Source organism: Brassica napus, chromosome A1, assembly GCF_020379485.1.
Source record: "Brassica napus cultivar Da-Ae chromosome A1, Da-Ae, whole genome shotgun sequence".
NCBI classification, from domain to species: Eukaryota; Viridiplantae; Streptophyta; class Magnoliopsida; order Brassicales; family Brassicaceae; genus Brassica; species Brassica napus.
In genome coordinates this window covers 15,048,278-15,120,366 of record NC_063434.1, presented here as the reverse complement: position 1 = coordinate 15,120,366, position 72,089 = coordinate 15,048,278, and the positions used below count along the sequence as shown (strand labels likewise).

Here is a 72,089-nt window from a genome sequence, read left to right as displayed (position 1 = left end):
TAGAAAACTGATTTACAAATACCATTATATTTGTTTCGAATCATAACAATTGAGTGTTTAGGTTTTTGTCATTTGTTTTTATTCTATAATAATGTTTGAGTTTAGGAACTGTTTTCATATCCGACCTAGATTCTTCGTTGAACCGGTAGACACGGCACATGTACATAATTCGGTTCAGATTTAATGAAAAATTTGTTAACTAAAAATCTGATAGAACCCAGTAAAGATTCAAAACTTTCTATTAACCACGATCTGTACCATTGATATGATAAACACACACAAAATATCTGCTTATATGTTTTTAAAATTGATTAAATTAGTCATTTTTTTTATTATTACATAAATTTTTGATTCTTTAGACTTCGATGAAATTTTTATTATGTTATCTAAATAAAAAATGATAATATAAATTTTTATTGATATGAAAATATTAGTTTATTTCGTTATTAATAACATATTATAAGTTTGTAATTTTTATTTTAGATTTGAAAATTGATTTTAAGATAAATTTTAAAATATTTTTAAACACTCGTAATTGCCATATATTATGTACAAAATGCCATAGTAAATATATTTATTTAATTTGTGTATATATACTTATTTTCTATTGTTAAATAATATTATACACAAAAAAATAATACTCAAATATGTATATAATATACAGTGTAGAATATAGGGTTTTGGTTTGTATTGAAAATATGCATAATATTCTAATGGTATATTTTGAATATTAATACATATATTTAAGAAAACATTATTTTTTTGTGTTTGTTAATCTATATGTGGTTCATAATATATGTATATCTTATATTTATACTTATAATATTTATATTAAATTTAAAGTTAACATATCTTATAAGTTACCGGTGTGGTTTGCATAGTTTTAGTTAGTGTATGCTGTTGACAAAAATATATCTTATAAGTATATACAGACCCATTATTTATAGATCTATTTAGCTGTACTAGATTCCTTTTCCGCGCTAAGCGCGGATAGTATCTTATAAATTTTAAATTTAATTTGTTTTCAAAAATATTTAAAGTTTAATTTACATTATTTTATACCAAAAATCACAAATATGGCTAAGAATTGGTTGATTTTATTTGTGATTTTTTGACAATATTAAATTGATTTACTTATTGCTCATAGTTAACAGATTTGTTTGATTGGTTTTCAGTTCATATTAATGTATAGATTATATTTGGTGAGTGTATATATGTTGTGTTGTTCCAATATTTGAGTTTTCATGTTAAAACAATACTATTCAAATTCATGACTTTTAACGATTAAATGTATGTTTTGTTGTTTTCTCTTGTATATGTACAAATTTTTTATTTTTTTATTGAAAGTTTTGTTTATTGATCATAGGCATATTAATATAATTTTTTTTATCTATGAATCTTACCGCATTTGTTTTTGTATGCTGACATTTTTTTCATATTTTCAGTACCTAGTTATATAAATAATACGTACGTATGTTTTTTAGAAGAAGTTTTGATCCCGCACACTTATGCAAAACTCTTCATCATGTCAGCTCATCCATGTTTCCCTATAACCTTAGATTCATTAGATGCCTCGTTAGAACCCTTTACGTATCCACAGATGGTTTTGCCTATTAATTATATAAAAGAGATTACATTGGACTGAGAATGGTGACTGGTAATAATCCAGCTAACAAATATGTTTATTTGTGTACGTGCAAATCTTACCTAAAAAGTAAGGTGCAATTTTATTGGTTGTATACAAAATATGTCTTGAAATCGTAACAGAACTATCTTATCTATTAAAATCAAAACAAAAGAATAAAGATTCAATTCTTCAATAAACACAAACTAATTACATATCTGATTGATGCCTTGAGCTAGACTCATACGAAGAAGTTACTGGAAGCCCATATTTGTCTTGCAACTGAACACACAAATAAGACATGGTTGATCGATTCTCCTTCAAGACCACATATTTGGCATCTTGTATCTATTTTCATTCATCTTGCAATGAGATTATCTGCAACCGGCAAAGCTCCACTAACTGCTTTCCAAAGGAAAAATTTGATTTTTGGGGCAGTGTCTGAAGACCAAATGTAATCTTTGATGCTGTTCAGAGATGGGGGAGTTTCACCTTTAGTAAAAGCTTCCTTTTTAGCTTCTCTTTCAGCTAACCAATATCATGTTCTTACAAAGTACTCTCCAGACCGGGTATGGTTCCAAATGAAGAAATCTGGAGAATGAATTACTGGTTTGAACTTTAGAATGATCTCTTTATCACTAGGAAAAAAGAGACCACCAATCAAATCTTGATTCCAAGAATGCGAATTGTTCAAAAGGAGCTGATTCACTTTGAGATTCAAATCAACCAGAATGTTTTTCATTAGTGGAATTTGCATCCTATCTCCGTCAACTAACGAAGGAGATGTCCAAACAGATAGAGACTGACCATTGCCTACCATGTGCCGGAGACCTTTTGATAGAAACTCTCTACCGAATAGTATACTTCTCCAAGCATATGATGGTCGAGAACCTAATGGAGCAGAGAGGAAGGATGATTGAGGGAAGTACCTACTCTTGAAAAATCTACTGAGAAGAGAAGATGGATAAGACAATATTCTCCAGGCTTGTTTGGCTAGAAGAGTTTGATTGAATGTTTCAATATCTTTGAAAACCATTCCTCCAAGCTCTTTAGGAATACACAGCTTGTCCCAGCTAAGCCAATGTATTTTGCTTTTTTCTTCTGATGAGTTCCACCAGAAGTTAGCCATTGCAGACGTTAGATTTTTACAAGTAGTTTTCGGTAATCTGAAACAACTCATGGCATGAATGGGCCTGGCAAGAGCTACTGACTTCAAAATAATCTCTTTTCCAGCTTGAGATAAGAATTTAACGTACCATCCAGACATTCTACCTTTAAGCTTGTCTTGAATGTAATTGAGAAGCTGAACTCTAGATCCACTAAAGCATTCCGGTAAACCTAGATAGGTACCTGCCCCTCCTTCTGAATATATCCCAAGTTGTGATTGAATTTTAAGCTTAACATCTTCATCAATATTACTACCGAATGTAAGAGACGACTTCCAAGTTGATAGTCTGTCATGTAGCTTCTTCATACTTTTGGAAGATCTCTTGGAAGACTTGACACTGGATGAGGTCAGTTTTGAAGAGAAAAAGACTGTCGTCTGCAAAAAATAAATGATGAATAGCAGGACCTTCACTGGAGAATTGAATGCCTTGAAGAAGACCCTCTTCAGAAGCTTTATTAAGTAGATGAGTTAAGCCTTCAGTACAGAGCACAAACAAAAAAGGTGACTATGGGTCTCCTTGCCTCGGACCACGCTGAGGAGAAATCAAACCATGGGACTGACCATTAATGATAACCGAGTACTGAACAGTGGTAACGCAAGCCATAATCCAAAAAACCCAAGTAAAGTGAAAACCAAGAGAAAGTAGAAGCACTTTTAAAAAATTCCACTCTACTCGATCAAAAGCTTTAGACATATCCGTTTTTGCAGCCATGAAGTTGTTGGAAACATAGTCATGAGTTCTAAGACTGTGAATAGCTTCATGGGCCATTAAGATATTGTCCGAAATAAGCCAGTCTGAAACAAAAGCAGACTGAGAAGGAGATACAATATCTGGCAAAAGGATTTTGAGTCTTGAAGCAATAATCTTTGAAATAGTCTTGTACATGACCGAACAGAGGCTTATTGGACGGAAATCAGTCATCAAAGAAGCATTTGACTCTTAGGAATCAGAACTAGTTAAGTGTAGTTCCATTCTGTAGCCATGATACCAGTTTCGAAGAAAGCTAAGACTTCATTAGTGAGTTGGTTGCCGACTATATCCCAATAAGACTGGAAGAAAAAACCAGACATACCATCGGCTCCTGGAGCACTGTCCGGTTTTATTGCAAAAAACAGGTTCTTTAACTTCTTTTGGAGTTACCTTCCTTATAAGAAGTTGATTCATCATGTCTGTCACTCTGTGGGGGGAGACCTTGAAGCATGGAGGGATAATCTTCTGATTTGGAAGATTTGAAAAGATCCCTAAAATATTGAATAGCAACTTGCGCCTTAGAAGCTTCTGATCTTTGAGCATTACCATTCTTGTCCACAAGTTTAAAAATTTCATTCTTCGCCCTTGAGATTTTGACTGCAGCATGAAACACCTTAGTGTTCTCAACGCCATCACTACAAGAAAACACAAGTTTTACGAGGGCAGTTTTCCTCGTTACTTCGTCGTAAAAGCAGGGTTACGAGGAATTAGCGAGGAAACCCGTTTCGTCGTTATACGTTTGTCGTAACGCATATATCCTCGCTAATTCGTCGTAAGGTAGCGAGGAAATAATTTCGTCGTAAAAGCGAAGGAGGATATTTCGTCGTAAACACCACGTAAAGATTCCACGTAAGGACGTCGCTAAGTTTCCTTGTAAATACCACGAAAAACTTTCCTCGTAAAACTCACGTAAATAAATACTCGTAAAATAAACGTAAATACCTTGACAGCTTTCCACGTAAAGAAAACGTAAAAACCTTGATAGATTTCCACGTTATTTCCTTGTAAAAGTTTCCTCGTAAAAACCACGTTAAGCTTCCACGTAAAGAAGCCGCAAAATTAGCTACGAATTTACTTCGTTTCATTATTTTATAGAAATATAAAAAATTATAATTATAAATATAATTTAAATTATTTAAATTATTAATAAAATTAAAATTCTAAAAAAAATCAAAACCAAAATATTTTATATATAAATAAGTTTTGAATTCATAATACAAGAACCGAAATTAAAAAGAACTAAGGGTGGTCGTTAATCGCCTGGTAGAATTCATCACTCCTCGCCTGAACATCCGCCTCGGCATGTGAGTCGTCGGTCGGTGACTTGCCTGGGATAGGATTTTGTTGTCGCATGGTCCTCAACAAAGTCTCCCATTCCGGATTTGTGGCCGCTACAACGTCCAAGAAGCCCTCGAGTCCACCCACACGAGCCGTGAACGCAGATTGCGTCGAGCTCAACTCCTGACGCAGCTGAGTAGACTCTCTACGCAGCTCTTCGGACTCCCTACGCAGCTGAGAGACTTCATCATCCCGTCGCTGAACATAAGACGATGTCGCTCTCGGAACATCGTTGACGGAACCAATCCCCAACGTCCGTCCTTTTTTTTTAGGGACAACCTTAAAAACAAAAAATAAATTTTGTTAGTAAAAATTTAAAGTTAAATTAAATGAATATTTAAGAAAATTAAAATTTTAGAAAATTTAAAGCTTATCCACTTCAGGTGTGGATAAGGTGACGGGTAATCCATCGGTGGACTGTTGGGTCAGCTGGGTCTGGCGTTCTTCAACCCGAGCAGCCAAATCGTTGTAGATTTGCTCGGACTTGCCATCTATAAATCGGCCCGCCTTGTTCTTGTGGATCCTCTCGTAAAGTTGCATAAGAGACGGGAGAATCCTAAAAAAACATTTAAGAAAGTTGTTAGAATATATATAAAAATATACTAAAAATTTAATATAATTAAATTTTTAATTACCATTTCCAAACGGACACCGGCGTGGGGTTTTTGGCCCGTAGTGTGAAGCATCGGCCCGTTCCCGTGCTCATCGACTGTGTTACGGGAGTTAGAGCAAGACTGGGCGATTCTAATGGAATCAGGAAGACGCCAATATCGGATGAGGCCATCCCAGACATCCGTGGTGAGCTCAGCGGGTTTGCCACGCTCATACCCCTTCACGATCCAGTCACCCTTCCAGTTGGAGACCGTGTCCAACAAGCGAACTTTCGCCTTCGCGACAAACTTCTTCCTCACCCTCTCAGTGATCCCCAATGCCCAATTATATTTTTGCTGTTGGAAAAAATAATTTATAATTAGTTTTTCAGAAAAAAATATATATATAAATAATGAAAAAATTTAAAGATATATATTTAATTAATAGAACTTACAGCGTAAATTTTGAACCACGTCTTTCTGACGTAGTGGGGCGTGGCATGGAGAAGTAACCTTTTATCGTGTCGGTTACGTCCGATGCAAGACATCCGTCAATCCCCCACCTGAAAAATACAAATTTAAAATATAAATTATTTTTTAAAGTTATAAAAGAATTTAAAAAGAATAAAAAAATAATGAAACATACCATAAAGTTCCGTCCGGTCGGTCGGGGTCGATGACTGGTAAACCTTCTCTGCCTGGCAGACGGAGAATGTCCTCTACGGTGTACTGCGAGTAAGGAGCACTCGGAGGCACCATCAAATCGGGATGAATCTCGGCGGGCATCGGAGGTGCCGGCATCGGAGGAGGCACAGGAGGAGGAGCCATCTGGGGAGGCACGTGAGGAACCGATGGTGCACTAGAAGAAGGAGATCCAATGACTCTCTGAGTGTACTGAGTCTCGGGGACAGTCTCCTGACCCGAAGAACCGGGAGCTGAAGAAGACGACGGGTCTAAACGACTACCCGGCTCACCGAACATCTCTCTGTAATGGGCAGTAAGTCTACCTTTTCGAACCTGAGAAAAAAATTTAATTTTTTAAATTTTCGTGAACAATATACTTCCCAACATTATCCACCTAATCAACACTAAATAACATAAGATCCGTAAACCTATCTAAATTCCCTATACTAACCACCTAATCTATCCTAAACTAATCAAACTAGAGAGGAATTAGAGAGACTTACCATTGCTACGAATTAGGGAGGAAGTGGAGAGGAAGTGGAGAGGAAAGACGGAGCGAGCTCGCTCGGGATATATATAAGATTACTTGTCCTCGTAATTTCCTCGTAAACTTACGAGGAATTACAGAGGCCCGCGTTTTCATTTACGAGGAAATAGCGACGAAATACAAAGGCCTGCGTTTTCGTTAACGACGTTTTTACGACGAGTTGGGTTACGTGGAATTAACGAGTTAACCAGTTACGAGGAATTACCGAGCCTATATTTTCTATAAATACCCACAACTTTCCTTCTCAAACCACACACAAACTCACAAAACACACCCTATCTCAAATCACACTCCTCACCAAAATACTTTTCAAATTAGAAATATTTGAAAAAAAGAAGAAGAAAAGAAGATATTAGAATTTATGTGGGTGAGACTTAAGTCTCGCCACATATAATTCCAGTATCTTTCTTTTTTTTTCTTTTTTACTAGTTTTTATACTATGAGGAAGTAGCTAGTCCCGCTTTTCACCAAATTAGAAATATTTGGAAAAAAAGAAAGAGAAGAAGATATTAGAATTTATGTGGGCGAGACTTAAGTATTATAATTGCTGGAAGTCTTGCCACATGTAAATCTGGTGTCTCTCTTCTTTTCCTTTTTTTCTAGTTTTTAGTCTACGAGGTTTTTACGACGATTTTTGTTACGAGGTGTTTACGACGAATTCATCCTACGTGGAATTAAAGAGTGCCTCCTTCGTCATTTACTTTACGTGGTATTTACGTCTATTTACCTTACGAGGTCTTTACGACGATTCCGTCCTACGTGGAATTAACGGGTTTCGCTTTCTTTATTTTTTTTAGTTTCGTCGTTATTTCCACGTAAGCTAACGAGTTCTTTACGACGATTCTGTCCTACGTGGAATAAACGAGGATTACGTCGTACATTCGACGTCAACTTACGAGGAATTAACGAGTAGTACGTTTAAATCCCTAAAATCCGAAACCCCAAACCCCAAAACCCCATATTCCTTATCTTCTACTTCATATATTCCAAACCCCATCTTTATTTCCATTCCAAACCACAATTCCCACATTTACTTATTTATAAAACAAACTCCCACAATTTCTTATTCATAAAACAAACTCCCACATTACCTTATTCATAAAACAAACTCTCACATTACCTTATTCATAAAACAAACTACACAAAATCAAATACATCAATCGGATACATCGACATTCTCGTCATCACTAGAAATATCATCATTTTCATTAAACTCGTCTTCTACAGCTTCGTCTGTGGCATCATCGGTAAGATCTTCGTATTCGTGATTATGCGGATCAATGAGAAGGATGTCATCAATTTCTTGTTCAGGTTCCTCGACTTCATTTATCTGTTCTTCTTGCAATGGTGGTTCTTCTCCACTGATGATTCGTCCTCGAGGTGTAACTTTGATCACTGCTAACCAATTTATACCCGAATCTCTCATCCGAGGGTATGGAAGGAAGCTAACTTGGTCTGCTTGTGAAGCTAAGATGAAAGGCTCGAATTTGTTGTACCGACGTCCACCGTTGACATCAACTACACCAAATTTGTTAGACCGAACACCTCTGTTGACGACGGGGTCGAACCATTCACATTTGAAGATGACGCATTTCAGCTTCAGTATCCCTGGAAATTCGACTTCAATAATCTCCGTCAAGATCCCGTAGAAATCTGTTTCCCCTTTCACACATATTCCATAGTTACTGGTCGCCCGCTGTCTACCATACTCATATGTGTGAAAAGTGTAGCCTCGTGTGAAATACATCTGTGATGTGGTGACCTTTACAAGTGGAGATTGAATTACTTCGTGTAACCACTTAGGATAATCTGCATCGTCGTCATAATCAACCTGCAAAAATAAAGAGAACATTAAAATACAAATCATGTATGAAAAAATAGTTTGAGTTATAATACCTGATTCCGCAACCACTTAATGAAGTGCTGATCTTTCCTTTTGTCTACGTCACTTGTGGATATACCAGGAAATGTTTCTTCGACTTGAGAAACAAATAGGCTGTAAAATTAATCACATTTCATAGGAATGAATCTCTTGCAATTATATAATTAATTATATGTGTTTTGAAGTGTCCATATATGTTACCTTTCAAAATAACGCATCAATGGATCCTCGCAATTGAGTAGAATATAGGTGTGTGCACTATGAGCGTCTTGTTCACTCGACCACCAAACCTCTTTAGACTTCCCACCGAGTCGTCCAATCTGGCTAAAGATGTCTGGAACACCAGCAACTGCATATGTTGGCGCAACTCCACCATCATCATATCTTCTTGGAGCTCTTCTACGGGTACGTACTTTTGACGCAAAGTAGTACGATGTGAAGTGAGAAACTTCTTCCGTCAAACTTCCAGCAATTATAGAACCTTCAACTTTGGCGAGGTTCTTTGCTTTTCCCTTCAAATATTTCATGGCTCGCTCATACTGATACATCCATCCGTAATGTACAGGTCCACGAAGCAATGCTTCATATGGGAGGTGGACAGCTAGATGCTCCATGACGTCAAAAAATCCAGGAGGAAATATCTTCTCCAAGTTGCACAATAAGATGGGAATGTTCTCCTGAAGCTGTTCCACAACTTCTTCTTTAAGAGTGCGTGTGCTCAGATCCCTGAAAAATGCTCCAATGCCTTTTATATTCCAAAAACAATTAAACACATTGTTAGTCGTATATTATTTTGCAAACTAGACCGTTATAAAATTATTGTGATATAAAACACTACGAACCTGCAAGTGCTTCATGTACGTTTGTTGGAAGTAGCTCCGCAAATGCAAAGGGCAGTAGTCGTTGCATAAAGACATGACAATCATGACTCTTCATCCCAGAGAACTTTTGACCCTTTTCAACACATCTAGAGAGATTTGAAACATACCCATCGGGGAACTTCACTTCTGATGCCACCCAGTTGAACAACACCGACTTTTTTTCTGAAGACAGTCTGAATATCGGAACGGGAACTTGTCCATTGCTTTTAATATGTAACTCGCTTCTTGAGCAAATATCCGGCAAGTCCAACCTCGATTTTATGTTGTCTTTTGTCTTCCCTGGGACATTCAATATTGTATTCATGATGTTCTCAAAGAAATTCTTCTCTATATGCATCACATCGAGGTTGTGGCGCAGAAGAAGATCCTTCCAATATGGCAACTCCCAAAATATACTCTTCTTGTGCCAGTTGTGATGAACACCGTAAGAATCAGGCATATTACGAGGGACATGCCAATTACCACCCCAACGAACTGTTTCGTTAGCTCCGTAGTAGTCGATTTGTGCTTCAATTTGTTCTCCAGTTAGATATGGTGGAGGAGTGTCTCTCACAACCCTTTTGTGCCTAAACAAATTCTTGTTTCTTCGGTAAGGATGGCCAATGGGAAGAAATCGACGATGACAATCAAACCAACTTGTCTTCCTACCATTCTTCAGTTGAAACGCATCTGTCGTTCCATTACAATATGGACAAGCTAATCTCCCATGTGTAGTCCATCCAGACAACATCCCATATGCAGGAAAGTCACTTATGGTCCACAAAAGCATAGCTCGCATCGTAAAATTCGTCTTCGTTGAACAGTCATACGTCCTCACCCCTGTTGACCACAAATCCTTCAACTCTTTTATCAGTGGTTGTAGGAAAACATCCAGGGACCTTTTTGGATGGTTCGGACCAGGTATCAATATCGTCAAGAATAGCAACTCCCGTTGCATGCACATCTCCGGTGGCAGGTTGTATGGCGTAAGAAAGACTGGCCACAATGAATATTGTCTCCCTGACATTCCGAACGGACTAAATCCATCTGTGCATAATCCGAGATACACATTCCGGCTATTGCTAGCAAAATCCGGATGTACTTTGTTGAAATGTTTCCAGGCTCTTGCATCTGATGGATGAGTCATCTCACCATCCGTCTGAGTATGCTCGGCATGCCATCTCATCTTTGCAGCAGTCTGCTCTGATTGATACAATCTTTTCAATCTGTCTGTAATTGGTAGGTACCACATCCTTTGGTACGGTACCCTATTACGTCCCCGTCCTTGCGGCTTGAATCGTGGCTTCTTGCAGAATCGACATACTTCTAGCTTCTCATCATCTCCCCAATAGATCATGCAGTTGTCGATGCAGACATCTATCATCTCCGAAGGCAACCCAAGACTATAAACTAATTTCTGAATCTCATAATAAGAATCAGCAGACACATTGTCTTCCGGCAAATACTCTTTAAACAAGTCCGCCCATTCGTTCATGCAACTTTCAGGTAGATTGTGATCAGTTTTAATATTCATCATTCTAGCAGCCAACGACAATTTAGAGAGACCTTCTCTACAACCACTGTAAAGTGGTTGATTCGCCGCGTTTAACATTCCGTAAAACTTTTTTGCATCTATATTAGGTTCTTCATCTTCATCATGAGCTACGAATGCATCAGCTACCATATCATGAACCCTATCATAATCTACCATCTCCTCCTGATGGTAACTATGTTCATTATGCAAATGATGATTAACCGGTTCTTCCTGAAAATTGCTATTACTACTACTAGCTTCATTCTGATCATAATTATAACCTTCCCCATGTTGAAACCAGATATAGTAATTTGGCGTGAAACCTCTATTTATTAAATGCTTCCAAACATTTTCACGGTTTGCCAATTTCGAATTGTTGCATTTCCGACAAGGACAGAACATCTTACCACTTTCTTGGGCGAGCGGTGTTGAATCTGCTTGGTGCATAAATGTCTCCAGCCCCGCAAGGTATTCTTTCGTCACTCTTCCATTAGCATCTCTATGCATATACATCCAATTCCGCAACTCGTAAATAGTCCCAGAGCCAGCCATTTTTTTTTCTTTCACATTTTTTGTTGTTGGTGTGTTTAAAATGATGTTCCAACATCCATATTTATAGAAAATTTCGAATCTGGTAGTTGTAATTTTACTATGAAATTACGACGAAAATTAATTGGGTGGCCAAAAAAAAACGTGAGCCACCTACCAAGTTGGTGGATTCAAAATTTCCTCGTTAAGTACACGTAAAATATTTCGTCGTAAAGAACTCGCGAAATTTACGTGGCTTTTACGAGGAAATAGATTTTCCTCGTAAAAGCCACGTCAATTTACATCGTCTTTACGACGAATATGTTTTGTCGTTACCTTACGACGAAATAACGATGCTTTTCTTTTTCCACGTACTTTCCTCGCAAAATCAACGTTTTTTTACGAGGATTCTTTTTCCTCGTTAAATTTCCTCGTTAAGGTTACGTTTTCTTGTAGTGCATAAAGAATCCAGTCATCCTTGCTTTTCTGCTTCCAAAAATTCTCCTCATCTCTATAGGCAATCAAAAGAGATTTTTTGAGTGAGTTGATTTTATGAAGGGAAGGGTTCGTAGATGATTACTCAAACTCAAGCTCATCTTGAATCTGAACAATCCTTTCCTTAGAATTTGCTTTGTTTTCTTTTTTTTCCAACGACTAAGAGCTTTCCTACAATTTCTTATACGAGACGAAACCGATGGTGACTGAAGATCATCCCTAGTCCAAGCTTGAATTATGGCTTCCTTAACTAAAGGCTTGGTGTGATCCTGATCAGGATTGGAATCAATGGATTGAAGCCAATGTATGGGTCAGCTATACCACTGATCATGGTGCAGTTTAATGGACAGTATCATACTCTTATTGGCATGATCTATGAGGTTCTGGATAGAGAGAAGAGAAGAACTGTTGGTACTGCCTTGAAACAGCTTGAACAAAGAGGATTCAACCAACTTAGCTTAACAGGAGCCATGGAGACCATTCACCTCGTCCAAATATGTATGGAGAACAAGGAAAACATGTCAGGAAGTTTCTGGATTGGGCTATATTTGGATCTAGGCGAAATAAGGCTTTTTCGGTCCAAAAAGAGAGTTGCAGCCAGAATCTTGATCCACTTGCTTTCTAGCTGGCCTAACAGGACGTGGAGGATCTAAAGTTCATTAGGAGACACTCCAAATCAAGTTCAAGTCGTGGCCCATCATAAACCAAAGAAGAACCAGCTTGTTGGTTTGATTTAATTGCAATGTAATGGGTTTAGTTTATTGGGCTTTCATTTAATTTAAACCAAAGACAATTAGGAATTTGAGTAAACCAGATTTGGGTAGATTAGTATTTAAAATAAACCAATTTCGAATTGGATTAGGAGATTAAACCATCTTGGTTTAAATTTAGGGTTTTCAGTTTTATTCTTTTAACATATGTAGGCACGTTTTGGCATGAAAATCAATCAATCCACATTTTTTTTCAACTTCTTTGTTTTGAGTTTTCTCTCAATTCTGCTGGTGTGCAATATCCAGCTTGGGTTCTCTGATTTGGTGTGCCATATCCAGATCAGAAGCCTTGGAGTATCAGGAGGCGAGCCATCTCTCTTGTGTCCCACATCAATCCACAAACCTTGATACAGATCGAGTCTTTGATTCTCTGTTTGCAAGGATTATCTCTGTGATCCATCCTAGACACTAAGCAGGGTGATCCTGTGTCTGTGGAGCAGAAAAAAAACATCTTTATAGCATCCCATAGCTCTAAGGAGTAGACCATATCCATCACCTTTCATCCACCCACGCCCCCTTCAAGAGATCCAGGGAGAGACAGCCATTCCAGGGCTGCACCAAGTGGTATCAGAGCCTCTTGAGGGTTAGGGTTTGAAGTTTTAACAAGGGAGCACGAAATCTATCAGTTAACAAACTGTATTCTATGTCTGGATATGAAGAAGAGCTTACAATTCCATTCTTCTATGGGAAGATTGATACAGAGGCATATCTTGATTGGGAAAAGAAGATGGAGTTTCTCTTTGGACTCCTATACTACACTGAAAAGAAAAAGGTATGTCTAGCAGTCAATGGACTCTGTGGAAGTGCATTCTCATGGTGGCAGAGAGTTTCTCAGACTAGGAGATTTGAAAAAAAACCTCAAATTATTTCATGGGTGGAGATGAAGACCTTGATGAAGAAGAGGTTTGTCTCGCAGTGGAAACTTTCAAAACTAAAACCAGAAGCAGCAACAAAGCTTACTATTTTAGATCAACCTGCCTGTTGGTCTGAATTGCCATTAAAACCGGCTGAGAGAAGATCTGTGGTTCCTGTTCTATCATTGAAACAAGAGGAGGAAAAGCAGCAAGCTTCTATATTAGCTTCTCCAATAAAACAGATTGAGGAGAGTCATAAAACTGAACCAGAACCAACAACTCTTTGTTTAAAACTAGAGGAGGAGGCAGAAGTTGCAGAAGCTGAGTGTGGCCACGTGCCTGATCAAATAAAACAAGAAGAAAAGGTTCCTGGAGGGTCATCTAAAGCTCTTGAATTGGTGCTTCCTACTGTTGAGCAAGGTGATAACTTTAAGTCTTTAGCTTGTGAGTTACTAATCAGACCTTTGGTATGTCTTCAGCTCAGCTTAGTGGAACATCTGAGAGTTGTTAAGGGCCTGCAACAAGTTGTTTTTGAACCAGGAGGAAGCTTGTGTGTGGTTAGAAGAAATAAACAAATTCTGGATCAGAAAGCAACTGCATACAAGCTCAATTTGCAAGGTTCATTCACTCTTGAAAAACAAGATTTGTGGTCAAATCTTTTTAAAGGGAGAGAGAATGGTATGATAAAAACTATTTGCAGAGAGAATGAAGGAGAGTCAGGAGGTAACACGTCCTTTATCAGGTTCATAACTGACCAGAACAAGCTGAGAAGAGATAAACAGGAACTGAGAGTATGGGGACCAAACCACACGACCACCTGACCAGAAGGATGTTAAACTGAGAGTACATGGTCTCATGTTGATGACCAGGACGTGGATAGGATCATCCTGGAGAGAAGCATTCAACTGCAAACTCAACAAAGTGGAGAAATCATCTGCCTTGGAAGCCACATGCAGTGAGGAAAGTTCCAAGATGTTGCTGAGACATGAAGAAGGACTGCAGAGCTTTGTGTTTCATCCTGGAGAGACTAGAGAGGTGATGATATATCTCATGGCCAGGTCAGGAACTTTGGAGTTAAATTATCAAGGTTCTGTCATCCTACAGAGCTTGGATTTGAGGACAAATCCTTTTAAAGGAGGAGGGGATGGTGTGATCCTGATCAGGATTGGAATCAATGGATTGAAGCCAATGTATGGGTCAGATATACCACTGATCATGGTGCAGTTTAATGGACAGTATCATACTCTTATTGGCATGATCTATGAGGTTCTGGATAGAGAGAAGAGAAGAACTGTTGGTACTGCCTTGAAACAGCTTGAACAAAGAGGATTCAACCAACTGAGCTTAACAGGAGCCATGGAGACCATTCACCTCGTCCAAATATGTATGGAGAACAAGGAAAACATGTCAGGAAGTTTCTGGATTGGGCTATATTTGGATCTAGGCGAAATAAGGCTTTTTCGGTCCAAAAAGAGAGTTGCAGCCAGAATCTTGATCCACTTGCTTTCTAGCTGGCCTAACAGGACGTGGAGGATCTAAAGTTCATTAGGAGACACTCCAAATCAAGTTCAAGTCGTGGCCCATCATAAACCAAAGAAGAACCAGCTTGTTGGTTTGATTTAATTGCAATGTAATGGGTTTAGTTTATTGGGCTTTCATTTAATTTAAACCAAAGACAATTAGGAATTTGAGTAAACCAGATTTGGGTAGATTAGTATTTAAAATAAACCAATTTCGAATTGGATTAGGAGATTAAACCATCTTGGTTTAAATTTAGGGTTTTCAGTTTTATTCTTATAACATATGTAGCCACGTTTTGGCATGAAAATCAATCAATCGACATTTTTTTTCAACTTCTTTGTTTTGAGTTTTCTCTCAATTCTGCTGGTGTGTAATATCCAGCTTGGGTTCTCTGATTTGGTGTGCCATATCCAGATCAGAAGCCTTGGAGTATCAGGAGGCGAGCCATCTCTCTTGTGTCCCACATCAATCCACAAACCTTGATACATATCGAGTCTTTGATTCTCTGTTTGCAAGGATTATCTCTGTGATCCATCCTAGACACTAAGCAGGGTGATCCTGTGTCTGTGGAGCAGAAAAAAAACATCTTTATAGCATCCCATAGCTCTAAGGAGAAGACCATATCCATCACCTTTCATCCACCCACGCCCCCTTCAAGAGATCCAGGGAGAGACAGCCATTCCAGGGCTGCACCAAGGCTTATGAAGGAATCTTTTATCAAAAGTGAAGGAGCCTCTATATGATTCTTGAGAAGAGAGAAGCCTGATTAAAACTGGACGATGATCAGAACCTCGTTTAGCTAAGAAAATCTGATTAGATGCTGGAAATTAAATTGAACCATTCTTTGTTCCCAAAAGCACGATCAAGTTTACTTTGAATCCAAAGAGTTCCCCTTCTACCACCCCAAGTAAAACTATTACCCGATCCAGGGAGTTCATTCATTCCACAACAGTCAAGCATATCATTAAACGGCACAAAAGATGCATCACTTCTACGAGGACCACCAGACTTTTCTGAATTATTGATAATCTCGTTGAAATCTCCTACAATGCACCAACTAGTCTTCCTATTTATACCGAAACGGGTTATGAGCTCCCAAACTATATGTCTAAAGTTGATGTTGGGGTTACCATACACAAGACAAGTTAAACACCTTATCTTCATATATAATATGTACATCCAAAAGGTTCTTATCAGCATACATAATGGTTACATCAACATTGTCCTTCCAAAAAAGAGCAAGACCCCCCAGGTATTTACAGGGTCGACAGTGTACAAACGGTCATAACCCAACCAAGACTGAAGATCTACTAAGGTGTTTCTACTATTCATAGTTTCCATAAGAAATAAGACTTCAGGGAAATACGTATGTCGCAATTCCGTGAGTCGATGAACTGTCAGTTCATGAGGCCGTCCCAGTCCCCGACAGTTCCAACTTATGATATTCATTTAAGAGTTGGACGGTCCCTCACGCGGGACCATCTTTGATGCATTGCTCTTAGCAGCTTTGGATGCACCCACCAATTCAACTTCTGCCTTCCTTTTCTTGCTAACAGTTCCTTCCGATTTGTCATGAACTTCGAGAGAGATCTGAGCCTTTTGAGCCTTCTTCCTGGAGCTATAGATTCTTTTAAAAGTACATGGTTTCCTTTTGCCCTTATCTTTAGACTCAGAATCTCCAGCACTGAAGAAGATAGGGAAGCTTGAACTTTGGTCCATCGAGCTTTGAGAGGATGGAATGGAGAGTCTACAGAAGACGTCAGTAGTAGAGCTTAAAAGCGAATGTCCAGAAGAGATTGCAGAAGCCATGAGTTTTGGTTGAGAGCTTGTAGAGAAAGGACAATCCATCTTGTCGTTTTTATCGAAGTTAAAGACAATCCCTTTGCATTTATCTAAATCTGTAGTAAACACTGAAGGAGGTTCGAGTTGCAGAACCGATCTCTAAGTGATGGGATTTGATTCTGCTTCTTTGACTGAGGAAATTACTCTCTGTTCACGCACATGACGATCTTCAGAAGTCGAAGCTCTCAGATAATTATGCATTTCTTCGAGAACTTCAGGGGCAATGCGAGGACGACCCGAAGCGGGGTTTATTCCTACTTGATCTTCTTCCAAAACACCGAACAGAGGATCACTCTCCGACAGGTGAAGATTAGATGAAGAAGGCCGAGAAACAGCCATGCCAGAAGAAGAAACGACATTAGATCTTAATGCATGTGCTAGAAAAGGGCATCTCTCCTTTGCATGTGAGCCTTTGACAATGGTAACAGCGCTTTTGAACCCTTTCATAGTAGCAGTAGATCACTGACTGACCACCACCCGGAAGATTGAGAATCTTTGATTTCTTCAGAGGTTTGGAAACATCAAAGCGAATTTTAACCCTTACATAATCTTGTCTTTGCGGTTTGTCAGGGTCGAAAGCCACTTCTTCAATATGTCCTACAAGGTCTTTCAGGTCTGAAATAGCATTTTTGATAAAGTGATTCACCGGGATATTGCTGATCCTGACCCAAATTGACCATATTGAAGATAACCCGGAGGAGGCCTCTTAATCCAGCGTTCAATGGCGAGACCCCAATCATCAAAAGTCTGCATGCCCTTATCTAGAACCTCCTGAAGATCATGTTCATGCATGAAAACAAACTGAAATCTTTCTTTGGTTAAGGCAAATCCATGAACCCGGTTCACCTTTTGCCATTTCCTAGGCAGATCGAGATCAATTTAGCCATCCTCTGTAGTTCTGGGTTGAGAAGGCGTCCGATGATGCTGCATGCATTACGATCAGTGGCGAAATACTGAGGAAGATCAGGTAAGTCGAAAAGGGCATCATCATCATCCTTGAGAGATAAAGCTAGAAGAGCTCTGTCCATTTCTGAAGACATTTAGAGAATTCAACGTACATAGAAGAAGAAGATGATTGAACTGGTTTAGAGATGATTTAAAGATTGGATTTGAGATATTTGGGATCTATAGCTCTTTTTGGTTGAAGAAACCACAAAAGAGAAACGGGGCTCTAGAGAGGATTTTCTAGAGAGAAAGAGAGAAATTTTCACTCAATTCAGTTTTTGCCAGAGGTAAAATCCATTTTTCCGTTAGATTGGATAGTTTCTAAAAATAAAGAAAATAAGTAGGCTTTTTTTTATAGAAATGACATTGCATTATGCGTGTTATAAAGTGCTACACTGAAAATGATTGAATAAAAAGAACAAAACTTGGGTTCACCTCCTAAGGTGAACCTTTAAAATCATCCCACCTATAAAACCAATCATAATGCTACCAAGATTAATGAATAAAAAATATTAAATATTTTTAAAATAACCAAAATAACAAAAAAAAAAAATAATAATAATAATAATGTCAATTTTAACTACGTTAAGCCGCCAGTTAAATCATAAATCCAAACCGTAACCCTAAACAAAAAAATTATATACCCTAAATCCCAAACTTATACCCTAAAACCCAAATCTATACCTTAAACCCGAACCCTATACCCTAAATTTAAACCCTATACCCTAAGCCTAAATCTTAGACCCTAAACCCAAACTCTATACCCTAAACTCAAACCCTAAACTCTAAACCCTAAACCATAGACCCTAAATCCTAAACCCAAACTCTAGACCCTAAATTCAAACCCTAGATCCCAAACCCAAACTTTATATCCTAAACTTAAACCCTATACCCTAAATTTAAACTGTAAATCCTAAACCCAAATCAAGATTTAAGATATGGATTTATAGTCTACGGTTTGGGTTCATGATTTAGATATAGGGTTCAGGCTTAGGGTATAGGATTTGAGTTTAGGGTCTAGAATTTGGGTTTAGAATTTAGGGTCTAGGATTTATAATCTAGGATTTAGGGTTTAGAATTTAGAGTCTTGTGTTTGGGTTTAGGGTATAGAGTTTGGGTTTAGGGTTTAGGATTTAGATTTTAGGGTTTAAGGTTTGGGTTTAGGATATTGGGTTCGGGTTTAGGGTCGATGTTTGGGTTTTAGGGTATAGAATTTGGATTTAGGGTATAGAAATTTTTGGTTTAGGGTTACGGTTTGGATTTAGAGTTTAGCTAGCGGCTTAACATCGTTAAAATTGACATTATTATTTTTTTGTTATTTTGGTTATTTTTAAAGTATTTAATATTTTTTATTCATTAATCTATGTGGCATTATGATTGGTTTTTAAAGGTGATATGAATTTAAATGTTTACTTTAGGGGGTGAACTCAAGTTTTGTTGGAATAAAAACTATTGAAATAATAAGGCTGTAGAGGTAAACTTTTTTTTTTTTGTAACTTTAAGTAGAGATAAACTTGATTATCAGAGTTAGCAGTGAAGATCAAACGAGATCTAGAAAGAAGACAAAAGTTTTTCTTAAATGTCGACAAAATATTGATTTAATTTTATTATATTAGTGGTATGAGTCATCTTTTCATTTTTCAAGAAAACAGCAAATTTGTTGCCTTATTAAAATCATCGTTTATTTAATTAATATTATTATAACTTTTTGTTTGCATATATGCAATTATATAGCTACCCACTCGATCATGGAAGGAAGCAACGCAAAAGACATTTTAGTCAATAACTCAAACAAAGAAATGAGCGAAATGCAGACTAAAAATCAGGTGGAGGATTCGATTATCCAGGAATCATTGCTTACTTGCATTGATCTTGCAAACTCTGATCTTCACCAATCAGCTCTTTTGCTCAAGAAGGTGTGCTTCCATTTATTTTTGTTACTTTTTTTATTTTGTAAGAAACCAATGATTTTATTTGGGGAGTTTCTTGTTTCAGGCATGTCTGGATAGTGGATTTTTCTACGTTATAAACCACGGAATAAGCAAAGAAGTCACGGACAAGGCTTTCGAGCAGAGCAAAAAGTTCTTTGCTCTTCCTTTGGAGGAGAAGATGAAAGTGTTGAAAAACGAAAAGCATCGTGGCTATACACCTTTGTATGATCAAATCCCTGATCCTGAGAATCAAGTCCAAGGTATGTGTAACCAGTTTTCACTTCAAAAAGTTCTCTTAAGTGCTCTTCAATCATGTCTTTTTTTTTTTTGGTTTTAGGGGATCACAAAGAAGGTTACTACATTGGATCCGAAGTTCCCAGAGATGATCCTCAGTGGGATCGGCCATTTTATGGCCTCAACACTTGGCCTAATCCTGGTTAGTGAGCTCAGTTTTATTTATTAGTTGTGAGTTTCTTATGATTTCAAATGGTATAGTCGTACAAAAATAGACTCTGTTGCTCTGTTTTATAAGATTATTCTCTTTCCTGCTTTTATACTTTTCATTTTTCTTGTATATACATAGCTTTTCAAACACTTTAGTGCAATGCATACAAAAGTTAGTGCAATTTCCTTTAATGGAACTTATGTCTTTTTCGGCAGATGTTTTGCCTGGGTGGCGAGAGACAATGGAGGAATACCATCAAGAAGCATTGTAATTCTCATTTGTTGTTTTTTTTTTCACATTGTGATTTAAGTGTTGCGTTTGATCCTTCCATCTATAGAGTTAAAATTTTGGTTCCATGGGGTTTGCTGAATGTTCATATTCTGTACCAGGAGGGTTTGTAAGGCTATTGCAAAACTATTGGCATTGTCGCTTGACTTGGATGCAGATTACTTTGATAGCCCTGAGATGCTTGGGAAGCCTATTTCAACTTTACGCTTGCTGCACTATGAAGGTAATTTGGAAGAAAATTACTCCAAATATTTCTAAGCATTGTATATATGCCAACCATACTATGTTTACTTCTTAGGAATATCGGATCCCTCAAAAGGAGTATATGGAACTGGAGCACATTCCGATTATGGGATGATTACACTCTTAGCAACAGATGGTGTAATGGGACTCCAGGTACTGATTTGCACATAATTTTTTTTTCAAAATCAGATTCTATTATTTTATGCATATACTTTGGAAGCAATAGTATATACCTTGACAGATATGCAAGGATAGGAACGCTAAGCTTCAAAAGTGGGAATATGTGCCGTCGATTGAAGGGTACAACATGAGAATTTAGTTTTCCGCTACACCAATCCTTCGTAAAATTATAATTCCCTAATTAACAGTTTTGGTGGACATATGGTTTATTTTTTCTCTACAGAGCAATTGTTGTGAATCTTGGTGATATGATGGAGCGTTGGAGCAACGGTCTTTTCAGGTAATATATTTCTCTTAGGCATACTTGATACACTTAGGCTTCTCATTATGTCAGTCTTTAATTTGCAAGTAAATTTTTCTAGCTGACATTTGTTTCACGAGCTTTTTTTTTTTTTTTAACGATAAAGATCAACATTGCACCGGGTTATTTTAAATGGACAGACTCGATATTCCGTAAGTCTTTTACTAATTTCGACTCTACATTAATGTTCTTGTCAGTGTTATCACTTTACATTAGTTTTATAATGTTTACCGTCATAGATTCCATTTTTCGTGGAACCGAATCACGACTGCATAATAGAGTGTCTTCCAACTTGCCAGTCCGAAAACAATCTTCCCAAGTAAGGGTTTAACCTTGTTTTATATTCAGAACTATGGTCATCCATACTGCATTAAATATCTTTATGGCTGTGTTTAATGAATAGATATCCAGCTATCAAATGTTCGGCGTATCTCACCCAACGTTACGAAGAATCGCATTTGAAGTTCAGCAGCTACAAAAAACAAACTTGAGTGAAGTTTGTTCTCCACCGTCTTTCCACTATCCTTGGTTTTCAAGTTGAGTTGATTGTCTTTCAATATTATCAGAGTCGGTTTGGGTTTGGCTTGTTTTGTTATTCACCAAGGCTATATGTGTGACACCCGTCACTTCGAAATAAAATAATAAATAATAATTTCTGAAATCTCTATTTATAAATATTTGAAAGTCAGCGTTTACATTAGAAATCCAGTAAATAAAATAAATGTTTGAAATATAAACAATAATATAGACATGCTACAACCAATGCAATGATAGCATACCGCATTTCCTCATAAGGATATATATATCTACAGGCGTCGTAAGTACATTAGTCCACTATGTACCCCCGCAATCTCCACAAACAGGCGGCCTAGTACAAACATCTCTGTACCACGCAACTCCCGCAGCCTAGTACATATATCTTCGTACCCGGCGATCTCTCAAACAGGCGACCTAGTACAAATGTTTATGTACCCCGCCAATTCCGCGGCCTAGTGCAGACACCTCTACACCCCGAAATCTCACAAACATGGGCTCGCATATTTACATATATATATATATATAATAGTTCTTAACATCAAACATCTCAATCAACTATCGAATTCTCTATTTCCGGTTTAACAATCAATATCAATAATGAACAAGCAAGACTCTCAAATAAACTTGATTCACAGAAACAGATCATGTTTCGAAACTAAAGTTTCTATAATGGTAGGACAAAACTAGCTCGGGATTTAACGGAGTAGCCCTCACCTTAGAAAAGAATAGAAGTTGTATCTATGAACTTCGGATGCTCAAATAGACTCCAAATCTGAAACCAGGGGAATAAATCGAGTCAAAACGCCATTCGAACAGTTAAAAACGGGTCTGGTCAAAGTCTACGAAAAAGTTAATCCGTTGGTCAAAGGTCTACCCGGTCAACTCTTGACCAGAAATCAATTTGACCTAACCGACCGTTTAACCCTAACCGATTTCGAATTAACAAACCAAACCGGTTTGACTGGTCAACGAGTTGACTCACCGAGTCACCGGCGAGTCATGAAGGCCGGCGGCGGCGAGGCGACAGTATGGCGGCGGTGAGACGGCGGTCCGGCGGCGGCGGTCTAGCGGAGGAGGACGGCGGCGAAAGCAGCTGAGATGATTCCTGAAGGTGGTGAGTGGCCGGCACTCACGCGCGGAGGCGAAACTTCCGGAGGCTCTAGCGGCTTCGTCCGGACTCCAATTGCGGTGTGGTCGGTGGCTACGGCTTTTTCCGAGGAGAAGAACACGATGGTGGCTTTGAATGCATGAGATTGTCAACGGTTAGGGAGATATGGCTGATTTACTGAACGAATGTAAACAAAGCTTAAATGCATGGCGATTCCGCTGGTTCCTGCGGTTGCAAACAGTGATGACAAAGCTGGTGTGGTCACGTTGGTGCAGTGGTAGAAGTGGCGTGGCCTGAGCTTCCTCCAGTGGCTCCACTTAAGGTTTCACATTTCTCCATTTCTCTCTTCTTAGAACTCTCTCTCTTTTCTTTCTTACATCTAATTTTTATTCTTGGAGGTGGAAAAAAACAATGTGGAAGTGAGTATTTATAGACAAAATAAGTAGTCTTTGGATACATGCGTGGGACTTAGCGAGCTAACAAGTTTCGAAACCGAAACCTGGTCGTTACAATATGGCCTGAAAAAAAATAATGTGATTGATAAATGCTGGTTTTGAAAAAAATATATATATTTGATTTATTTACCTGAAGATCAACCAAAATTAAGGATTTACCATACCCGAAAAAGAGCACATACATTTTACCCTTACCACATTTTGTAGTAGAACATAGTTCACATTTAATACCTTTCTTAATACCCTTTCGAAATGATCATCTTTTAACCATAAATTAAGACTACAAGTGCACATCAATGTGAAGTAGTAGACAAGGATTGAAGCCACATATACTAAGGTTCAACAATGATTCTTCGAGGTAGAGGTAGAAGAAAAAGGATATATTTGGTTTTCAAATTGCATTAAGAAAACTAGCATAAATAAAACGATGAAAACTTATGAATTAAAAGCGGCATGCATCGGGTGATTCTTTGTAAACAAATATCATGAAACAACTGCTAAAGAATATGCATTAAATATCATTCTTGAATTCAAACAACGTGATTATATTAACTTTCTCCTGAAGTGATAAACCCTATGTAATAGAATCCTAGAGACTAACTTACGTTGAATTTTGGATTCTAGACATTCAATACGATCGAGTTTTAGAGGTTCATGAAACTCTTAGAAATCAACTCCCCTTGGCTAAGATTATCTCTCTCATATAGGTTTGTTTCAGACATTTAAATAATCCATTTTGGCGCATTAAACAGCCTAGATATCATGAAAATGGTGTACAACCAAGTTCAAGCGTTAAGAAAAACCGTGTTCATAATTTTCCAATCTAACAAATCAATTTCATAAATCCATTATTCCTCTGTAACACTAAGCCTAACTTGTAGATTACTCAGGCGTAAAACCACCAACACAGAAAATCCTTGACTAAATCATCACAGCAAAAAAATATCTATAAATAAGGGGGTTCAAAAAGCTTCTATGGAGGCATAATATGAAATGGTCTTAGTCAAAACTTACAAATCTCGAGAAGAATGTAAAATCTAATTTAAAAAAACACATCATAGAGGATGTTATCTGCCCTTTTTCACGTGAGAATCGAATTTTAGAGCCAACTAAATTGAAAATAAGGACAACTGCCCTTTTTCTCGTACTGAATAGGTACACAGACCAAGCTTCAGTAAAATGTTCAGATTTTACAGATGGCATCAGAAGTCTCACTACAAGAAAAAATACGATTTGCAAGAAAATTACAAAAAAAGACCTTTTTCTCGCTAATCAGTACTCGCAAAAAAAAAAGCTCACAACTTTCTTGCCAGGGAGAGAATATTTTCCCTCGCAAATTTGCTAGGGAATATTGTCTCTCACAAATTTTCTGTGGAACATACTCCCTCGTTGAAAGTTAATCGCACTCAATTTTTTATCTTGTGTACAGAGCTGATCTCAATCCATGGAAGGAAAGTCTTACAGTCATTACTAAACTTATGACACATCTGCACAGTTTTGCATCCCTAATTTCTCACTTGCACCTAAAACATGTAAACTTGATAAATATCTGAAATAGTCTAAAAAACATACTTTAACTTGATAAAACACGTAATCGTAAACAGGAAGAACCAGTGGAAATACAACATCATGAACAAGTAACAATCTTTGAGAGATGTATGATATATGGATCATGAACACATGAGACACTCTTCAATGGCTATGGATGAACATGGATAAACTCTAGAGGACAAACTCAGTTATTTGGAGCAAGGAACCAACGGCGAAGAATCTCACCACTTCACTCGGAGCTCGATGCCCATTCATGGGCAATGGAGTGCATGCTATATCTATCGACTTGTCAGGTTTTTGGCATTGATTGTAAGGATCTAGTCTCGATGACTCAAGATCCCGGAGCATGGCCTAAATTTTCACTGAGCTAAAGGAGTTGATGAAGCTAAGGAATAGATTCCCTGAGTTCTCGATTGTTTTTATTTCTCGTACTGAAAATGTATTGTCTGATTCATTAGCTAAGATAGCAAGATCCTTTCCTAGTGACCTAACTATATTAGTTATTTTGTTCCTGTCTGGTGCTCCAGACCAGTTCGAGTTTGAGTAATAGAATAACCGTTTGATGAGAAAAAAACTTGATAAAGACTCAAAAAGGTTAGAAACACATACAAACACATTTTATCACCTTTTCAATGTGCTTGTTCGTCTTCATTAATATGAACAAAGAGTAAAACTGAATTAGTTTATTAGTGACAATTCACTTATCTTTTGTGTTTATAAATTCAGTTTATTTCCCCTAACACCAAACTGTTTCCCGTTCTGAATACCCTGAATTTATCACCACAATCAAATTTCCACGCCTATGTTATTGGAATCTTTGATTTGATTGTCGTAACTAATCTTGTAGTTGTGATATACTTTGGGTTTTATCGGTTTTAACCATGCTATAAGTCTATTTATCTCTACACTATTTATCTTTATACCTTGGTTTTTACCGGTTGTGATATACCTTGGTCTTTACATTATGTTTCGAGTCTGTTTTAATGTCTTTTCAGGTCTAGGTATGTTTTGGAGCATTATAGAGATTATGGAGCCATTTGGAGTTTTAAGTGAAGAAAACCCGAAGTGTTGAAGTCTTAGTCGATATTTTAAAGTAGTGTTGATCGATACTACTTGTGTATTGGTCAATTATACGCTCAAATTACTATACTTATGGATTGAATCCACATAGATTCTATGATTCACTGAATAGACTTATGTCTATCAGATTAAGCTAGACAATAAATAACATGAAGCAGTAAATAATAAGAAAGTAAATAGGATTCGTAAACAATGGAAGAAGGCTTCTAGACTTAAGGTTTCATTCAGATTATCAGAACTCAAATCTAAAGATGCTAAGGTGTTTTTTAAGATCAATCCTAGAAATCAAATTCAATAAGCAAGTAATCTAGCTCTCACATGCATTTACTAATCTGATGTCTAAATCATGTGATTCTAACTCTTGTATGCGAATTCAGAAAGAGTGTCACTCGATGCTTCTTTCAGACGAGCGTTAAGATCTAATTCGATTTTTCACTAAGTTAGCTAAACCAGCTCTTGCATGCGCCTAACAACTTAGCTCAGCAGGATTCAGTTCTAGGAATAGACCATCCTTTGGCGTGCACCTAACTATCCTATCGTCATGTTTCTAGTTAATTACTCTAGAAACAAGCAATAACGATCATGTAAAGTATTCAATATGATTACCCTAGCAGTTCTATAAATAGAAAGTTCATCAAAGCCATAGAAAATCCATAAATCTAACAGGTGATCTACTGAGACATGATTAGAAAAGACATAATCAAAGAAAGAATAGATATCATATAATCAAACCAAAAACAATGGAGTTCCAAGAGAACTCCAAAGGAGCTCCTCTCTTCTCTCCTAACTCTTAAACAAAGAATAAAAAAAAGCGTATCCATCAACAATGGCTTAGAAAATATATATATATATATATATTATATATATAGGATTAGGTCATGTACTGGGAACTTTTGTAAATAAGGGAAACTTTGAGGTAAAGTTGCAACTCTCTCTCTCTCTCTCTCTCTCTCTCTCTCTCTCTCTCTCTCTCTCTCTCTCTCTCTCTCTCTCTCTCTCTCTCTCTCTCTCTTCTCTCTCTCTCTCTCTCTCTCTCTCTCTCTCTCTCTCTCTCTCTCTCTCTCTCTCTCTCTCTCTCTCTCTCTCTCTCTCTCTCTCTCTCTCCTCATTACATGTCGCCCTTCAAGTATCTTCATAGCCCATGAGGCTCTCATCATGTTCTCCTTTGAATCTCGTTCGAAATGTCTTTCGTTTCGTTGCAATCGCAGTTTCCGTTAAGATTTTATGAAGAAAACAAGTAAGGAGTTGTTTTCTTACAAAACTTAGAGTTAAACGCCGTGTCAAAAAGGGTTTACCCAAAACCATCAAATTTTCAACAAAATAAGTTGAACTCTTCATTTCGTAAGACCAACATTATAAAAACATACTTTGGAGAAATCAACGATTTTCCGGAAAAGTCGTAAAAACACATTAGTCGTGAAACGGTTCGTAGCAACCTAAAACATGACAAATGACCATTTATGAATTGAAATAAGAACAGGCCTGGAATATAATGACGGTTTACTTGACTTGAATTAAAAAAAAATGGGCCCGTAACTGGCCCCGAACAGGCCTGTAATATAATGTAAAGTTTCCAAGATAAACATGGATTTTGGAAAGATATCCCCAAACGGATAAACTCTAATCATGGCGGAAAATAATAGACTGCCGGCCTTGGAGGCATATATAAAGAGGACCTGGGTGAAGAGGACAAGGGGACATAATTTTTTTAGCAACATTAGCACTTTCGTTTTTGTTATCGAACTAAGACTCAAGTAGGATTAAGGTTCTAGGTGGTTAGAACTAGAGAACTCTTTGACAGTTCTTTCGGCCGAAGCTTTTACAAGATGTTATAACAATCACTACGCTCTTACACAGATTAAAATAACATCATCCTCGTTTTTCTCTCGATTTCGTCTTTACTTTCTTTTCCATTCATAATTTGATCACTTGTCGTTGGCTTCGTAGAAATTTGGATCCTCAAGGAAAGTTGAGATTTCTTTACTTTCCTCTATTAACTAAAAATGACAGTGCGAATTTCGGTTCCCACGGAAGAGCCAATATATTATCTCCTTAAGCAGTTGGGACATCATTTTCTTCTTTCATGCGCTGCCCGATATGACACAATACTGGTTGATATGCTCCAATTAAGCCTTTCATAGCGTCAGCTGTAATACTTAGAGATCGAATCCACATGGAATTGATTACACAATAGACTATAGGCTATCAGATTAAAGCTAGGCAACAAATAGAAAGCATGAAAGACAGTAAATTAAACTGTTGTAAGACTATGGAATAAAAGCAGTATATCTAGGAAAATCAATCAGGTAATTTAGAATTGCAGTTAACAGATTCCATGGTTTATGAAGAATAGTTCTGTAACTCAAATCACTGCAATCAATCAATAAGTTTTAGCAGTAGAAACTATTTATGTATAGATTCTAGAATGCTAAATTTCTCTGCGAATTCAAACAATTAAGAAAATAATTAAGATCATGTTCACTAAATCCCTAAACGAAATTTTTTGGTGAATTGTTATTTTGCTCATAAAGATTATTTAAGGCAGTCAATAACATTGTCGTGTCTACCAATTATCCTATGTTCTAGATTATCAAGGTTATCAATCCAAATCTAGCATTGAAAACAATCAAGATGAAGAATAAAAGATAAACCGTAACAAATATAAAGATGAACCCTTGCTACTGTCAAGTTTATGATAACGTTCTAAAGAGTATGGTATGAGATTGGAACATAACGTCTTGCTATAGAGTATGGTGTGAGATTTACGCTCAATCCAAGATCAACCAGAGAACACGAGAAGACTGTTCTCCCAATCTGCAACGAGAGAACAAACTTGCCCGGATCACCCAGTTTCCTGATTGTCTTGTTCTGAAGCACTGAGCTGCATTTCTTAGAAACGATCATGAAATCACTGTCCTCCGATATTTTCACGAAGATCAATCCCTTCATCAGGCTGCGCATATAAAGCATCATTTGGATCGCATCAATCAAGGGAAGCTTGATGGTCAAGTCTTCCAGCATCTTCTTGCATTTCATCTCCTCTCGATCCTTACGAGTAGCTTTTGCCGGAACGGGATATGGCACCTTGGGTGTGTATTTGCGAACAGGAACAGGCTCAGTGCGTGGTTGAACAACCTCAGCAGGCTGTTCTGTTTTAGAAGGATCAACCTCGACAGACTGTTCTGAATCGTTATCAGCGGCTGGAGCTTCTGAAGGCGATTGCTCTGACTCTTTATGTTTTCCTTATTCGGCTGCTGTGAACTTCTTCGGTACTGGATCAGTCAGCTGTCTCCCACTCCTCAACCCAACTTTATATCACTCCTTAGGCTTTTTGTCTGTCTTTCCAGGAAGCCTGCCTTGCTGCCTCTTAACACTCTTGGCAGTTTGAGCAATCTGAACATCCATCCACCTCATGTGGCTGGCGACATTGTCGTACTTGGTACTCAGGTCGTTGAACACGTTATTCATCCTGGCGTTGATGTCCGTTGTTACTTGATTCAGTGCCATGCCTTGCCTGCTGACCTTGCAAGAGCTGCTGCATCATCATGGCTAGGCTTTTCAGCTCATCATGCGGAGCAGTCTGCGGGTTGTTTTACGCTTTAAAGTTCTGACGTTGATTTCCTGAGTTGCTGAGTACAAATGTTCATCTTGAGAAGTTTTGAGGGTAGGACTTCTGATATCCCGTGTTTTATGCCCTGTCAGGATTGTCTGCTTTGGTGTTGTGACCAAACAAATGTGGATTGTTCCTGACATTAGGGTTTGGGTGATAGTTGTTAAACTGCCATCCTTGCCCATTGACATAACTCACATCTTGCTGGTCCTCTGCGGGGTTACAGTATCCAATGCAGTGTCCTTGACGCTCTGCTCTAATAATGAATCTTCCATGATGAAAATCGGATTCTGATTGTTCATAATCAACTGGTCCATCTTGGCTGATAGCTCATCCATCCTTGAAGTGCCGACACTGCTGACCTTCATGGAGCGGTCAGTGTCTGCGTTCTTATTAGCTAAGCTTGCAGCCATATTCTCGATTAGTGCGAAAGCTCCTTCAGTCGTCTGAGTCATGAAATCTCCATTACTCGAGCAGTCAAGTTAATTTTGCGCTTCTAAGATTTCTCCATCATAGAACACTCCCAAAAGGTATTCGTTGTCGAACCCATGGTGAGGTCATTCCCTACGGTAGGTGTTGAAGCGCTCCCATGCATCACAGAATGGTTCATCATGGATCTGTTTAAACGTGGAGATCTTGTTCTTCAAGGCAGCAGTCTTTGCCTTCATGTAGAAGTTTCTCAGAAAGGCTGATCGGACCTTCTTCCATGTAGTCAGAGAGCCAGTCGGGAGAGAATCTAACCATCTAGCGGCCTTCCCGTCAAGAGAAAATGGGAACAATGTGCACTTGATGTAGTCTGGTGGCACACCATTCGCTTGAGTAAATCCGCAAACCCTTTCAAAATTCTCAATATGGTCCACTAGTATTTCATCCGGGAGACCATTGAACATCTTCCTCTGCACTAAGGTGATGAAAGCGGGTTTAATCTCGAAGTCTTGTATCTGACATGGAGGAGGGTTCATGGCAGAGCGAGTAGTAGGGAATTTTCGAGGTAGGTTGACTTCTCCTATCGGAACGCCTTGCTGTTGTTGCTGCTGTGCGGCGAGTTCAGCTGCCGCCTGAGCGGCTTGTTCGCGTGCGTTCATTGTTTGCTGCATGAGTGCCATAGCTGCAGCGAGATCGCCTTGAGTATCGTGATCACCCATTGTGGTGTTCATCGGTCTTGGTTGTTGTCTGTTCGTTCGTTCTAATCTTGCGAGTTCTTCGTTGCTGAGCGTATGTAATGGTCCTTGTGCGTTTCTCCCAGTTGGTCTACTGGTCATACACCTTGATCATTAGCTGCAACATGAAGATTAGAGCAAGTTAGATATCTTAGACTGAATATTGAACATAAAAATAAAGGTAAAAGATCTGATCCCCACCGCAATGGCACCAAAACTTGATACGCTAAAAATGAATCCTTGCTACTGTCAAGCTTAACAGTTGTAATTGTAATATTTGAGATTCAATCCAGAGGACCAGTTCAAACTTTATTCCTATGAGTTCAATACTAAGTTAAGAACAATTATGGGTTTTGATTTCAATGATGACATAGGAAACAAGTAACAAGAGGTTGTATTCGATTTAAACAAGAAGCCAGCCTAGGGTAATTCATTGGGTGCTGATATTGAACCAAACAATTATTCAAGCGCGATAGGATACAATCTAGAACTCGGATCACTCGACTGGGACAGCCCACTGTCGTAGTGCTGTTCCCTTTGCGAATCGATCTTGCTACCTCAGCTTTCGCTTGGAACAAGATGCGATGGCAAGCCTTAGAGATCAAGTCCGATAAGTTCACTCAACGCCCTAATATGTACTTTCTCTGACTAGGGTTACAAGAGTACCCTTCCGACTTCTAAATCTCGTATGACGAGATCTATGACGAGCGGGTCGCAGTGAAGTTGGTCGATTCCGCCGGCTTCTTCCTTTGTGAAGGTGATCGAGCAATTTTGGCCATCTCGAGGAGGAGACCATGTAGGCCAATTTGCACTCGACTCTGCCTTCCGTTGGTAAGCCTTGATGGCCTATACAGTATCGCCGCAGTATTGTAATCCTCCGATGATCATATTGACTCTGCGACGATTGTTATCGTTCCCCTTGTCGTCCGACCTCCTACCGCGTTTATCCCCAGGTTGGTTTCGTTGAGGGGATTTTTCAGCGGGCGGATTTCTATCCGTCTTTGGAGGGCGATCAGAATCGAGGATGAGATCCTTGACGCTAGTTACTTCCGAGAGCTCTCCAGCAAGTAGCTTCGCGGCTAGTCTTCCTCCCAAGACTTTGCAGTTGGTCGTGGAGTGTCCTCAGGACTGGTGGAACTCGCAGAAGGTGTTTTCGTCATACCCTTGATTGCGAGTCCATGTGTTGCCCGTGGTGCGGCCTTGATCCGAATTGATCGCATAGTTATGCGCCCCTTGGAGATCTTCCCCCTCGTGATGGACGTACTTGTCGTTACGAGAGTTCTTCTTTTTCCCTTGTGGATCCGCATCTTTCGAGGATGGTCTTGCCGCCTTATGTTTTTGCGATAAGACTTTAGTTTCTTCCTCGACTTTGATGTAGTCCGTTGCTTTGTGGAGGGCGTCCTGGATAGTTCGCGGTTTGTCGACAGTTATCCACTTTCTGAATTTCGACTTGTACCAGAGCGTCTTTCTCAGCGCGTCGATGGCCACTTTGTCGCTTATCCCGCTGACCCTGGAATTTATCAACTTGAACCGACTGATAAACTCGCGGAGGGGTTCGTCTTCCCTCTGGGAGAGACTCCAAAGATCAACATCGGAAGTTTCTCTGTCTATGAATACAGATTACTGTTTGAGGAATTCCGATGAGAGCTGTCGAAAACTCCCGATGGTGTTGCGACAAAGGCGTGCGAACCATTCGAGCGCTGCTCCTTCAAGATTTTCGACAAACAGGCGGCAATAGCCGGCATCCTTTTCGCCGTCCTTCAGTCTTGCTCTTCCCATCGCGATGTGGAAAGCCTGAAGGTGTGCTTTTGGATCAGCCGTACCATCGTACTTCGGTACTTTGATTTTTCCCGGATCGGACACCCTCATATCCGAAATTCAACTGGTAAAGGGGGTCTTTCGAACTCCTTCCAACAGTCGATCGATCTCGGGGGCAGCACTAGTAGCATGATGGATTTGAGACTTTACGGCTCTCACTTCTGTCGCAGTCTTAGTGATGTAGTCGCGAAGATCGCGGATATCCGATGTCTCGTCAGTAGATTTCCGAGCCTGTCGGCGTTTACTGCTAGTGAGCTCGGTTTGCCTTTCGGCCAGCTCCTCTTGTTCGTTCCAATAGGCGACTTCTTCTTCTTCCATCATTGGTTTTTCGAACGGGGAGCCTTCCCGAGCGGATCGGCTTCTGGTCCTTCTTGGGTGTCTGTCGACATCCTCGTCGGTGTCGTTGGAGACATCGCTAGGATCCAGGTCAATGTGTTCGGCTTCGTTATCCTCCGAGTCCTTTGCAGGGGGCGGAAGATTTTCAGGGTTCCCCTTTTCGATGGGAGATTTCTCGCTAGGGTTTTGACCGGAAGGTCGTACCCGTGCGACTCCTGCTCTATCGAGTGGGGTGGCGAAGTCGAGCCTCTTCCCGCGGATTTTGGTGGTTCCGCGGGAACGGATAGCTTGGGTTCTTGCCGTTAGGTTTCAACCTGTTTGGTCAAGGTATTCACGAGCTTATCCTGTTCTTGCGCGTTGGCCGCGGATACGTCCGCTACTGGAGTGTGGAGATCGGTGCCGCTGCCTCCGTTAAGAGGACTTTGCACGTTATCCGCGTCGTTAGTTGACATGTCTGATTGAGAGTTGTGTGGCTTTTGCGGGTTAGATTGATCCGTACCCCCCCTCCTTCTAGCGCCAAACTGTGGGAACCGAAATTCGCACCGTCGATTTTCGTTTAAATAAGGAAACTAGGAAAACCCTAATTTCCCAGAGGACCCGGATATCTGCTAATTACCACACGTCAAGCAATCAGAACACGAGAATAAAAACGATAAAAATAAGAACTCGAAAAAAGAGAGCAAAGAAGATCTTATTCCGAATCTGCGTATGAGCGTTTACAACAAGGTATAAGCCTGGGCTCGAGAGCTGTCGGTGAGATTCCTAGTTCTAGCAACCCTAAGACGGCTTAACCTAATTGAGTCGCAGCTCGAAATAGCAAAAACGGAAAATTGCCTAAATTGCTCTAAGTGCTAAGTTTGCTCTGAAAAAGTTCTTTTTTATGCTCCTCGCCTAGGACTCCTTATATACTAGCTCCAAGGTCGGTTTACGCTTTTACTCTTCTGCCCTTAAGCCGTCATAGCATAAAAATGAAGATATTCCATTTTTCCCGATCTTCACAATTATCTTCAAAACTTCCGTATTTATCCGCGGAAACTTGACATTTATCCTTCCTTGTGGGCCAAGCGTAAACCATGCTGTGGTTTACGGGCTTTTGGTTCGGAAAATCATAGGATGGGCCTCGAGTCGTGTTTTAGGTCTCTTTGGCCGTCTTCCGACTCGAGACGTTTACTACGAATTTTCCGCGGTTTCTCATCTGCGAAGTTTGATCGATGAGTTGGAATAGCGGAAAACGTGGACTGAGCTTGCTACGGTCTTCGGGAGATAGCGTTCGAAGATTTGACGAGAATGCATGGATTGATGTCTGTCGATGTCCGGAAGAGTTCAATCGCTACACAGCGACCGAGCTCAAGCGTAGCGACCGAGCGGGACGATCGCTCGGTCACTACGTAGCGACCGAGCTTTGGCTCGAGCTCGGTCGCTACGTAGCGACCGAACGGGACGGACGCTCTGTCGCTACGTAGCGACCGAGGTTGGCTCGGGTTTGGTTGCTGTATAGCGACCGGACGGCGTGTATGCGTGGTGATCGAGCTTGGTTTGTTCGGTTTGAACCTCAAAAGATACTTCTTCGTAAAAACTTCGTATTGGTTATATTTTACGAAATTTACGAAAGTTGTATCCTTCTTTTTACTATCTCTTTCGGAAATACGATCTCCGAGGATTTTCGGGTGGTAATTCCGTCGCGACCATTTTTGACCCCAACAAGATGTCGCAAGAGTTGTTGATGTTCTGATCTGCACATGTCATGTTTGACGGATTGATTCAGAGAGCTTCTAATTGCATTGTGATATCTTGCATATTTACATGGTTTTAACCATCATTTCTTGTACATAACGATCATGTAGATTAGGAATTAGGCATCTTTAGGATCCATTTTGCATATGTGAGTCTTTATTAGGGGCTTGAGTGTGCTATGGAGTTTTTGGAGGTGTTTAGAGACATTTGTGGTGCAAAAGGGTGAAAGATGAACACGGATGGATACCTTAAAGATATCTTTTGAAGCCCATCTTTTAGGAAGACATGGGAAATTTAGTTAGCTTTCTAATGGAAGTTGTTTCAAGTCATTTGGAGCTGTATTGGAGGAGTTATGATCGATTTACTGGAGGCATATCAACCCTGACGCGGGTTGGACCAACTCGGGTTCCCTTACCCGGGTAGGGACGAAGCGGGTAGATGGACGCGGGTTAGCTTACCCGGGCGGCCTCACCAGAAGCTGGCCCCATGTGTATTCTTGCTACATCACCCAAGATCAAATGCCTAGCCCCATGAGTCTTCTTGCTCCATATTGAGAAAGAAAGATCATTACTTTATTGCATTAGCTTATTAGTTCTTAGTTCATACCATCTTTAAAACCGGATTGCTCTTAGCTTAAGCATGAACTTGCATTCCCTTTGCTTTAGAATCACCTAGGATTGGTTCGACAATCTTTTATACTACAACATTTGATTAGGAGCCTTTAAAACTCCTAACATCAAATTGGCGCCGTTGCCAAGTTCTAGGTTGATTGTGACATTGGGATTTAGTCACTTGCTTGAGACTAAGTCACTTTTTCTTTTATTTTGTTACTGGTTCTCCTTCTTCCTCTCCCTTTGCATTTCAGGTATATGCAATTGATGAGCAGAGGTTCATCAAGCCTAGTTCCAAGAGTTGAAGACATTGGAGCACTTGAGAGGGAGATAGCAAGAAAGAGAAGAGAAGAAGAGCAACAAGCTCACTTTCAGAGATTGGAGTTTGAAATGGAGCACAATCAGAATCAGCCTCATGATGGAGTGGCCCTAGGAGCTGCAAACCTTATGCCACAGCATCCACAGCGCCAAGCTAGAGCCATTGAAGCCTATGATCAACCTCACATTCATGGTCATAGGTTGGGAATCAGAGCACCAGTTGTGGAGAACAACAACTTTGAGATCAAGTCAGGGCTGCTCAACACCATAGAGAACAACAAGTATCATGGCTTTGCTACTGAAGATCCATTTGATCACTTGGACAAGTTTGATAAGTATTGTGGCTTGTCCAAGACCAATGGTGTTTCTGAAGATGCATTCAAGCTCAAGCTGTTCCCCTTTTCTTTGGGAGACAAAGCACACCAATGGGAGAAGACTCTTCCAAGTGACTCTATCACAACTTGGAATGAGTGCAAGAGGGCATTCCTAGAGAAGTTCTTCTCTATCTCAAGGACGGCCAAGATCAGGAATGAAATCTCTAGCTTTCAGCAGAAGAACCTAGAGGGATTTAGTGAAGCTTGGGAGAGGTTCAAGGGTTATTGGTCTCAATGCCCACATCATGGCTTCACACCAAGGAGAGTTTGCTTAGTACCTTCTACAGAGGTGCTCTTCCAGAGTTCAGGAGCAGATTAGACATAGCCAGCAATGGTTTCTTCTTGGGTAGAACTGAAGAGGATGCAGAAGAGCTGGTGGAGAACATGGCTAAGAGTGACTCAGTCTACAGTGAGGAGTATGATAGAAGCAACAGAGGTGATGATCAGCACACCAGGAAAGAGCTGAAGTCTCTCCAAGCCAAGTTAGAGCTACTTCTTGCAGAAAAGACTAAGCAAGAGAAGATGAACTTTGTTGGTGACCAGAAACAAGAGGCACCTCCAGTGATCAATGAGGTTGATGGTTTAGAAGGCCAAGAGGAGTTGTGCTTCATCAATGCTAATGGCACATGGTACAAGAAAGAGCCCAACTTTCAGAACCAAAACAAATACCAGCAAAAGCCACTCTACATCAATCAGCAAGGAGGTTACCAAGCCAAGCAGTCTCCTCAGACTCAAGGACTTCTAATGCTCAAGCTCCAGATTCAAGTGTGGATTCTATGTTCAAGCAACTCTTGGAATTTCAGGCCAGAAATGAGAAGACCATGATTTATGAGTTCAAGAACATCCATGCAAAGATTGATGGAAACTATTCTGACCTAAACAACAAGCACATGCAACTTGCCTCTCATCTCAAGGCTTTGGAGAGTCAAGTTGCTTATATGCCTTCATCCTCCAAGCAGCCAATAGAGTCTCTACCAGGGAAACCAGAAAAGAACCCCAAGGAGTCTTGCAATGTTGTCTTCTCCACTACTTCTCCAGAGATTGAGCTGAGTGATCATGAGAAAGAGGAGGATGAGATTGAAAGACTGGTATTTGGAACTGAGTTTGGGAAAAGCTCAGAGATTTGTTGTAGCCACAGCTGAAGCACAGATTGTGAAGGACGCTGCCACGAAGATTGAAGCAACAAATCTGCAAAAAGCTGAACACAAGGCTGAAAAACAAGTTGAGAAGAGAGCTGACAACAAGGTGAAAAAGGTTAAGCTAGAGAAAGCAACTAAGGTTGAGCTATCACCCTATGATCAACTCCCTTTCCCCCAAAGAGTTCTCACCAAAGCTCAGAAGAAGGTACTCTCCAAGTTCAGGAAAGATCTTAGTGATGTTGGGGTCAAGCTTCCAGAAATCTCGGGTATGCGTGAAGTTCATGTCCAGATGATGCTCATCAACGACATTCTAAACCACCAAGCTGAAGTGGCCGAGCTTTTAGACATCTCCATTCTGAAGATTGATCCACCAATCCCTCCAAAGTTCCTCCCTAATATTGAGTCTCAAGGGATGTTCACCTTGCCTTGCTACCTTGGTAAGCTCACTTTTGATGATGCTCTTGTTGATTCTGGTGCAAGTGTGAATGTGATCTCAATGGAGATGATGAAGAGTCTAGGGATTGAGAGCATGGAGCCAAACACATCTTCCCTACAGTTTGGAGATTCTTCTTCTACAACTCCTATTGGTATCATCAAGGACTTCCCTTTGAAGATTGGAGCATGCACCATTCCTATAGACCTCACTGTTTTGAAGATGGAAACTGAGAAAAGAGTCCCATTGATCCTTGGCACTCCATTCCTTACAACAGTGGGAGCTTGCATAGACTTTGCCAACAAGAAGGTCACACTCCTAAATGTGAACAAAGCTGTCTCCTATCCACTACATTCCCCAAAGATGAATGCTGAGTATTATGGAACAATCACTTGTGGAGCATCCTCCATTGAGAAGACCAAGGTTGAAGGGGTTGGTATTGAGCAAGAAGGTCTTGCTGGAGAGTCCTCTAAAGAGCTATGTGATGAACACTTGGAAAGTGCTAAAAAGAAGGAGGTGAGTAGAGCCACAAAGGTTGCTCATGACAAGAAGAAGATTATGAAAGAACCTCATCCTCCACCTCTTGATAAGACTCTTCACACTCTCACTCTCCACCCAATGAAGCTTAAGGATGGGGCCATTGAGTACAAAATCAAGTGCAAGGGGAGGTCTAAGCCATTCTCAAGTGTCACTCCTCAGCTCCAGAATGATCCAATCAAGCTTCCAGAGCTTCTCTCTCAAATCCTCACCATCACTCTTGAAAGTGGGAAGGATCCTCCTCCTCCACTCTCCGCTTGAGGTATCACTCTAACCTTTCCATTGTATATACCAGTTTATCTTTGCATATTGCTTTCTTTTGGGTATATCTCCCTTACTCACACAGAGACTGTGTGATTTAAGTGTGGGGGAGGTACCAAGTATTTGATCATGCTTGATTTGATGATTTTGAATCTCATGTATTGTATTGTACATACATATATGCATAGAAAAATCAAAAAAAAATTCAAAATTTTGAATCATGTAGTTGCATCACTTGCATTCTTAAGATTGAGTCTAGAGCATATAAGATCCATTCACTTGCATATGGAGCAGCTGATTGATATTTCCTTGTATAGAACACCGAGTTGCACTGAATTTGACAGCGTAGTTAAACATATCAAGTAGCTTAAGCATCTTTTGAAATGCTTGCATGCTTCAAGCCTTGAAAACTCTTCTTGAAACTTGTTTGCTTGCTTGATATTGGCATTGTTCTTAAGATCAGCTCCAATCTGAACTTGGCTTGAATGAACTTAATCTCTCTTGCATATGGACATTTTGCATACTTGATCATGGGTCTCATACACATTTGGGTTATCTTTCCCCATTGTACCACTCTTTGTTAACCCAAATGGCACTTCCTTACCCTTGAACCCTAGCCATTCTTTGAATCCTACATTGTTTTTCATGAGTGAGGCCTCTTTTGATAATTTGTCATGTGTAAAATCTTGGGAGTATTGGGAGCGACATGGATTTGTTCTCATTTTTTGCTAGCATAGGGTCATCATTTGAGCTAGCTTCTAGGATGGTGAGTGGGGTCTTTGTTCCTTAAAGGTTTATATCTTGGGTTTGGGAAGTGATAAAGTTGAGATTGATGAACAAAGCTTGTCATGAGAAAGAAAAGCCCTAGGGACCTAGAATAGAAAGATAAGAAAGCTCTTGATTGTATTGTTTGAGACCTTCCCCTTCTAAAAAAAAAGGAAAAGAAAAAAAAGAAAAGAAAAAGAAAGATTCAATAAGATAGTGGGAAAGGGATAATACAAAGTGTTAGAGGTTAGAAATGTGAAAAGTGAATAAGAGGTCCTTAGTGGTTGAGTTTTAAGAAAAGAATGCTGTTTATTGGGTGAGTGATGTGAGTGTTTTTCATTTTGGGTTATTGGATGAATGAAAAGGGTGTAGAATTTGTAATCACTTAGGAATGGGGTAGAATGATGAGGATGGATCCATGTATGCATGAATTGCTCCTAGTTTTAGATAAATTTTGCATAATGATCAAGCTCCTTGATTCTTGAGTGATTGCCACCTTAAAATGACAATATTTGAATCCTTACCTTCATTCATATTAGACCATTGCTTACCTAACCAAATGATTGAGATCATGTGCCCATTTGTTAGAATTCACCTTGTGTGTGTGTAAATCAATGTGAGAGCTGGTTTAAAGAACTTGTTAGTTGATGAGTATTGCAACTTGTGTAGAGGCATAAGAGTATGGATAGGCCTAGAGAAGCTAGAGTATAATAAGAGAGTTTGCTCATGCTATTTGCTATATTTCTTTAGGATGTCAAGTTGAGTGCATTGAGTGTTTCTTTTGGCTAAGCTCCCATCTTTGTATCTCTCTTCCTTGTGTTTTGAAAAGTTTACTTGAGGACAAGTAAAGGACTAGTGTGGGGGAGTTGATATCTTGCATATTTACATGGTTTTAACCATCATTTCTTGTACATAATGATCATGTAGATTATGAATTAGGCATCTTTAGGATCCATTTTGCATACGTGAGTCTTTATTAGGGGCTTGAGTGTGCTATGGACTTTTTGGAGGTGTTTAGAGACATTTGTGGTGCAAAAGGGTGAAAGATGAACATGGATGGATCCCTTAAAGATATCTTTTGAAGCCCATATTTTGGGAAGACATGGGAAATTGAATTAGCTTTCTAATGGAAGTGGTTTCAAGTTATTTGGAGCTGTATTGGAGGAGTTATGATCGATTTACTGGAGGCATATCAACCCTGACGCGGGTTGGACCAACTCGGGTTCCCTTACCCGGGTAGGGCCGACACGGGTAGATGGACGCGGGTTAGCTTACCCGGGCAGCCTCACCAGAAGCTGGACGAGGAGCTGACGCGGGTTGGATGATGCGGGTTGCGGCCGATGGCTTCTACCCGAGTCGCGGGTTTTACTTTGGCGATTTTAGACATCTTTATAGGGTATTTTAGACTTTCTAAAAGAAACCATTAGGTTTTCTAAGGACATATAAATACTCTTGTAATCCCAAAGTTGGGATCTTATTTTAATTTCTATCTAATCACAAAGAACTTGTAGTTGAAAGATCTAATCTTAATCATAATTTCTTATCTTTGCTTGATTATCTTGCTCTCTAATCATGTTTAGCCTTGAATCATCCATGGTTTTGGGGTTATTCATGGAAAAAATTGGCAAATTGGGCAAATCGCAAGTTTGATATTAGGGAGTTGGGACACCTCAAGTTTAAATTAGCAAATTGGGCAAATCGCCTTTTCCAGAATTGTGAAATGTCGATCGAGGGCGCGCGTGGTTCTTGATATTACGACCCTGCCACCTCTTATTTTTTTATTTAAAAAATCAAAAGAAGACCTAATAAAAGCAAAAAAAAATTAAAATTAGAAAAACAAAAACATCCCATCAAAATATACCAGAACCACCTCTAAACAGCTGCAATTGAGAACCAAACATAAGAAGATTCTCACATAAGAACCACCCTCGACTGAACCCAGATCGGCATGTATCCCCGTCCAGCGTAACGCCCTCGAGGAGGGTGACTCGTAGTCAATCCGCCAGTGATAGAGAAGCAATTCCCAAGAAAATTTCCCGTGCAGGCAAAACTAGAACTCGTTATGAAGGTATCTCCTTTCGCTAAGCTTCGCTGTGAAATTCTTTGGGAAAAGTTTTTAAAAATAAAGCGTTGGGTAAATGTCTGGATTTGGTCATAGTATTTCAGTAATGACCACGGAGTCAGAAGTAGACGAACCTGCATCAACCGACCAAGAAGAAGCTGCATCCACTGAACAAGACGGAGCTGCATCCACCGAGCCGGAATTTATTGTCACCACGGCGACTTTCCCGGAAAGACTGTTCGGACGTAATTGCTATCCTGCCAAACCTCGACTGAACATCTATTCAAAGGCGAGTATCATTGGATCGTTAGTGAAGTTGCTAAGAGGCTCCCCTGAAATGAATTGTCTGCTAGGAAGTCAGTTTGGAGCTCTGTTCCACATACCTGTTGCGCGCTGCTCTAACTCTGCAAAACTTGTACATTCTCTCCTCAGCCGTTAGCTGGTTACGATGCGCCTATATGAGCTCTGGTTCTTGTTTGCAGACAAGCCACTACGCTTTTCTCTGCGTGAGTTCGGAGACATCACGGGGCTGAAATGCGAGCCTGAAAGGGAAAAAGTTGGAAACGGGTCAGAATCTATCGATGCCACACCTGGACGTATGTGGAAAGAGTTGTTTGAAACTGAAGATGAAGACGTGACTGTACCAGATGTTCTTCGTATGCTTGAACAGCCTAGTCTTCCTGAGTGGAAGCGGTTGCCACTAGCTCTCATTGCGCTTGTAGATGGGCTCCTGGTTTGTGGTCACAAACTTCTTCGTGTGACGCCTGCTTACGTCGAGATGCTGGAAGACACCAGATCATTTCTTCAATATCCATGGGGGAGAGAGGCATTCGTCAGCACTCTGTCTAGATTGACACCACCTCAACCTTCTGATCCTTCTAAAATGGATAAATCCCTTTCGGTCATGCGCCTTCGTTTGAAACAGCAGTCAACAGCGTGTTATGGGTTCCCTCTGGCGCTGCAACTTTTTGCTTTTAAAGCTATCCCCTCATTGCTTGAGAAAATTCCCGAACCTAATAAAACCACTTCTTTCTTGCAAGAACCAGAAGGATGCGACTCAACAAATGCACTTCTGAATTTTGAAGACATACTTCTGGTGGAAACCCAAAGAGAGGTACAATGCTGTTGTCTATCTTATTTGCAAAACAGAAGTTAAGACGCTCAAACTTTGTGTACTTATGAATGTTTGTGTTCTTTGTTTGAGGTTATTGTTACGTATTCAATTCCAGATGAAGGTGGGGATCCAAAGTGGAAGAAAGAAGTACTCGATCCCCGAATAGATAACTTAGTTCGTCGAATGCGGGAAGGGCACGAGTTCAAAGCAACAGACTTTAGAGGAGGTGATTCATCCCTTCCACCTCTGAAGGCAGCCGAAAAGGCTGAAGGTGTTGGTGTCAAAAAAAAGTGTCAAAAGCCGTCTAGGCGGTTTGGGAAAGCCTGTGATGAACCTGGAAGTTCGAGTCAGGCGCCGGAGCGTCCTATTCGACCTCGTCGTGGGATATGTAAACAGGCTGAACCAGGAAACTTATCAGATAAGGAGCAAGAGCTGAAAGAGTGGATACGAGTTGAACTGAAAACCCAGTTGGGTAAATTGCGGAACGAGATTTTTGACTGGTTGCATCATGATAGGGGAGGCTCGTCCACGGTTCCGCAAAACACAGCAGCCGGTAAAACAAACAGAGACAACGGTCACGCTGACCCAACCGGCATGGAAGTTCCAAAGAAACGACGTCCGTTCAGTGGTGATGGTAATGATGAAGCTGAAATATTTGGGTCTGATAGTAAGAAACACAAGAAGAACAACGGCGATGGGTTTAGCGACGATGAGACGATGAGAATGCATGATAATCATTGTGATGGTCGTACGCCAAATGCTCGCTTCTGGGAAAAGGTAATCAAACTGCTCCTATAATTTTTAATGATAAACAATGCCTGAATCCCGGTCTAACTTTTTTGAGGAAAATTCAATGTGTATGTAGATTCAATGGCGGGCGAAGGCCCCTCTTTCTCGAAGTCGGCAAACATTCCAGAAGTCGATGTTTCAACGCCTATTGGACCAGAAACTGTATCAAAGCCAGCAAAACCAACTCTCCCGGAACCGTTGGAGGTAAATAGATTATAACAATGAATTTATAGGCTCTAGATATATTATGTTTGCTGTTCAGCTTGGTTTGGCCAGGTATTCAGCGTAGATTATCAGTTGTTCGTTTTAGTTAGTGAGGTGTACAGGAATACTGATTTGTTTGGTCAGGTATTCAGGTTATTTAATTAAGGTATTCAGGTTAATTTATGAGGTGTACAGGAATACTGATTTGTTTGGTCTGGTATTCAGGTTAATTTAAGAGGTCTTTTGCTTAAGTAGTGAGGTATACAGATCTGTTTGATAGTTTTCAGGTGACTTTCAGAGGTATTCATCTGAGTTAGTCAAGTGTTCAGCTAATTTTACCAGGTGTACAGATTATGTTGATTAGGTGTTCGGATTTTTTTATCAGGAGTTCAGTTTAGTTTGTCAGGTATACATCCAAGTTGTTAGGTGAACATATAAACTACATCTGAATCGAAGTATTTGAATGAGCTATATATGAACGTTGTCAGGGTGAGGGGGGAGATGGGTCTCCAATATCAGGGCTAAATTTGTTAGCAGAAGAGGTTGAAAAGGGGACACGGAGTGACAATGTGTATAAAGATCCACAGGAGAACACTTGTAGGATGCTTACCGTTTGGTCTCATCCTGAATCTTACGTCCTTCCGCCGGAGGAACAAGGTGGTAAAGCGTCACCGACAAATTCTGAAGATTACAAGACACCGCCAGAGGATGATCCGATGACTGAATCTCGCACACCAGACGTTGGGAATTCGAAGCTGAGTCGATATCTCACTAGGTCATTAAAAAAAGCAGAGCTAGAAGGGAAATGTATTCCAATAAGCTCAACCAAAAAAGATGACCTCCAGACGAAGCGTATTCCGAGACGTTCAACAAAGATTGGAGGAGTGTACACCCCAGACAGGAGACTGAAGAAGCTTTTCCAAAGCTGCAAGAAACCCAAATATACGCCCTTAGCAGACTTGGAGAAAGCGCAGTTTCAAGGGTTTTAGTCAATTCTCCGCGAGACTCCGGCACAGTAAGTTGTTTGGATATACTGTATAAATTTCTTGGACTGTCAAATGTTTAATATTGACTTTTGGTTTGTTTTCAAATTTCAGAGAATTCGAAATTGTTATTGGGATCCATGTCTCAAATAAGTTCTTCCTGTCGTTGACGAGGCCAACAAATTGGGTCAGTACCGAGGTATTCAAATCATCAGAACTTAATCTGTTTTATTCAAGTTACAACACGGATTTCCACCGATTGAATGTTCTAATGGTTTGTACATATTTTTCAGCACATTTCTGTGCTAATTGGTATGCTAGTAAGGCGACATGGACGCAATTATCTGAGTCGGAGGTGCAGATTTGTAGACTACTTCAGTATTGCGGGCATCATATCAAAGTTCGCAGAGTTCGAGAAGACCTCAGATAAACTGGGATTCAACTGGGGAGGGCTTGTCAGTCACAGTTTCACCGGAAAAACGCCGCGTCGGAATGACAAGAAGGTGTTGTTGGTTGACGTGGACAGGGTGTACGCCCCAATGATGTGGGGAAAAGATCATTGGGTTGGTCTTGTGATCAACTTGACATGCAGACAAGTGGAGATTTTGGACTGCAACATTCCCCGTAATGAGTCCGATAAGAGGTGAACAAGCACATGGCTTATCTTCTCCGCGCATTGCCTCATGTCTTAGCTCCGTTTTCGCCTCCTTCCGATAGTTGTCATCCTGAAGAAGACCAAGCATTTTCATGGGTGCGTCCAGACAATATTTACTTCAACGAAAGGTCTGGCGACTGTGGACCATGCGCGGTCAAATTTCTGGAAATGCATGCAGCGGGATACTCCTATGAGGATATGGGGCAGATCGATGACAAAAAGGTGGACATATTCCGTCAGAAATACGCGACGGATACCTATGAAGAATTTATTGGAAACGCAAAAGTTCAAAACGATGGTTGAAGACGTGTATACTGCCTGGTTCATTTCGTTTGTTAAACCGAATTGTTAACGGTTATTGTATCTTTTCATTCATCCAGACACTATAATTCAAACAGATCAGTTTATCTTTGAATGTTTTATATCGTATTTCTTATATATTTAGGGTTTAGGGTTTAGGGTTTAGAGTTTAGGGTTTAGGGTTGCATGTTTAGGGTTTAGGGTTTAGGGTTATTGGAGTATAATATCCATACAATCTTGGCCCTTTTCTGCGGGCTGGAAAACGCGGTTACGCCCTCGCACACGAGCCCTCAGTCTTGAAGAAGTGCGATGTTAGTGAAATGGAGGACGGGTTCGTCACATGTACGCCAAGGTTGTCAGTTCCGGGAGTTTCATCTCAAATGTGTCAGTGCTGGCAACAGAAAGGTAATCTACTTCGAAGGTCTCCTTACAGCACCGAGCATAGGACTTGAGGAGAGTATTAAAATATTGGAATCAAATGTCCCAATGCATGGAATCTCAACCCTAGCTGTCGCCATATTCAATGTTTGTCTTGGCAACGACAAGGAAGCGAGCAAAGTGTTTCAGCTGTTCGCAGCATATCACCATGACCTTCGATCGGATGATACTTGTAAAATGGGAGAATCCATAGAGAACCAATTGAAAGCCTTTGGAGCGGAAGACCTGAACTGCAACAAATATGGGGAATCTTTCAAGTTCCCGGATGATGGCGTTATCAAGACACCCAGGTGCGTGTATGGCCATGATTACGCAGACAACTTAGAAGGTGATTGCAAAAACTGCAGGCTATTTTGGATTTGCGTCAACATTGCAAACATCCTCTAGGACTTTATTTATGTTATCCTCGATGTTATCTATTTTCTATCGTATAGCTTAAGTATTCGTAGACCTTAAGTATTCGTATACCTTAAGTATTTGTCAATGTTATCTATTTAATCTCGTAGACCTAAAATATTCGTCAATGTTATATGTTCTCTCTCGTAGACCTAAAGTATTCGTCAATGTTATATGTTCTCTCTCGTATACTTAAAGTATTCGTCAATGTTATATGTTCTCTCTCGTATACCTTAAGTATTCGTATACCGTTTAATCAATTGGGCTGTCCATGTCCAATGGGTATGTCCAAATTGTACGTAGTCCAAATTGTCCAAACCCAAAATATAACCATAAACCATTCCATGTCCAAATGGTTTTAGCCCATCTAATTTGGACTTAATAGGTTTCAGTCCAATTTCACAACTTTAAATTTTGGGCCAAATATGGTCAGACCATTTGGGTTTGTTCTTGGTTAACCCATGGTCATTAAGCCCATTAATGGAATTATTCGTAGACCTAAAGTATTCGTAAACCTTAAGTATTCGTATACCGTCAGTATTCGAATACCGTCAGTATTCGAATACCTTCAGTATTCGTAGACCTTAAGTATTCGAATACCTTAAGTGTACTGTCAGTATTAGTATACTGTCGGTATACGAATACTGTCCGTATTCGTATACCTTCAGTATTCGTAGACCTTAAGTATTCGTATCCTAATTTTAGCAATATTAAACATGCAATAAAAGACAGCAATAATAAACAGAAATCATAAACTATATTATAATATAATAAAGAGTTCGAAAAAAAAGAGTTCAAAATAATTACAAAAAACACTAAAATTCAAAATATTTAATAATATTAAAAGAGAAGGAGGTTCCTAGTCGGAGTCGGAGGTGCTGGAGTCGGTGCCGGAGCTGGCTGGGTAGTTGTCCATCCTGAACTGCCTAGAACCCAATGTGTCGTCGGTCCTGTCGGACGCGTCGTCATCCACGTCCGTCTCCATCTACATCCAATCCCAGTATTCACCTTCTTCATAGTCCTTAAACCCCGACGCTCCTTCGCCGTCATATCCGTAACCGTCATCCTCCGGGTCACCTTTTTCCTCCGCCTTGCGAGCACGTTTGCTACTGCGGGGGTCGGGGCTTGTCCGGCGGCGTTTGCGAGGAGTGGATGGAGGTGTTTCCTTTAACCCCTCCTCGACTTCCTCCACCTCCTCGAACAGGGCCTCGAGTGTGGCGAACTCATCAGTTTCCAGACCCTCGCGGATCTCTTCCTTCAATCCGGCCTTGGCCAACTCGATCAACTGCTGCTCGGTGCGTTCGCCGACTATAGGCAAACTGTAAAAGAATCGCTTGTATTTTGCGACGGTCATTTTGCCCTGGCTGATATCATAAACCATTTTTGGAATGAAAGAGGTTTGCAGAGAAAGAGGTTTGCAGAGAATATGTTTAGAAAGATGAAAAAGATATTAAATGACAACTTAGTATATATATTACAAAAATAATTAATTAATTTTTTGGTAACAGACGTGGCGTTCCATTACTACTCCTCAGTTTAAACCATGCGAATTAAATCGTTGCGACTCCTCCGTAGAATTAAATCTCCGACTGATTTGACCATACGAAATAAAGTAGGAAACTTTATTGTCGCAGACAGAGTTCACTTAAATTTATTTTCGTGTTAAAACCATAAGTGTACGCGTGTTCGTACACCAACGAAGAGAGAGATGAGAATACCTTAAGTTCATACATTAATTCGTACAAATATGTATAAAGAAGATGTCTTCTCCGTGTCAGAAGGTAGCCCTAATTTCAAACTACATTATGAAGCTTACGTAACCGAGGGGGTATAATGATGACTTCGTACACCTTAACCGAGGGTGTATAATGATGACTTTTGTACACATTATGAAACTAAACTAAATCAAATGGATTTGCTTTTTAATTGGATATGGATAGGCCCATTATGAGATAAACAGTTAAAATTTGATAGAAGAGTACAAATTAACCTTAACATAAACAGTACAAATTTGATAGAAGCGTACAAAAATTACATAATAGATCCGAGAAATGCTAAGATCAGCGATCCACCATAATTAATTGCTTAAGCTCTTTGATCTCCTCACGCATTTGCGCAAGTTCAAATTGCAGCTCACGGCGGAGCGACACCTCCTCAGCATACTGACTTCTCAAGCAATCCAGCTCTTCCTCGAGGGCAGTAAGGCAGTCATGACAGATGTGCAAACCATCGTTCTACAAGAAAATATATTAGATTTGTTAGCTAAAAACCATTTCCGTTAACAATAGAGGCAAATTTAAGTACTGTGAACTCCAATATTACCTTAAAATCTTTGCATACGTAATAGTTTCTTCCTCTGTCATCAGCTTCCACGGTGATAGCTCCACCGCAGATACACTTCGTTGGAATTTTGTAATTGGCATAGACACAATTGCTCACCCAGTCAAACTCCCTTTTGTGGTGCTTCATCTCTTTATAGTAAGGATCCGTCATTTTGTGGTACTGGTGAGTGTGGTGAAGAGAGATTGTTGAGTGTTGTGAAGAGAGATTGTTGGGTGTTCTGAATTATACTTATATAGTGCAAGATTGTAACGGCTATATTTTACTTCAAAAGCATTTCTAACGGTAATATTGAGAGGGATATATTCACCATTTTTATTGGTTCATAGAATTTTAATAGAATCATAAAAAAATGACACATTACAAAAAACAACATCAAGAGTTCATTACTCATCTGATTTATTACATTACAAAATAAATAGTTACTTGAATATGATCACCAACCCAAGTAAAACTAATATAATAATCATTCCACCAACAAAGTATTCAAAGCCAATTGGTTAACCTTGTTCTCTTTTCAGCTAACTCAGACACTACCTTCTCTAGCCTAACCAGCTTCTGCTCAGTCTCATTCTGGAGTTCCTTAAACTTGTTAAGTTGTGGGTCATAGTCATTCAAAAAGGTTAGATTATCTACCTTTTCAGACAATTGAAGTGTGTGTGTATCCCTGGCTCTCATCTCCTCCATAACCGCCTCATCCCACCATTTATGAACATGACAGTCCCCATCATTAACATTATCACACGTGTAGTATCTTCTACCTGGATCATTTACAGTGCGAGATGTTGTTAGCTTAGGCCGACCACCACAATAGCATTTCTGCGGGAATCCAAATTCGACCTCGGGTTGCGGAGGGTACTGAACCGTCGCAGCAGAATTGTAAGTTAGCTCAGCTTGGTCCCGACGAATAAGATCTTCAACCTCACGGTCTTCTGTGTCGCTGGAGTCATTTCCACCATAGTTCTCTGATTCCGAAGGCTGGCTATAGCTATAATCAAGTCTCATCTTTAGTATAAAAATGAGAGTAAAGAGAGAATCACAAAAAATCTGAAATATAGACGACACAAGCACTCATACTTAAATAGATTGAGATTGTAACGGCTATAATATTATTGGACCACAATACAACGGCTACATTGTATTTAAATGTCTTTCTAACGGCTACATTGGCTACACAGATATCGTACACCTCAAGTTATAAACAAGTTACATCAAATCATAAACATGAACACCATATTAAGGAATGACAATAAAACCATACATATCTAATAAATTCAAGAAGAGGCACTGCGTAATCCATATCTCATCAGTTTGCAAAATAGCATTATACATGTGTTATTAGGAAACACCTAAACACTTAAATTTCCAAAAAACAAGAACTCCCTTGTCAACAATACATAAAATCTCCTCCATCCATAACCCATCATTGTAGCGGTTCTTTACAAGACTTTTTGTTGTGACCTGAGATATGACATCGACTACATGTGTTTAGTTTCTTCTTCTTCGGCCCCTCCTGAAAAAAACATAACAGCCTTTATTCAGAAAATATCCATGACTACAGTCAGATGAGATTAGGTCGTACCGGTATTTCTCCTGCAGAACGTTTACGCTTGGTCGGTGGACGTCCTGGTGGTCTCTTTGTCTTTGGTGGTAACATGATAAGGTCACTAACCTCCGAAGGTATGAAAAGATCTTGCGGATCTGGAACCGGGAGTGTAACACCCTTTGTTGTTTCATTCCATGTCTTTTTTAGATAGGCGTCTACAACGAACTCTGAGTGCTGCAAGTCCCGAAACATAGCCGCAGCAATGGCATGTCGACATGGTATTCCAAATTTCTGGAATTCAAGACATGTGCAAGACCTGGTTTCCAAATTAATAGAACTCCCGAAGCCGGTTGTTTTTAGAGTTACCTCAAATTCAAAAGCAGACAGAGGCATCACGGGCGTACGCTCTTGCGTCTTCTAGATTGTTCTTCATCAACTCGTCAACAGCCGGGGGGATCTCACCACTTATTTTCGATATCTTTCGCTGTCTACTCACAAACCAACGACTAATCATGCGTCTGATGAACTCAAATAGCGCCATTATCGGGGAATCGCGCGCAGGAACTAGTGCTTTGTTGAGAGACTCAGCTATATTCGAGCTCATTAGATTGTACCGCTCGCCCTCAAAGTGTGACCTTGTCCAATGCCTAGGATCGATCTTCTCAAGATAATCCCAACAGCGCTTATCTGTAAGTTTGATCTCCGCGTAAAGTCTCTTAAAGTGGGATACCTTGAATACCTCGGCTGCCTTGCCAACCATTTGCTTCTGATTCCTTTTCTTGAATTTTGCGTCGACGTTTCTCTGTAGGTGTACGAGGCAGCACCCATGGTGTGAAAAAGGATACCACTTATCTTTAGCAACACATATTTGATTTGCTCTATCAGACACGATAGATAAATCGGAGCCATCTTCTACGATCTCTTTCAGCTTCTCAAAAAACCAACTCCAAGACTCATTTGTTTCATTGTCTACAACAGCAAACGCTATAGGGAATACCTGATAATTGGCATCTTGCCCACTTGCAGTTAGTAAACACCCTTTGTACTTCCCAAACATATGAGTACCATCCACCACAATAACCTTCCGTAGATGCTTCCACCCGTCAATGCAAGCTTTCAGCGCCATGAACGCGTACTTAAACCTTGTCTGACCCTTATCATCTTTTTCAGTTTTGATATGAGTAATGGACCCAGGATTTGCATACTTTACAACATAAAAATATTTCGGCAGGAGCTTGTAAGAGCTCTCTTCTGTTCCTTGTGCAGCCACAGTGGCTAACTCGTTTGCTTTCCAACATTTCCAATATGTGGCCGTAAACAAGAACTCAGTCCGGAGCATCTCGGGTAATTCAGATGCGCGCGGTCCAGCTTGGAGCCTTTCATACTTCGATCTCATTAGTGCAGCTATTACTTTCGACGTCGCATGTTTCTTATATTGCGCTTTAGCATCAGATGTGCAGACATGCTTCAGTTGCGCCTTCCTCACCTGATATGCCGAAGATTCCCCCAATTGCTTAGCCATAACATAAAATTTGCAGTTTTTATCAATGCATTTCGCTGCGACGTAGTTAAACGCATGTTTGTGGAACTTGAACCTGAACACCTGTTTTAAGGCATAAATGTGCAAACTGATCTTCAATTCTTGCTTGCTACTGAATAGTTTTCCAGTGTACATATCAGCATCTGCTAGAGTGAAGTCAATATCATCGACGGTATAGTCGTTAACTGCTTCGTTGTTAGACGAAGCTTCTACATCCTTAAATCCATATAGCTCAACGGCTCTAACGGATTTCATGAGTGATTCGTCATCAGCCTTATCCTTTTCACGACGTCTTCTTGCGTCTTCCTCACGGCTTCGAGACTGAGGTACCGGTTCGATAAAGTCGTCATCCTCGTCTTCTCCTACCAGGGTTTCATGTGTCTGACCACCCGAAACACACTGAGGTACCGGTTCGACAAAGTCATCATCCTCGTCTTCTCCATCCGGAGTTTCATGTGTCTGACCAACCGAAACACACATAGGTACCGGTTCGACAAAGTCGTCATCCTCGTCTTCTCCATCAGATGTATCATGTGTCGGTCTAGACGAAACACATTGAGGGACCTGCCCAACGAAATCATCACTGTCGTCAACTTCCCGAGTATGCATGTTGAACGGCTTTGGAGGAGTCTGGAGAACCAACATTTGGGAGTTGTTGTCCAAAATTGGGTCTTCTTCTTGATTTGGATCTGAATGATTCTCAGTGTCGGCCACTTGATCACTTGACTTGACACCTACATTGTTACTTGCTTCTTCAATATTCTCCATCGAAATCCTAGATGAGCCTATGTAATCTCTACCCTCATCTACGTAATCTTCAAAAGTTGATGGTGGGTTTGCGGTACGCTGTTTGTTTGTAGATGAACCACTGCCTTTGTTTGAAGAAGAATTAGTTCGTCCACTCCTCGTTTTAGTCACCACCTCACCACGTACACCTCCATATGTTACGTTCGTTCGACAACCACCACCTACCCCTCCATCCTCATCCTTATCATCGTCCCATTCGCAATTTCGTCCAACAAAATCATGCCATAAATTATAATCATAATCCTCATCGTCGTCATCTTCGCCTTCCCGTAACACAGCATCTTCAGTCGTGTCCACTTTATTCTGAACTTCACATGTAGTTTCATCCACTTCACGCATCCCAAAACCATTTGAGGCATAAACTGCTTCAATTTCCGCAACTCCCATCAGAATTATTTCATCTTCGGTCAAATCAGTCTCACCGTCATTAACTTCATTCCGGGTGTGCACATCAGCAGACGTACTCCCAACTTGCATTTCGTTGCTGTTGGCAACTTCTTTAGACTTCAAAAGATTCTCCATTGGCCTCAGAAAATAGATTTTCCCATCTACTTCCTCTTTGAATATGACAAATACGTTGAAATACTTGTCCACCTTACGTGCCGAAGTGAACAAGTCGAAATCCTTGTCGTAGGAAATTTGAACATGAGCTTCTCTTTCACCAACAGCACAAGATCCGTGTTCACCAAGCCAATATGACATCTCAACGGCAACAGACATTTCAACTAGACCGTATGACTCAATAATGGCCCGCTTCAAGTCTTCAACAGAAGTTATCAACTTCGCATAGACAGCCCTCCCCATACGGTCGCTATCAAGTTTAAGATCCCAGTCACCAGTGTCGTACATAATCCACCGTCCAGAGATTACAACGATGTATGAATCGTGAACACCTACGAAAAATAGAACATAAATTCATTTAAAAATTCAATGTGCTAATCAGAAGCAATAAATATAGTTTCGTACAAAAAAACACCAGAATTCCGAACACCCTCAAATCTGTAATAAATGATTTCAGCCATAACTATAATGTCATAAATGCAATGGTGTACGGCTTATATATGATTTACCTTCGATGCTAGATACAGAACACCCACCATCCGCCATACCCTTTCCTCCCTCACCATATCGGATGCAGCTCATGCCTCTGTGTGTAAAATTCGCAGCCTCAAGTTCCCGAGTTCGGTAGCTTTTTTTACTCATCAACAAGGAGACAGGCAAAGAGATAGGGTTCGTACGTTTTTGTATTAAATAATTAATATTTGCCCTGTTTTTAATTAATAAATTAAAGTAAAACACATGTTTTCCAAAGTCACCACTCATTAATGGCCATTCGTCCACCTTGGAGCCGTTGTTTCCCGCGAGAAATCATCACATATAAGGCCTACAAGTTTTGGGGTCAAATAGCCCAAAAACGAAGCCCAATACCATGTTTCCTTCTGAAATTAAAATAATATAATATTCAATTCGTCTCTTACACGCACATCCGGCGCATGTGTGTCGGTATTCCTGAGGCAAGTTTTTCTGGGCAAAACACAGCCTGGTCCCACGAATTTTAGCTCAAGATTGTTGGGCAAAAAGGTTAAAACTGTCCACTTTTTCTTCTCTCTCCTACTAGGTTGCCCAACAACCTAATTAAAACATGGGTTTGCCCAAATTTCTAATTCAAACTTAAAAGTTGCTCAATCTTCTAAATTTCTCTTATTCATGTCTATTAGTGAGTAGACTAATCTTGGATTCATGGGCTAGGGTGATTAAGGGTGTTTAGAGAAGATCTAGGATGTTTAGTGTTAGATCTACTTGTTTCCATGCTTGTTGAGGGTTTTCAATGCTATTTTAGTCTTGATCATACTAAAATAGATCTCTAGGCATTTTCTGCCCACAAAGTGTATGATGAAATGCCTTAACCAACTTTTCAATGCTTTTAGCTTGCTTTACCTAAGAGATTAGTTGCTAAAGGAGTTAAGATTGCTATTAGACTTGTTCTCCATGTTTTGCTTTAGTAACATTCAACCTAAGAGATTAGATGCTTGAGTTGGTTTAGCAAAACAACATTCATCTAGAGATAGAGCTTGTTTAGCTTAGTGTCTAGGCATAAAGAAAGTGTTTGATTGATAGCTTGTCACCTCTAGATTGGATCTACATCACCCAAGATCAAATGCCTAGCCCCATGAGTCCTCTTGCTTTATATTGAGAAAGAAAGATCATTACTTTATTGCATTAGCTTATTAGTTCTTAGTTCATACCATCTTTAAAACCGGATTGCATTTAGCTTAAGCATGAACTAGCATACCCTTTGCTTTAGAATCACCTAGGATTGGTTCGACAATCTTTTATACTACAACATTTGATTAGGAGCCTTGAAAACTCCTAACATCACATTGCTTCTCGTCCTTCCTCCAAGTCTTCGCTCAGTTTGTTAGCTCCTCGCAAGCCTCATGTTACGGTTTCAACACTTTAGGCTAGGAAACTCACCGGACACGATATGGAGAAATCAGATCAGAGCCTCTCGCTGGAACGACTTCAACCTGAAACCAAGTTCATGGTATGAATGCATCTGGACATCAATACTAGACAAGTTCTCACATGTGTGTTTGTTGATTGCCATGAACTTGCAAAGAAGTTTTGGGCCATGCCTCAATCTACTGAACGCAATGTGACAAGTCACATGTTCTCGACATGTCGTTGCTTGTTACTCGGCACCTCATTCTCGACAAGTTGAGGCTTGTTAAGTTTCTCCGAGCATGGCGTCTTATACAGTTCAATCGCTAGAAGCTTGTTTCTGACTTCAAACTCCATCAATTTTGTCGAGCGAGAAAAAGAAGAAGCACAGTCACTTCAGCGCCAGACATGGTAAAAGCGTCGCACCTTGGCACTCTGTTGGGTTTCCCTCACGGTGACAGTCCTAGCGTCCGAGCCAAACACCTTCAGCTTGTGGATAAGGACGCATAAGCAGCTATAGAGTTTATCTCGAAAGCGGTTAAAGCGAGAGAAAGATTGGACAGTGCTCTTAAACACACGGCTTTGCTCATGAAACAACAGAACATAGAGAGATGAAGCCATTGATGAAGCCAATGGTGTGGAGTAGTGATTTGATCTCCGCACAGGCCTCTAACGCTTCACCACTGTGACGTCTTCAAAAGCTCCATCAACAGAAACTTGTCGCCGATTTCTCAATACTCCACACCAACTTGCTCAGCATACAACGAGCTCGGCACGAGACATATGTTCGAGTCTCAGTACACCAGTGAAGTCACAGTAGTCTAGTTTTGATCTCGGCAGTGCGCACAGACCAACAAGACGACTCGACGTGCCGACTCCACTATTCCATCTGCACATGGATCGCAACAATACCGCGAAGACATGTCCACCGTGATGATTCGATTGTGACGGTTCGTCCATGGTGGTGCGTTCATGATGATGTCCATGGCGACTAGTTTTTGGCAGTTAGTTGATTGACGCTTCATCTATGGCAACTTGCTCCGGTGGTTCAGAACACTGTCTTCACAGATCATTCGCGCAACCATCCCGAAGTAAAAAGTCTGATTGGAATCAGAAGTATGTCGATGACAGCTCGCCCGAGACCGTCCTTCTATGACACTTCATTTATGACAACCTAACCATGACGGTCCGTTCATGACAATCATCTGCAACATGGGTATATGCCTAGTTTATTGTCTCATAAACCCCCATTAGTAAAATTCGCAGAGATCAACTTCATCTCTCTCTACGAATTTGGGGAGGGGGGGGGCGAGGGGGGGGGGCTTACTGTTGGGGTGGATTTACATCCTCCTTTAAGGCTCATTAGACAATAAACTAGGCATGTTTTACTTCGAGGTCCTAGTTCTTCCTTGTATAAATAAAGAGACACCTATGTTTAGCAAGGGAGCTTGATCCTCTCTTCTTCCATTTTAGACCTAGAACACATCCTACAAAGATTTTATACATTATTTGATTCACTTTACATTAGAAATTATTCTTGTAATGCAATATTTGATCAATAAAATCTTTTGGATGTTATTTTTCTCATTTGATTCTAAGAAGATCTCTTCTAAACCTCAAAAATCTAATTTTTATCCTTAGATTCTTTATTGTATGATTCCAACAAACAACACCAACATAAACACGGTTTTTGGATCAATGGGAAAAAACAAATCCATCAGGGAGGAGTTAACTCGTGTGTTCCCTTGGATCTTATGGATAATTTGGAAAAACAAAAATGTTTTCTGTGTTAAAGGGAGAGAGTTCTCAGCTGATGAGACAGTTGCTAAAGCCCAAGATGATGCGAGACAATGGTTTGAGGCGCAAAAAGGAATAAAAGAGGAACGAAGTTTGAGTTGTAGACAAAGAGAGGAACCTTGGAGAGCTCCGGCAACTGGTTTTATGAAATGTAATACCGGTGTGTCGTGGTCAAGAAAAAATCAAATGTCTGGGGCATCGTGGATAGTAAGAAACTGCAGAGGAGAGATTGTGGTACATAGTATAAGAGGTTTAGCCGGATTAGATCATCTGCAGAGGCAAAAGCTATTGGATTAGTGTGGGCAGCAGAGAGCATTGGGTCTCATCACTTGGAGAAGGTAATTTTTGAAACTGAGGCTTCTGAGATGGTAGGTGCAGCGAAAAGATCAAAAGCTTGGCCCTCTTTTAGAGCTTTTGGTGTGGAAATTCGTGAGGCTCTGAGCAGATGTAAAGATTGGGAGCGGTCAGCTGTGTCTAGAGTGGCAAATAAATGTGCGTTCCTGATTGCAAAGAGTGTAACATCAGAGCAAAGAGTACAATCGTACGGTGCTCCATTTTGGCTGAAGGAAGTGATTGAAGTGGACAGATGTAGAGCTTTGATCGCGTAGTTCGTACAGTTATGGGGTTCTATCGTTTTTTATTGGAATGTTATGGACAGAAGTCACAAGTAAGCTATGTGTTTGCTTGGGTTCTGTTTTTGTCTTTGTTTCCTTGGCTTTGTAAGACTAAAGACCGTTTCTTTTAATACCAGCAATGAACTTTCAGTGAGAAAAAAAACACAAATGTTGTGCATATGTTCAAGATAAAATAGAATTACGTGTGTATGCTTATGTACAGGAAGGTTATGACCAGGCACGTCCCTTCTATAATGCAAAGAAACATTTGCTTCGGGCCGTATAATATAAGCTTGAGGTTACTGATCCGAACCCTATTCTAATTAAATTCCCATTTCTTGTATTAAAACCAATAAAGCTGGTGGAAACGATTACAAACATTGAAGTGTTACAATGATACAAGTTGACGTGTATGTATGCATATTTGCTGTTCTCTCCTCAGGACCGGATAGCTCCGTCCTTGCAGAGGTAACACCATAAAGTTAAAACATTTCGGACAGACAAGGAGGCCATTTGCTGCTTTTGCCATCTACATTAGAGCCTACCTCGAAGGAAGACCGAGTAGGAGACAAGAAAAGAAAAGTGGGAATAATAAAAGACCATAGGGACCAAAGCAAAAACAACTCTTTTAAGTATCAGCAGCTTCTGTGGTGGATGCTGAATGTGTTGGTTCAGCTTCTTCTGTGTTTTGTGCCTGTGCTGCCGTCTCCTTCTGCTGTTCAGCTAGACGGCTTATACGTTCAAGCAATTGAGCTGCTTTTCTTTTCCCTCTATCTGTCCCGTTTCCGGCTAAATCAATCAGTGGACCCATAAGACCGAGTTTCTGTGCTTCGACCAGATGTTGTGGGTCAACAGAACAGAGGTGGACTAGAACCGCAGCAGCGTTCTCTCTGTTTCTAGGAGATCCAGTTCTGATAAACTCCACTAGACTCGGGACTGCGTCGGATGATCCTATGATTGCTTTCCCTTCGGGATGGCTCGAGAGAATCGCCAGAATGGCAAGCGCCTCATCGACCATTCCGCTTCCGGGCTGTGTTAAGAGTCTCGTCAATGTGGGAATCACTCCTGCGCGTATGGCCTTTCCTTTGTTTCCTTGATATATGCAGAGGTTGAAAAGTGCAGTAGCCGCGTCTTTCTTGCCTCTTTGTGTACCTTCATTGAGCAGTACAACGAGCGGTGGGATTGCTCCCAAGGCACCAATAGTCACTTTGTTCTCGTCAATCACGGAGAGACTGAAGAGTGTGGCCGCTGCATTCTCTCTAGCCTCCATGCTTCCTTTCTTGAGCACTTGAACTATACCAGGGATAGCTCCAGCAGAGACAATGGCCCCTTTGTTGTTCTCACATATGGAGAGGTTTAGAAGAGCTGTTACCGAATGTTCTTGGATACGAGAATCAGGAGTTGCGAGGAGGCCAACGAGAAGAGGTATGGCTCCAGCTTCAGCTATGGCCACACGGTTGTCTGCATTTCGTTTTGCAAGGAGGCGGATTTCTCCAGCTGCAGATCGTTGGTCCTCAGGGTTTCCGTAAGCCAGCCTCCACATAAGATCTTCGATCTTGTTTGCTTCTGCTGGGGAGGAAAAGGATGATACTTTCCTGGGCCTTAAACTGCTCGGAGGTTTTGGAGGCTCGATATCATTGGCCTCGCACCACTGAGCTATCAGACTTCGGAGAACATAGTTGGGTGTGAGGGTTGTGCTTGTTAGCGCCTGCTGTGTTTTTGGACATGTCGAATGCCCAGCTTCTATCCACTTCTCGATGCAGGTGCGTTCGTAGGTCTATTATACACAGAGGAGAACATGCTTCAATAATTACAGAACCTAAAGAAATTTGAAGAAACAGCAACTTTACCTGCCCTGTTGAAACGATAACTGGATCTCTCATCATTTCCAGAGATATTGGACAGCGGAAATCATCAGGAATCACCGGTATCTTGTGACTAGCAGCCGTAGAAGTTTGCCCATTGCTACTCGAGTTTACCCCAGCACTCTGGTCCTCGCTATTGTCAGTGTCAATCTGCACAAAATCCTTAATCAGCTTAAGTACCATTGCCATCTCCTCAATGCTTTCACCACCGCTCGAAGCAACCATTTCGTGCAGAGCCACTGATTCTTGAGCTAGGTCAGGAATCTCCATCAGATGTAACTTCCTAGCAACCCGCTGCAGGGTAGGTTGATAATCATCTACGTCACTGCTTTTGATGCACAGTGACTGAAGATCTTCATACAGTTCATCGTCTGATGCATCTACTCTTCCTTTGGCTCGCCGAAACTGGCTGAGAACTAACTCAACCTGCAAAAAAGAAAGAAAAAAAAAACGCCATCAAAATGTGCACATATCCGCTGAAGATCCTATTCTCTGTTATAGTAGTACTTACCTGTTCTCTAACTTCATCGGAGATGTCAAGATCCTCATACGGAATCTTGCTCAAAGATTGCTCTAATTGAACTGAAACCTCCAGCAATTTACTTGTCACTTGTTCCCTCTCCATGACCTACAGACAGAGCAAGAAGATCTCTCATATCAAAATCAAACGTGATCAGAGAGCATAAAGCTTCCACAACTTCACATATATCATCAATCAGCTTCTACTTTCTTCTAAGCAGAGATCTAAAATCGAGAGAGACGAACCAGATAAATCTTGCTGCCTTGGCTGCAGAATTTAAGATGATTCTTGGCCGAGGACATGGCTTCCTTCAAGGAGACCAACGTCTTCAACGTATCTTCACTGATCGGCTCGTTACTCTCTCTGATTTCCTCGAACATCGGAACAAGCAGCTTCAACCTCCTCGCCAGGTTACTGCAGAGCTTCTTCACCGTTGTACGGTACTCGGAAACGGACGAAATCTCGTTCACTACATCAATTAAGCTCTGCGCAACCGCACCTTTCTCTTCCTCCATCGATTACGGATCCGATTCAACTTTATCCGATGAAGAAAGAATAAATGTTTCCCGAGATTTAGCTCGAAACAAAGAACGGAACCATTTGCACGAGAAGACGAGGACTTTTCTCCCCAACGGCGTTCGCTTGGCGTCGTCGGCTCATACCAAGCTGTGCTCTTCTATCGGCTTAACCTCTAAACCGGAGTATTGGTTAACTCAATCACGAAGCCATTTGTTTCAGACCGGGAGTGGTTGTAATCATTTTTCTTTTCCTTGATCTACGGTAGAAAGGAAAGTGATGTTTTCAAAACCGAAACTGAACATCTATTATAGCCGGTTCAAACGATTTTAAATTTTAATCTAAGTTTAAATTAACTAAATTAAGTAACTATATCTATATATGTCCAAATATAAAATAATTTTATAAACTTTATATCATTGTTAGAATCTAAAATTGATATAAAAATAAAATCAAAACTTCAAAAATAATATAAAATATAATGAAATCTTATTTATTTAAATAGATATTAAAAATAATATGATCTTTTTGAAATCTTTTTCAAATATGCAATCATTCTATTGTTTTAATTTGAATTTGAGAAACTGGTTTTCATATCAAACTAGATCACCGATTTTTAACAAGTTTGAATGGTTTTTTACCGGGTTTGCTGGTTTAAATCAAATCCAATTTTTAGCACAATCCAGAACCGCTTAAAAGAGTGAGCCACTGTCTGACCCGCTGATCTGGTTATCAAAACACTGGATAAAAGCATTATACAGTATTTGTAAAATCTATGGATTATCTACAAAATTTACAGTAACTAATAAAATAAATCAAATGATAAATCCAAGTGGTATAGTGAAAATATGTATACTTATACGTAATCATTATTTTGACAAATAATGTGTATCATACCATCCATCCTAAGAATTTGGTAGTGATTGTATTTGTAGGGAAGAAAGAACTTGTGGGCACAAAATTCTTTGAACACAACGATGTTATCAGATTAAAATTAACAAAAATAAATTATACTGATAATAATCGGGTTACAAGATAAATGATCGAAACAAGGATGAACTTAGACTAAAAACGGACTAACAAAGCGAGTTCGATGTGTTTGATCGAGAGAGTTCGACGTCGAATAGTATGTGTGTGTATGCGGGACAGCTTGTCTCTTATCTCGGTTTCTCCTCATTTTATAATAATTGTTGCGTCAAATCTCCTTCTCTATATATTCATTACGATCCCCAAGTTCTCTGGACGCCTTCTGTTACTGCACATATCGAAGGTCTACATGGCATATTCCATTGGCATTAGTTCTATGCAACCTCAAGGACCATCAACTTCCATATCCATTTAACTCGAGACCGAGGCTAACCTCCTATCTGCTTTCTCTCTAGAGCTGCAAACTGGGCTAGTCCACGTTCATTAGCACATATCCATTTGTCAATTTATTGTTTGTGGAAAAAGAGTGACCATGTCCATTAGAAAGGAACCATGTCTATTAATGACCAGACCCACTAACACTTATATTTATATGGGCTGTCATAAAGTCCATATTGGATCATATAAGAAAAGTTTAAATTTTAATTTATAAACATATAAATACAAATACAAGTTCATAAGGCTAAAATTCACCCATAAATTCATAAGTACAACAATACAACAATTCCGGTTTTGACGGAAAAACTCAATTTTGGTTTTGACGGAAAAAACTCGATTTTGCGATTTTGGCGTAAAACTCGATTTTGCGGTTTTGGTGGAAAATCTCGATTTTGCGGTTTTGGCAAAAAATTTGATCTACGGTTTTGGCGAGAAAACTTGATTTTGCAGTTTTGGCGGAAACAATCAATTTTGCGATTGTGGCGGAGAAATCGATTTGTTGGTTTGGCGGGATACCCCGATTATCCGATTTTGGCGGGAAACACCGATTTTGTGCTTTTAGCGGGAAACTTGATTTTTTCAGTTTTGGCGGGAAACTCGATTTTCGGTTTTGGCAAAAAAATTCAATTTGCGGTTTTGGCGAAAAAACTTGATTTTGCGGTTTTGGAAGGAAAATTCATTTTTCCTAAGTGTGTGAGGGAAATATCAAAAGTATTTGCAATTCCTTCTTATGGCATGGTACTATAGGCATTTCTACAGGTGACAAAGTGGCATGGTTAGATGTTTGCTTGCAAAAGTTTGAGGGTGGTTTGGGGCTGAGAAAAATGCAATTTTTGTAATGAAACCTGCATCTTATATGCATAATTAAAATCGCTTGATGCTTTTCTTTAGAGCTGGTTCAATTTAAGTAGATTGTATTAGAATAATATATTTTTCTACCTCTTCATTTTGGGCTTTGAACGAGAGAAATTATTTCTTTTCTTGGATTTCAGGAATTTTCTAAGAGAGACAAAGTAAAAATATCGTTATCCATCAAATTTGGTGACTCCACTTTTCTGGTGGAATTCTTGGATTCTCTGTAACATCCCAAAACCAGCCCAATTAAAAAAATTTAAAAGTCTAATGGGTTCTCTACAGCCCAACTAGAAAATCCTAGGGTTTCCTCTTCCCTCCCCTTATAAAAGCAAGCTCCCACCGCTTTACCTCTCATCAGAAGTTTAGAAGCGAAGCCTGCAGAGAATTTCCGGAGACCGGAAGCTCTAGCCGTCGACTTCTTCTCTCTCTCCTCGCGCCGCCTCTCTCCTCTCTCTCTCTCTTCGCCGCGTCTCTCTCTCTCGGCCGACTCTCTCTCTCTCCTCGCCGTGAGCAGCCGCGAGTGGTGGTGGTAGCCGCGTGGTGTCATAGATCTCAGATCCCGTTTCTCTTACCCCCTACTTTCATATCCACATCCAGATCTAGGCTAAGGTGAGGCGTTCTATCCAGATCTTGTTCATGTACTTCTATATTGTTGAATGAGGAACTATGATTGTTTAGATCTTGATTGATGTTAGGTTGATAGATCATACTGCATAAGAACGCTCATACTGATTAAGGACAGTAAATGGACTGCTCGTGTTGATTGAATGATGAATAATTGATTGGTCAGTGATCTATGCTTGATTGTGGTTGAAAGCTAGGATGCTTAGAAGGAATTAAAAGTAGGATAACAGTAAATGTTAACCGGTCTGATTAGATGAATGGTAAGACATCCGTGATTGGTTGTTTACTGAATTGAGTGTGACACCGAGAACGGGTGGCGTCTAAAAAGGAAAGTATGAAAGAGTCTAAAGAATAAGGAAAAAGGAAATGATAAGAAAAAGGAAAGATGATTGAATGAATAGTAAATTACCCGGGGAGGGTGGAAAGAAAGAAAATGCGGCGGCCGTAGCGTTCAAAAACGGCGCAGATGCGGGGCCATAGCATCCGATAAAAATGGCAGGGTATGAATAGAGGCGCCGGTAAGATTGAGTCACGCCGAGTCTTGGCGGGAAGGGATCGTAATACACTGCAAAGGCGGTCCACACCCGAGGAACTGGATGACGGGCCTACCAGGGCAGGCGACTTCACAGGAAGCAGCAAGAAAAGGAGAGAAATGGTCCGCTTGAGCTGTGTAGGTCCTAAAGTTCTAAGATGATTGGAGTCTTAAATAATAAACCGAATTATGTGAATTGAGTGATGACTGAGTTCATCACATTGCTTGTTTTCGTGAAATAAAACTTTAGCAACTAGCTATTAAGTTGCAACGAACTGGGTGTAGTGACTAGACGGTTCTCGTTTCGTATTGAGCCATATAGAGGCTTATGGGGGAGACTGGTCTAGAATCGCTTCACTGAGTATTCATACTCACCTCTCTTTTCACTCCCCCTTTTTTTGCAGAACTTTAAGAGGAAATGTCGATGGTAAGAAAGGAAATGCATCTGAAACTCATGGGACAAGTAACAGGACACACGGAGATGTTGAGAAAGTAGACATGTGTGTCCTCAACCCCGCACCCAGGAACCCCGGTTGGAAATGGGGAAGGGGTGGGTGTTACATTCTCTTTGGGAGTCTATATCATTTTTTGGGTCTGGATGCTCCTTCTCAGATGGGCATTCATCATCAACAGTTGCCGATACTCGGGATCCAAATGGTTGGCGTCTGTTTCCTGAATGGTCAGATAAGCAACTCTAGATTCTATCCTTCCTAACTATAATCCCACAAAAAAAATTAATTACCATATCTGGTTCATTTATGGTAATAACTACAAAACCCTATCTTCAAAAGCAGTGTAGCGTCATTTGTATCGACGGTAACATCTTGGGGACTTCTTGTTTGGAGCAAAGATGGTACCTCCAACCATGTTATTACTACTTAAGTATTTACCATAAATCGTAATCCTACCATGAACCGTTTATATGCATGAGATTTAGATATTGAGAATCATTGTATATTGTGTGGTTTGGATTGTGAGTTTAAGATTACTTATTCTTCATTTGCAATTATCCATTTTCGGTTTGGTCTGCTGTCATGTCTTGGCTGCATATTTCATCATCTCCTTTTGTTTAGACTTATATTATATTTGTAAGACTCAACCCGGACACCAGTCCAAAGCAATCTCGCACAACTCGAACCGATAGGTGACCCAAGTCTAACCAGTCTATTTTTAGTTTAAGTGTAATATTCAAATGAGGTTCTCAACCAACGATTCTTTAACTAGCAAAGAAAATCAAATGGCCGCATTGAATAAATCATAAAGGATTTGATACATTGTAGTTTAAATAGAATACTATCAATCTTATACAAAACTAGACACAAATTACTTAAATAGCACTCACACCCATTGGCCGCCTTTCTTACTTAGTGAGGCTTAAGAAACTATACAATTTCTTAGTGAGGCAAATCATTCCGCCTACATAGTTAGTCCTGAAAACCTAATCCTAACAAGAAATGATCCTAAGTCTTATAAGCAACGAAAGTTTCCTAACCAAATCAATCTAACGCACACTCGGCCTCATCATTTAGGTCCGCTAGGTATGGTTCATTCCCAAGGAAAGGCCTTGGCGAATTCCTCCCATATGTCTGCTGTCTTAACCAATCGCCTAGCATTTCATACAACCGATCGGCCCATTAGCCTCGCCCAAGCATACAACCATTTTTAGGGTATATATTCCTATAATCGGTTTGAGTAATCTATATGAATGCACAAAACAAAGGTAACACACTCAACCTCAATGCCGTGTGTATCGATCACACAACACTCAATCAATCCAACTCACAATCCATAATCAACCTAAAGGCCATGACCAATACTCATCCAGTCATAGACCATCGGTTCTAACTCTACGTCAACACACTCACTTTAGCTAATCAAAGAGAAATGAGAAGAAGAGAAATCACAAACACAAAAATCACTCTTTCAGTCATTTCCTTTACAACCGCCCAAAGCTCATCGAACTGCCCCTAAGTATCGTCGGACTACAACCGTTCACCGGTTAACCCTCTCTCTCTCTCTCTCTCTCTCTCTCTCTCTCTCTCTCTCTCTCTCTCTCTCTCTCTCTCTCTCTCTCTCTCTCTCTCTCTCTCTCTCTCTCTCTCTCTCGATCAATTTGTAAGGTTTCCCTTTTGATTTCTTATGCCAAAGGAGGAAGTGTCGATGGGTATAATAGACAAGAGGAAATGGTCGATGGTACACCATTGGCCAAGGGCTGAAATGGTGCGAGTTACACTCGTAACCATTCGCTCAGCCTTTGTCTCCTTTTGGCCCTTGATATACCATGAATTTTATCCATTTTTAGCCATGGTATATAGGTGTTTTAGGAACTATTTATTATGTTTTGGAGATGTCATTAGTTAGCGCTACTGAATAGTAATATTATTATTATTAATTAGCGCTACTGCATATTATAAAACACCTGACAACTATAGATGTCAAACAGGTTGGTCCGTCCCGTCCCATACCGCGGTGGGATCGTCATCTCGTGGGTCCAAGCGGGCCCGTCCCACGCGGGATGCGGTCTCCAAAAGATCGGCCCAATCCCGTACTGCCCAAGCCCACAGTTCCTTACAAGCCGTCCCGCAGGCTGAACACAAAAAGAGTGCAGCAGGACGCGTTTCGACACTGCAGGCTGCTCCACTACATAACTAATTGCACATAATGAAGATACATGAACACATGAAGCATCTACTACTGGAGCTCAACAAAATTTTACTAGTTTTGCGTAAGAGAGTGACTAACCTGAGTTCCTGAAGCTGTTTGGTAATGAAAAGCTGGAAGCTGACGTGCTGACGCCTCCTTGTTCACCATCACTCCAACAGCTCGAAACAACACATATTCGTACACAGGACACAAACAAAACAAAACAAAAATCAGAGACAATTAATGGAACATATCAGCACTACAATGCAAACAAGTAATGTCTTATCTTATAAGAGGAGAAGAGGCCTCCTTGTTCTTCATCACTTAATCGCCTAAAAACATAACACAAAACAAAGACAACATGACAAGAAAACATATCAGAGACTGAACACTTCTCATATTTGTTCAACTTCTGTAACCATATCATATAAAACGCTAGTTGGTCTTCTTAATAAGAGATAACACAAACTATAGATTGCTAAGACAATCAGAGACAACACATTCACATGGATTTAATCTGGTCTAAATATTCTAACGAGTTCAACGGACACATTCACAATTTAAAAACAAATTAAACCAACCTAACCGAGACAGAGACATAACACACTCGAAAGACATCAACCTAAGCTAAACAACAAACATCACATGCAATACAACTACATCAGAGACAAAACAAGTAAATAAAGAGGAGAAATGGAGAAGGAAACGAACATGCATGCAGCGAAGGAGAAGCTCCGATGGTGGATCTTAGAAGAATACAAGCTCCGGCGGTGGATCTATAAGAAGCTCTGGTGGTGGATCGAAGCGGATAAGCTCCAGAAGAGACCCGCCTGCAAAAGAAGATGAAATAATTGCTTAGTGCCGACAATATAGATCCACAACAAACAACAAGAATCTTTCCTTACATGTGACATGCATGGACTGCAGGAGAGCCCAGGAGCACCGTCGATGAAGAAACCATGGCCGGAGCTGGATCTTCTTCTTCGGTGGAAAGTTACTTCGCAAACTTCTTGTGATGGCTCCAAGAAGCTTCACCGGAGGAGATAGAAGGCGAATGGTAGACCGGAAGCATCATCGACCTTGAAACACGGTCACTGGAGCTCCTTCACACCGCATCGCCTTCTTGTCGCACTCTCTCTCTCTCTCGTTTTTTCAGATGGAGGCACAAAAGGAAAATGGAGAATTAGGGTTGCGGGACTCTACAAAACCTGCAGGTCATCCTTGGCCCGTCCCTATTTTGGCCCATCCCGCACAATACCCGGCCCGCAAGTCCCACAAAAAAGGGGCCTACTAAACCCCGGCCCAAACCCGCCCCGCAGCAGGCCTTCACAAACCCGGCCCACGGTCCAATCCCTCCTTTAACATCTCTACTGACAACTGTGAAAAAAGAAAGCTTGACAAATAAAATTTTAATATGATAAAAACAGAAATTCTTTCCAAACACAATATTTTAATCTGATTGTTGATAGTTAAAGACTTAAAGTATATACATATACATTAAATGGAAGGTTTGTGAAGGTAATTTTCCTTTTGTTTATGTTGATATTATATTTATATGAACGAATTTTTTAATTAAAATTAAATTAAAAACAAAAACTAAACAAAACAGGCTATATTATACTTTAACTTGGACAGTAATATATATGTTAATACATCATGTGTCATTTTTGCAAAAATAATTAGCAAAAAAATGAGTGGTTAGCATTTGACATACATGGTAAATATTTCTTATTTTTCAACTTTTAAATAGGGAAAATTCTAGCTTTACCTCATGATACCATTTTCAAATTACCCTTAAATCCCCCTATATATTAAAAGAGAAGTCACTTTAGTGATTTCTGCTGACATGGCATTAATATAGAGCTTCTCAGAAAAATTGTTATAATTCTATTGTTCGATTTTTTTGAATTTTATTTTTCATTTATTTTAATCAATCGCTTATGTAGACAAGCCCAAAACTATTGTCGATTTTGTTAAGCCCATATATAGCTAGGGAATAATAATTATCAATTTAGTTTAGCCTTGGGTACCCGTTCGGATTCGGGTCGGGTATTTTGGATTTTCGGATATTTCGGTATAGAGGTGTAGAACCCGTTCGGGTATTTCTGTACTTCGGGTCGGGTTCGGGTATTTTTAGTTCGGATTCGGTTATTTCGGATCGGGTTCGGATATTTAGATTTTGAAAAAAAAAAATTAAAATTTTCATTTCTCAAGTTTCTTATATTTAAAAATATAACTTTCAGTTAACTAATTTTTATTTTTAATAGATTGAATAGTTAATAGATTTGGACATAACATTTTAAAACTAAAAAGGCATTAATTTAGTTATTTTTTAAAAAATTTTGGATGTAACTTTTTGTTAATTTTTGAAATAATAAACTTGACATGCATTTTAAGTGAGTAGCAAATCATTTTTTCCGTAATTGTATGTATATCATATGAACTTAAAGTATGTGTAGTATCAATATAAATATTTTATATAAAATGAGAGATGTAAACTAGAAATATAAGGTTAATTATACATATGTTTGGTTATCTTCGGATATCCATTCGGGTTCGGGTATTATCCGTTCGGGTTCGGGTATCCAATCTCTCCTTATTCAATACCCGTTAGGGTATTTTGCTACTTCGATTCGGATTTCAGTTCGGGTTTTTCTGATCGGGTTTGGGTGCCACTTTGGACATCGGGTAAAGTGCTTACCCATACTAATTAGGTTGTTTGTTTTTAATAACTTACCTTTTTAATATGAATTACTTGCGCAAGTTGAAATCATTAAATATGCAAATAAATTATTAACAAAATTTGTTTTTAATAACTTACCTTTTTAATATGGGTTACTTGCGCAAGTTGAAATCATTAAATATGCAAATACTTATTCACAATATGGATTACTTGCGCAAGTTGAAATCATTAAATTTTATCAATTTAGTTTACCATTGGGCAAGATTTAGAATTAAGACAAATATTAAAAAAATTTCTTATTATTCAAACGGTAAAATTGCGTATGTTGATATCATATATATTACATTGCTTACAAAATATTTTAATGTTTATAATTAGGTTGTTTGTTTTTAATAACTTACCTTTTTAATATGGATTACTTGCGCAAGTTAAAATCATATCATATGCAAATAATTTTTTGACAATACACATTTAATATCTTTCTTTAAACGATTTCATTATTTATTGTGCAAAATATTGTGCGTCATTAATATGAGAAATAAATCGACTGTATATATATATAGGAGATATCCAAAGTCTTAAAATACAAACATTGTCTTTTCATTCTGTAAAGTATTATTCACAAATCTCTCCTCTCATACTATTAAGGTATTACGACGATCCTGCTTGTGTGCTAAGAAAAATGTGTTTAGACGCAAAGGCTCCTCATCTTTAGAACCCTGAACTCTACTCTTTGTGTCTTGTCTCCAAAAAGCATGTCTAGTCTATTTTTTCCATGTGTTGAATACTGGTAACGACAATATGGTCTTCTTTTTTTTATATGTAGACCAGGTCGTGAGAGTGATAGTGATCCAGAAGACCTTGAACATGCTGAGAAGTTTCGCCAAGTTAAAGCAGTTCTTGAAAAGGTTCTTTAGTACTTTCTCTTTTTTTGTTGAATATAGTTCGGGGAAAGTATAACATAGTATCATTTAGTAATACTATCTTATATCATTTTTTTGTTGAATATACTATTTTATAAGTAAGCTAGCATTATGCATTTTTTATTAATTCATGAGGTCATTTTCTCACAGCAGAGAACCTTTTGGAATGGCGCAGGGAGGAAATTTCTCAGGGATATACAGGAAGGTTCAACTGAAGCCGCTGAAGTGGGATGGTGAAGGCGAAGAAGAAAAACCTGTATAGGCCCTTATGATTCTTAAATATGGCGGTGTTCTAACTCACGCTGGTAGAAAACAGGTGTTTACATACTCTACCATTTAATTTATCATTATTATATATATATATATGTTTTCCAAATATGAAAGAATTGTTTAACTTATTGATGTTTGCTTCATCTGCATGCAAGCATAAGAGCTTGGTAGATATAATTTTTTGCAGGTTTCTAATTGAATTTGTTTTCTTTATCGAGAAATATACTTCATAATTTATATTATTTATGGATAATATTTCGATTTTTATTATATTTTCTTTTAATATGTCTACATAAATTTTTGTTTATTATTTATGAAAAAATAATACTATTCACCTAAAATAAAGAATTACGACACATATACAATACAATTCTAATTAATGATAATCTAAAATCTGTTACTTCTAAAACTATACACTCTTTATTCCATTTTTTGAATGAAAGTATCTTCGTAAACACACAAAATATTTTCTGACGTTGCAATTATACATACACACAATATCTGCCTTTTTATACTGACGTTACTGTGTTCTCTCTCGTGAGGTGCGGACCGAGAGGGAACAAGGGTGCGGAACGGTCATATTCTTATACCCGCACAGGGTGCGGACCGGTCACCTAGTGATAATTATTTTCATAAATACCTTAAGTTTATTATGAAAAATACAAAATTAATAATTCTAAATCATTTATAAATTGTTGAAAATTATTTATAATATATTAATAACTCAATCCCAATCCCTAGAAACTAATCCCTAAACAATAATAAATAAGCCCTAAACTCAAATGTTTGAGTATTTTTGATTGAATGTATTTTTGAAAATTGGTATCCAAATTAGTGTGTTTCAAGCAATTTCTCTTTTAAATATTTCCTATATTCTTGAAAAACACATGTTTAAGATTTTATTGATGTTTTTATAAATTGTTATAAATAAGCTCTAAACCGTTAAAAACATTAATTTAAAATATCAGAATTAGTTAAATATTAGTTGTTATTGTAAATTATTTGACAGAAATAAATAAGATATATTTAATTTTAAGTATTTATTTTATATTTAATTAATATACTTAAGCTGTATAAGTTTCATTTATTTTAGGAACCGATTTAATAGAAAATTATATTATTTGTCACATAAGATTCTAAGTTAATTTTATTTTACTTGTTTTAAGATAATAATGTATATTGAAAAAAGTTGAATAATATTAATGACAATCGTTTGTTGCATAGAAATCACTAAGTATAACATATATAGATAAAATGCATATGTAAATTGTAAATTTGTTGTAACTATATAAGTTCACAATTATATTAAATTATGCCATGGTCATCTAGGTTGTCTATTCTGTTTTTTGGTCTCTCAATTTACAATTGGTAGTTTTTCTTTTAACAACATCAGTTTTTAGTCTTACAACTTTATATTTAATTGGAGAGAAAAACCACCTGAGATCGCCACACACCATTAAGTTGCTCACTGTCTATGGTTGTTGCCGATAAAGAGGAGGTCTTTCTCTAGTTGTTCTTAAAAAGTTAATCTTTAAGAACTGATCACCGGGTACTACCAAATCTACCAGATTCAGTTTTCAAATTAACTGTGGTTTCAATTTGTGGCAAGAGTTTTTGCTGAGTTTGGTGTAGGTCTTTCTGTTGCTTTGCTTGTAGTTGTTGTTGGCATTATTTAGCTTAGATTGAGTTGTTGTTTAGTTTATCTTCATGCATCTTATGTTCTTTGCATCTTTTATCTTATGTTCTTTGTATTTTTTTGTATTTCTGTCTAAAACTTGAAAATGGTAATAAAACTTCAATATTGTCACTAAGAAAACACTTATATTTAAATATAAAATCATTATGCTTTCTTTTTGACTAAAAATTTAAATTGGACGTGGGAATTTATATCACATGAAAATGCTGCCGCCAGAATAGTCTACGGGTGGCCAATCAAAGCGATTTAGAAGCAGCTCACATGCCTAATATCGAGCAGGCTTATATGGCTCGGCTACAAATAAATGTGGCCATTGGATTACAATCAACAGCATTAGCTCAGTCGACTGTAGAAACGGTGACTGGTTTGCAAGAACTTAAGACAACAAGAAAACTGCATGCCGTTTTTAGCCTAAAAGCATA

The 72,089-nt window shown here is 39.5% G+C and overlaps 3 protein-coding genes and 2 non-coding genes across 5 annotated transcripts; 2 read left to right on the top strand and 3 right to left on the bottom strand.

The window, feature by feature from the left end:
- Positions 1-19,666: 19,666 nt before the first annotated feature.
- Positions 19,667-21,982, top strand: LOC106404889 (2-oxoglutarate-Fe(II) type oxidoreductase hxnY). The gene is made up of 11 exons (XM_013845538.2): positions 19,667-19,849; positions 19,929-20,124; positions 20,202-20,300; positions 20,525-20,576; positions 20,699-20,820; positions 20,896-20,993; positions 21,082-21,140; positions 21,244-21,300; positions 21,428-21,473; positions 21,561-21,640; positions 21,725-21,982. Exons 1-11 carry the CDS (start codon positions 19,682-19,684, stop codon positions 21,810-21,812), a joined length of 1,065 nt encoding a protein of 354 aa, XP_013700992.2. The 5' UTR covers positions 19,667-19,681; the 3' UTR covers positions 21,813-21,982.
- Positions 21,983-28,755: 6,773 nt separating this feature from the next.
- On the bottom strand, positions 28,756-29,559 carry LOC106404121. Its single transcript, XM_013844867.1, has 2 exons — positions 29,409-29,559; positions 28,756-29,261 (listed from the first exon to the last, which is right to left on the bottom strand). The coding sequence occupies exons 1-2, from the start codon at positions 29,557-29,559 to the stop codon at positions 28,756-28,758; spliced, it is 657 nt and encodes a 218-aa protein (XP_013700321.1).
- A 646-nt stretch (positions 29,560-30,205) lies between these two features.
- LOC125579530 lies at positions 30,206-30,312 on the top strand. The gene has a single exon (XR_007317595.1). It is a non-coding gene; the product is annotated as a small nucleolar RNA R71 (small nucleolar RNA).
- A 5,846-nt stretch (positions 30,313-36,158) lies between these two features.
- LOC125579468 lies at positions 36,159-36,265 on the bottom strand. Its single transcript, XR_007317529.1, has one exon. It is a non-coding gene; the product is annotated as a small nucleolar RNA R71 (small nucleolar RNA).
- A 21,230-nt stretch (positions 36,266-57,495) lies between these two features.
- On the bottom strand, positions 57,496-60,205 carry LOC106415333 (U-box domain-containing protein 13). Its single transcript, XM_013855999.3, has 4 exons — positions 59,806-60,205; positions 59,552-59,668; positions 59,026-59,466; positions 57,496-58,952 (listed from the first exon to the last, which is right to left on the bottom strand). The coding sequence occupies exons 1-4, from the start codon at positions 60,073-60,075 to the stop codon at positions 57,804-57,806; spliced, it is 1,977 nt and encodes a 658-aa protein (XP_013711453.1). The 5' UTR covers positions 60,076-60,205; the 3' UTR covers positions 57,496-57,803.
- Positions 60,206-72,089: the final 11,884 nt, after the last annotated feature.

What these genes read in the sequence shown, in the direction of transcription:
- LOC106415333 (XM_013855999.3), bottom strand. Translation starts at nt 60,075, where the DNA reads ATGGAGGAAGAGAAAGGTGCGGTTGCGCAGAGCTTAATTGATGTAGTG. An exon ending in AAGGCAGCAAGATTTATCTG is followed by an intron (nt 59,669 to 59,805) that starts GTTCGTCTCTCT and finishes CTCTGTCTGTAG; the next exon opens with GTCATGGAGAGGGAACAAGT. An exon ending in CCGATGAAGTTAGAGAACAG is followed by an intron (nt 59,467 to 59,551) that starts GTAAGTACTACT and finishes TCTTTTTTGCAG; the next exon opens with GTTGAGTTAGTTCTCAGCCA.
- LOC106404889 (XM_013845538.2), top strand. Translation starts at nt 19,682, where the DNA reads ATGGAAGGAAGCAACGCAAAAGACATTTTAGTCAATAACTCAAACAAA. An exon ending in CAGCTCTTTTGCTCAAGAAG is followed by an intron (nt 19,850 to 19,928) that starts GTGTGCTTCCAT and finishes TTCTTGTTTCAG; the next exon opens with GCATGTCTGGATAGTGGATT. An exon ending in ATGGACAGACTCGATATTCC is followed by an intron (nt 21,474 to 21,560) that starts GTAAGTCTTTTA and finishes TTACCGTCATAG; the next exon opens with ATTCCATTTTTCGTGGAACC.
- LOC106404121 (XM_013844867.1), bottom strand. Translation starts at nt 29,559, where the DNA reads ATGGCACTGAATCAAGTAACAACGGACATCAACGCCAGGATGAATAAC. An exon ending in GAGTGTTAAGAGGCAGCAAG is followed by an intron (nt 29,262 to 29,408) that starts GCAGGCTTCCTG and finishes AATCGCCTTCAG; the next exon opens with AAGCTCCAGCCGCTGATAAC.